At 40.9% G+C, this 72,089-nt stretch overlaps 3 protein-coding genes and 1 non-coding gene across 7 annotated transcripts in view; 2 read left to right on the forward strand and 2 right to left on the reverse strand.

Annotated features, from left to right (window-relative positions):
• lky (leaky) overlaps positions 1-61 on the reverse strand; it is a 1,081-nt gene extending 1,020 nt beyond the window's left edge. The window contains exon 1 of the mRNA XM_020952586.2: positions 1-61. This exon is cut by the window's left edge and continues 1,020 nt beyond it. The gene's annotated coding sequence lies outside the window, so the exon portion shown is untranslated.
• A 5,567-nt stretch (positions 62-5,628) lies between these two features.
• Positions 5,629-40,092, reverse strand: Dop2R (dopamine D2-like receptor). Of its 4 annotated transcripts, none has more exons than XM_086829564.1 (11): positions 39,977-40,092; positions 26,312-27,586; positions 26,057-26,247; positions 9,572-9,681; positions 9,214-9,466; positions 8,488-8,786; positions 7,444-7,496; positions 7,185-7,392; positions 6,785-6,919; positions 6,553-6,653; positions 5,629-6,454 (listed from the first exon to the last, which is right to left on the reverse strand). In XM_086829564.1, the coding sequence occupies exons 2-11, from the start codon at positions 27,435-27,437 to the stop codon at positions 6,243-6,245; spliced, it is 2,688 nt and encodes an 895-aa protein (XP_086685690.1). In that variant the 5' UTR covers positions 27,438-27,586; positions 39,977-40,092; the 3' UTR covers positions 5,629-6,242. The 4 variants fall into 4 exon arrangements, with proteins under 4 accessions (XP_086685690.1, XP_086685689.1, XP_086685687.1 ...); XM_086829563.1 differs by having other exon boundaries at positions 7,444-7,499; XM_086829561.1 differs by having other exon boundaries at positions 7,185-7,496.
• On the forward strand, positions 24,721-24,792 carry TRNAP-CGG (transfer RNA proline (anticodon CGG)). Its single transcript has one exon. It is a non-coding gene; the product is annotated as a tRNA-Pro (tRNA).
• Positions 40,093-42,664: 2,572 nt separating the features above from the next.
• Positions 42,665-47,135, forward strand: LOC110184170 (uncharacterized). The gene has a single exon (XM_020952579.2). The coding sequence runs from the start codon at positions 45,957-45,959 to the stop codon at positions 46,812-46,814; it is 858 nt and encodes a 285-aa protein (XP_020808238.2). The 5' UTR covers positions 42,665-45,956; the 3' UTR covers positions 46,815-47,135.
• Positions 47,136-72,089: the final 24,954 nt, after the last annotated feature.

Consider the following 72,089-nt stretch of genomic DNA (forward strand, 5'->3'; position numbering starts at 1 on the left):
ATTTGGAAATTTATGGTTGAGTTCAAAACAAATACATGACTTTAAACACCAGAGCTTGCTTTATGGGGATAGATTTCTAACAATTGAAGAATATATATAGGAGAAAAGGGTCAATTGGAGCCTTTAACATAGCACAAAATCCTTAAAATCGATCTTGTCTGCACTATAATCGGCTGACAGTCAAATTTTATTGACCAAAGAAGAGGTTAGAGTCAATGACTGCACTCTTGCCCATATACTCATAATTTTCGAAGGGATTCCAAGGCACTCGAACGAGGGCTGAAGCTTTTCCTGACCTTTTCCGGAAATCTCCCCTTTTTTCCCCCTTAGCTGGCAGGCTGAAAAGTCGTTGGGCGTGAGGTTGAAACAATGCCCAGACCCAGGCTGAGACAGTAATCCAGTGGAGAAAGCTATGCTTGATTGCACTAAACCCCCATTGCCTTGGGGACTACACTTCACATACACATTTCCTTAACTACATTCACATTCACATCCTTAGCTACATGCACATATTAATATTCGGCCTTGTATTTAAACTATTTCTGGTCGTGTGCATATTTTTCGATTTTGACTTTGCACCGTTGAGTAGTTTCCGGTTTGCCAGAATTCCATTCCGGGTGAAAGGCTGACCCTATGCCTTAGCCATAAGGATGGGATAGGGATTGGGCTTGGTTAGGGGACTGGAACTGGGTTGTTTTTATCGTTCCTCTGGCAACAGACGAAGCTGTTTAAACCAGGATGCTTCCTTTAATGTTGAAGAGTCCTATTTCCCAGCTCTATGGATTTGGATTGCCCAGCAAAATCACACAATTCTATGGACAACTAGCGCGGACAACGACATCGACATCGACACTGGGCATATGCCTTTAACATAACACCCTTAAAACGGTATGGATTGGATAGGGGGGGATGGAATATCTGTGTAGTTGTACTTTAGCTTTTGCAATCCAAACGTTAATGGTCTGTCAATTATCGCCACCCAGTGAGTGTAACGATAAGATATCGCTCCCAGGCGCAAAACATTTCATACGCACTGTGAGCATGTCGTATGCAAGGATGTGTTATGTGTATACGGGACTCTATTTGCACGAGTATTTGTGTGCCAGTATCCTTGTACGAGTATCCGTGTTCCCTCAACACTTTAGTACATCATTTAGTTCGAATTAGTTATGGACATAGAGCACACACACACACACACACACACACACACACACACACACACACAACACTCACACACAACTCTCGCCGAATCGAATGGAACGAAGAACTTTGCCCAGCCTTCGAGGCTAACTGGAATTCCGGGCAGATTTCGAAGGCAAAGGCGGTAGGTGTGGCCAGGATGTCGGGGGTCAGGCTCTGGTTGCCCTTTTTACATTTGTATTTATGGTCAGGCCAATACACACGCACGCACACATACACACACATCTCCAGAATAGCGAAAAACAAAATTGGCATTTATACACTGCGGTTAATATTGGATATTAACATACCATTTCGATAGAAAGAAATTGGGAAACAAACTAAAAAAAAAATATAATAAACAAGAAATAAAACTAACTTCGGCACGCCGAAGTTTGCATACCCTTCCAGATTTAAATTCAATCAATAAGAAATTATACAAAATAAATTATATATGTTAATGTGAAAAAGCAATAAAGTAATACCTGCCTTTATTTCATTCACCATTTTGTATTTTCCTTTTTTTTTAATGATCTTTTTTTTGGCAGCTATATGATATAGTAGTCCAATTTTCCTAAAATGTACAAAAAACTTCTAGATTAATATATAAAAGATATATATATCAAATTTGATGAAAATCTGTTGAAAGCTGGAAAAGGTATAATATTGTTTTCTTAAAATTTTCCGATCGTTCCTATGGCAGCTATATAAATATATATAGATATAGTCCACCGATTTGCCATGCTTTTACTTATATACTAGTAAAGTTATATAGAAGAATAACCCCATAGTTTAATAGCTTGCTCTTAAATTAGTTCCAAATCAAATCTCACACGTCTGTGCATATGATTCCCAACTGGTTCTAACATCCCTGGAACGAAGTGACTGCTGCCTGCCAGGTTTCAGAAATGTGTTGTGTTACAAAAGTTGCAAGTCATTGTTTATTGGTGTTCAAAGTTAGTAAGTGATCATACATACATACATACTGGCTATAGATACTTACTCCTCATAGTAACTTACTGGTCATAGATACTTACTGTTCAGAGTTGCTTAATGTTTAGAGTTACTTACTGGTCATAAATACTTACTGTTCAGAGTTACTTACTGGTCATAGATACTTCCTGTTCAGATTTACTTAATAGTCATAGATACTTACTGTTCAGAGTTAATTACTGGTTATAGATACTTACTGTTCACAGTTACTTTCTGGTCATAGATACTTATTGCTCATAGATACTTTCTGTTCAGAGTTACTTATTGGTCATACGTATTTACTGTTTAGAGTTACTTACTGGTCATAGATATTTACTGTTCAGAGTTACTTACTGGTCATGGTTAATTACTGTTCAGATTTACTTACTGGTCATGGTTAATTACTGGTCATAGATACTTACTGTTCAGAGTATCTTGCTGCTCATAGTTAATCACTGGTCATAGATACTTACTGTTCAGAGTTAATTAAAGATCATAGTTACTTACTGGTCATAGATACTTACTGTTCAGAGTTAATTAAAGATCATAGTTACTTACTGGTCATAGATAGTTACTGTTCAGAGTTAATTAAAGATCAGAGTCACCTACTGCTCATAGATACTTACTGATCATGGTTATTTACTGATAATAATTACTTACTGCTCATAGATACTTACTGATCATAGTTATTTACTGATAATAATTACTTACTGATGATAGATACTTGTCATAGGGTTAGTATTAAGTAAAACTTATCAGCAAGTTTTTTCTAGCCGTGTACGAGGGCACTTCATATTAAGAAGCGGACAGCAGACAGACGGACGTACTCACTTCAGTTCGTTCCCATTCTCACTTTCATTTCCCGGACTATGTCTGTGTCTGTGTCTCGGTCTCCATTGCCGTCTCTGGAGCTGCCTCCATCTCCCTCACCTTCTCTGGAACTGCCTCCTCCTTCGACTCCAACGAAGCTGTCTGACTGAGTGCCCATTAGACGATGACGAGTGGTTGGGGTAACGGTGGCTGGGTGGAGGTTACTTGGGTGGTTGCCACATCCTGTGGGCCTCGCGTTTATCTATTTAGACGCTTTTAGTTACGGTTTTGGTTTCCCCAAGAGGTGGCGACGGCCGTGAGCGCGTTCGAATTGATTTCACTATCTCCGCCCTGCTCCAGCCTTTTGGCTTTGTTCCCAAAGTATTTTTATTTCTTTTCATGCTTATTGGAATTTTATTATCAGCTCATATAAATGCAATAAAATGTTGATATACGGTTTGTATGTGGATCAGCGTACTTGCCCAAAAACCCGAGACGACAGTTTCCAGTTTCCCATTTCCCGAAATGAAAAGTTCTCTGATGTTTTTTTACTTTGAAATATTTTCAGTTTCGCTTTATTTATTTGAAGTATTCTTATTCTTCCTGTTTGGTAATCGTACTTTTTATTGTTGTTATTCATTATTATTAGTTTCATTAGCTATGGTAATTATTCTTGAAATAGTTTGCTTTTTTTCTCAGAGCATTAGCCTACGGTTTCATTAGTTTGTTAATTCTCATAATTTCTCTAGAAAAAAAAAATAAACATACTTGCTCTCATTGCTTTAAAATAGTTTCATTTTTCTTCCATCAGTTTCCATTTCGCTAATGTTAGAATACATATGAGTATATGCTTAATTGGTACAGAGATCTTGCTACTTGTATATGTCCTTGCCGATGATTATGCGGCGGGTTCTTAAGAGTACGCTATATTTCATTCACAAATTAACGATAACGATAACAGATAACAATTCAATGCCTTTGGAAACTTAGGCTGCACTTTTGTTAAATCAACATTAAAGGTTTGTTGAGTGTTTGTGGTGTATTGTGGAATGTTTGTGGTGTATTGTGGAGTTTTTATGGTGTGTTTTATAAATTCCACATTTACCGATTAGCTATAATTAATAAGCGTTTTCTTTGGAAGAACCTAACTTAGGAGGCTTGCGCACTGATCTGAAAGTAGAGCCTTTTCCTTTTAGTCTTAAGACTAAGCTTAGTCCCTAGCCACTACAACTATATTCTTAACCTAAAGACAAAAAAAAAATATATATATTTATATATAGAGAAACACCAACAAACAAACACAAACACACACTTTGAGTCACGCAAATCATGCACACCAGAAATACTATTGGAGTTCTTAGGAAAGTATAAAAACAGTTGAGCTTGCCCTCGAGTCTCCATCGGACATTGCCTAAGCCTAAAGTTACACATAATCCGAGCTTATGGCTACACAATATTCATTCATATCATATATGGAATTTGTATAAAGTACTACTACACACATGGTAGGAGTAAGTTTATCTATCAATTATTTGTCACATAGAAACAGTTAAGAGGACGGCTATTGAAAGCACGGACCAAAGGACGTAGCCGAAGTCCACAACAGGCGAGGTATCACCGAAAACAGCTGGACGATGCCCCAACGGATCTGGTCCATTGCTCCTAATCCTGGTTGAGAGCAAGGGGCGTGCTCTCAGCAGCATGACCTGCCACTCGTCTCGAACTCCTCAAGCTCAAGCTTCACTCTCAGCCAGCTGATGCTGGTTAGGACAGATCCCATCGAGGGCATCGGGCAATCGGTGTCCAAAGTCTGTTTGTGGCCGGTCGGTGGCTTGGTCCGTGTTTCAAAAAACTCTGTTTTTGATATTACCCTATGGACTATACACACTTTGGGTATATATATATATATATATATGTATATGCTATGTTCGGTCTTCAGCTGGAGCTCATCTCCTTGGGACATTGCTTCTAGCAATGCTCTACGTACCCTGATTCATCTACCGTCTCTCCCATATCCCTGCTATGCATCGTGGCTTTATCTATATATCCCTTGGTACTATCTGATATAGGTAACGAATACATATTCTCTTTGCTTCTTGGTGTACTAGGTACGCCGCTTCCTTAAATACTAATTATCTAATCTCTATGTGTGTCTAGCCTAGGTACGACCTTTTCTTTTTGGTTTTAAATGCGCTTACATCGTGTCCATCCTATATGCCTGTATTAATTAGCTAAATATTAAATTGAACTGAAAGTCAACCAAAAAATGTGTGCTCTTTAAGCGGACTAACATCGAGGTCAGTCTCCATTAAATACGTTTTGATTTGTGGGGCTCATTTTGGTTTGTGATGTCTGCTCATGTGTGTGTGTGTGTGTACCGTTAAGTAATGCATATAATTCCCAACGGGTTTATGTTTCTGTTTTTGATCTGAACCGATAATCGATAAATGCTTTTTGGTTTTAAAAAATATTCCAGGGCATTGCTTTCTTCGATCAATCGTATGTGCAGTGTGTAAGTGTTTGTGTGTTTGGTAAGGGATTCTGACCTCAAGGATCCGCTTGATACCTTATCCTTATAATCGATAACTAACTAGCTCTAGGCACCGACATCAAATATCGATATGGCCTTAAAGATATGACTTTTTTCTAAGCTTATTTACTAATTCCTTTTTGGATTTTTTGAGGGGGGAGGCAGGATGGGTCATGGGTGGGCATTAGCTTGCTGCTCGTGATATGTGACAGGTTCGGGGGGAGCAGCTTACAAAAACTTTACTACTATTTTGCTTTTATTATTAAAGCGAATCCGTATCTTATGGTGCTAGCTGTTCCTATAACCACAACTTACGTCTACTTACGAGTTGTGTTTTTTTTAGCTTTAGCAAGTTCTGTTTTGTTCAGTTGATTATATCGCTAAGGGGGGACTTTTGGGTTTAGCTAAATGTAATTGTTAAAAATTGTACCTATCCTACAGCTTCTCCAACTTTGGGAGTAGGTGTATATACAGATCTATTTACAAAAGTTAATGAACGGGTTACTCCTCTGTTTAAGAAAATGAAATCAGAAAAAACTGAAAACTAAACTAAAACCCAATGCCTAATTGAATGGCGGGTTGAGATCCTTGGTGCTTGGATTGCTTGCTTTTGGCACACTTTTCTACTTTCCATTTCTTCCTTCAAAATGGGGAAGCTCTTCATCTCCATCTTCGTCTGCATCTCCTTTTCCAATTCCATTTGCCACATCCTGCTTGCTATGCCTATGATTGATCTGCTCAATGCATTCAATCACCCCATATGCATTATCTTTTTAAATGCCTTGCGGAATTCAGGATTAAAGATCGTATAAATCACCGGATTCACAAAGCTATTAATGTAGCCCAGCCAGGTGGTTAGCATGTAGGCCGTTAGGCCCGGTCGGCAGTCTTTCTTGAACTTGGCGCACATGGCGTCCATGATGTTGCAACTGAAGAAGGGCAGCCAGCAGAACAGGAAGACACCTAATTTTTTTTTCGTTAAGAATTAAATACAAGATAGGACGTAATGTTATGTTAAGACTAAACCCGACACCGAAAGAAAGAAAGACTCTTGAACTTACCCAAAACAATGGCCAATGTTTTGGTGGCCTTGCGCTCCTTTTTCGCTGACGATTTTTCGCGTTTCTTTTTCGAGGCCTTGTGCACCTTGTATATCGTGAATCTACCAGAGGAAAAAAAAAAAAAAAACACACGCAAGGCAAGGCAAGGATAATAAGCCATGGTAAATTGCATTTGGCCGAAACACCAAGTTACTAATAACTGTAATTAGTGGCGACGTTGGCCATTACTCACCTTGACGCCTGCGAGTTCTTTTTATCCTTGCGCGAGGACGTCTTCGATGTGGTCGATAGCGTTGAATCGTTGCGTGCCAAAGTCATGGCCTCCTGTACGCCATACCGGACAAAGGACAATGGCTTCATGGCAACGCTGTAAACGGAAGTTGGTCAAATGAAAACGCAAAGGAAAAAACTATGGGTATTATATGGCACTATATATAGGTATATGTATATATATATTCAGATTTCAGATTGCTTTCATTCATTTCTAATGTGAAAGTTGGTGAGATCTAGGATTGAATTTTGCTGGTATTTAATCAGTTGATTGTGCAACTAATACATGCTTCAAGTGCATGATGGTCTTTCTCAGGCTTTAACTACTGGGAAATTTACTGAAATACTGAAGCCCAAAATACCTGGAATTATCGACACCGACTGACCTGAGGGCCGGCTCGCCACGCTTTGGCGAATCATCGGCGGTATTCCGGCGGCTGCTCACGCTCGAACGTTGCAAGGTTGCACCACTGGGCAGGGGACTGTCTGGCGGTGAGCCGCTGCTTGGTGGCGCCGCTGAGATGATGGCCGATGAGGCGGGGGCGTTGGAGCCAGCGGCCATGCCCACGCCTGCAAGGACATCGTCAACGTTTGAGGCTGCATAACCAGAATCATGATTACCATTCGGATCGGCAATAACCAATTGCGGCTGTGTGGTGATCTGGGCCACAACGCTGCTGTGGTGCAGATGAGTATATTCCATGTGTATTCCGGTGGCAATAATCAATCAATATACAGGACATCAGGACATCATGGTATCGTGGCATCGGTTGAGGCAGCATTGATGAGGGACACAAAGAAAAAGAAAAGAGAAAAGAGAAAAGAAAAGACAGGAAATTGGGGGGCGCAATGTCAATTAAAGGCAAAGGCAAGATTGAGTTTTAATTAAGTGACGCATTAATTGAATTATTCAGATTTATTTTTCCCCCGCAATGCTTTTTTCCTTTGGCACGAAAACAGTTTCGCGGTTTATGCCTTCGAACCTTCTCCTTTGCTCTCTCATTTTGAGCTGGCCTGTCATTAATGGTTTCATTTCGTATCCTCATTGGATTAAGCAGGCCATCAGGATGCTAATTGACTGTGCTTAACGCGGTTTTTTTTTTGCCAGGACATGAATATGGGTGAATTTGAAGCAGAATCTGATTGAGTGTGGAGTGCAGTGCAAGTGCCAAGTACTCCTTTTTACTGCCGACAATTGAGTGGCGCCGTTGCGAAACGAGGCCAGCAATTAGATTGACAATTTTGTTGGAGCTTTGGCAGTAGCCTTGGCTGCACTCAGCAGAAACAGACTCTGAACTGGCTTATCTATTACGTGCCTGTGGCACGTGCCTCAGGTGTGCAGGCAAGGCTGCAATTCGATTCCCCAATTCGCTGAGAACCAAAACTTGTTTTTTCTTTTTCTCGCAGGGCCATCGCAGATTGCCACAAAGTGTTCTGCCTTTTTTTTTTTTTGTTTGTTGCTACAACCTTCCTGGAAAATCAGATTGGCTTGGGCCAAGGGCACTTAAGCTTAATGGAAAATATTAAATAGTAGCTGCAGTTTATTATTAATTTAAATGAAGAATGCAACAAGGTCTCTCATAAAGAACATAAATTCGTTGCTCTGAGCATTCAATTTGTAGCTAATATATCAAGCTTTCAAAGAGTACGTCTACGTTTACTCACTTGCCCGTCTCCTCGACAACGGTGGCCAGCATAAACTCGGTGGACTTGTCGTTCACAATGACATGACAGTCATCGATGTCCGGCGATATGGCATTCTCATCCTCCTCCTCATTGGAACCACTTGCCGTATTCGTGGCCGGCTCGTCCGGCATGATCCTACTGGCATGTCGACTACTGTCCAATGCCGTCTCCGCCAGTCGACGAGTCTGGGCAATATTCTCGATAACACTGCCGCCGGTTAGCTCCGAAAGATGGGGTTTCCTAGCCGCCCGTTGCTTTCTCGCCCGGCTACGCAGTGCCTAGAGAGGGTGGGGAGAGAGAAGTGGCATTGGGATTAGAGCCAGGACAATGCTGCGCTTGCATCCTCCGGTTGTTCCGGATGTTCCAGTCAGCAGTCGGCAGCTAATGTGAGCAAACAAAAAAGAAAAAAAAAAACAAAAAAAATAGGAACGACTCCTGGGCAAGGGATTGCAAATTGTGCAGGAGTCAGCAGGGATCAGCAGTATATATGTATATATTGATTCCACTCTGCTCATCAAAATCCGATTTTGATTGGCTGCGGTTTGAGTAACGGCTCTTATCCTTGCTTTTTTTTTATTTTTCAATACCAATTACGAGTCTATTGAACAGTTTAAGGAGCTAGCCAGCATTTGCTTTAGAAATCGATGTATTTCGATTACAATATCTATCCTTATTTCGATATATGGTACTTTAAGGCAGACTTACCTTAAAAATGTTCCAGTAGAGGAACACCATTATAATGCAGGGTATGTAGAAGCTGCTTAGCGAGGAGTACAGGATAAAGTCGGCATTATAGAAGGCGCACACATCCGGCTCACGATTGGGCGTGTTGTTAAGACCCAAAACTATCGGTGAACCAATAGCTGCCGATATGGCCCAAACCAGCAATATTGTAAGGCAAACGCGGCGGCTGTTTTTGTGCTTGGCGTACTTTATTGGCTGCGTCACAGCGATGTATCTAAGAAACATAAAAAGAAGGGTATTAAATAAGGATAAGAATCAGTATTAGAAACAGAATTAGCATCAGAATCAAAATCAGCATCTGTTTAAAATCAAAACTCACCTGTCTATGGAGATGGCAACTAAGTTAAATATCGATGAAGTTGAACATATCACATCCATGGCTATATAGAAATCACAAACGACATCAGGCAGGGCCCAGGCTCCATTTACCTGTAAAATAAACCAAAAAAGAGAAAAGTTAAAGTCACTTCATTTACCTGATAAAGGGAGGGGGGAGGTGTGCCCCCTTTTTGGTCATATATCAATAACAATATTTTCCCATTTTCCCCCTCAAACTTGCTGCTGCTGCAAATTAGTTTTCAGACTCTATCTCTTTATGGACATCTTCGAGACAGACTCCATAAAAACCTTAACAAAAAAACCCCAGGAATTTGTAGCACAAATAAAAAAGAGAAAAGGACGAGGCTGAAACTGACATGGCCACAGTACAGTACATACATGTGTATGTGCACTCATTTTCTCCATCCTCCCAAAGATCGGTTTGCGTTCAAAGTAGGCAAACATATGAGCCAGGAGTGTAACAGACGCAGTGTGCTCCTGGTTGCTCCTTGTTAAAAGGGAAAGTCAACAGCGGCATAGAAATGTTCGAAAGAATATATAGCCAAGCCAAAGTCAAAGCACAGACTCAGAAGCGTAGCTAAAGCTAAGCGAGCATAACAAAAGTTGAGCTACGGCTGAGGAAAGTGGCAAAAAAGTTTTTAGATATATATATATATATATAAAGATATATAGACATACGCACGACTTGCTTATCCTCTTCCCTGTTTTTTCCTTTTTTTCTTTACAGCTCTCAAGCTCAGTTCAGTTTTCTTGGGTCTTCCTGTCGTATACGCAACGTGGGCCATTGTCAGTCACATTGCGTATACGCCCTGTATGGCCTGCAGCTGAACTATAATTTATAATGTATTTTTGGGTATTGAGAGCATAAGTGTATATACGAATAAATAAATAAAAAAAAAAAGACTGAATCTTTTACTCCTGTCATCTCCGTTCCATGGTTTTCCTTTCTTTTTTCCATTGTTGTTTTTTGCTGTGTGTTATGTGTGTGTTCTTTCCCCGTTGGCGCCAAAAGTTTCCGCCATCGATTAGGGTTCGTCTAAAGTAGAGCCACATTGCCATAGAAGATCTGTGCATTTATTATGTATACTTAATGGGTTTCTTCTTGCAAACAAATGTAGCATTTGTCGAATTATTTATGGCTTAATCTTGGAAAGTTTGCTTTGAATTGTTTTTCCTCCCAATATTCCATTCGATTCGTTCGATTCTCTGCATTTCTTTGCTTTCTTTGACTTTCCATGGGCAAGCTGCAAGCTTCATTGAATTTTTTAATATTTTTCCAAACCTATTTCCCCCCCGGGGGCCCGGAGTCTATTCTGCTTACTTTTTTTTTTTTTTTTTTGAGGGTATTGTGTAAGCGATTTCCAATTCAGCGAAAGTGTCTCTCCCCTCTGAGGCAGCAGAAGCAGCAGCAGCTCGCAAATGTTCAATTTATGTATATATTGTGAGCATAAAGGCATTTAAAGTCAGCTGGCTGCCTTGGGCTCCCCCCTCACCGCACCACCTTAGGTCCCTTTCCTTTTCCTCTTTTTTTTGTGTTCTATTTTTTGGCTTCTGGTTTATTTTAGAGAAGAAATAGATGGGAGAATATCTATGCTATACTTTGACCCAGGCCGTTGTTTGTGTGCGGTTTCTGCAGCAGGGCATAAAATAAATAAATTTATCTATTTGCACAGTCAAAGGCGAGCGCACACACACACACACACACACACTGAGAAAAAGAGAATGAAAATCCCCCAAGAGGGACAAAGCATCCACAACTCGCTGTCCTGCAGGATTCCTTCATGACAATGAAAGGGAGCAAGGCAGGCAGCTGGATAAAACTGGAGGGTATACACGCAGACAAAGGCAAAACAAACCAACAAACCAACAAATAAACAAACAAACAAACAAACACACGTAGCATTTTGATAATTGAGCTTCTGGTTTTTATAGTTTGCACGCTGATAGGGGAAGTCGAGCCAAAGGATATTTAGGATAGGTGGAACCCATCCATACATAGTATACTTTTCGGCTTAGCCAACGAAGGCAGTAACTATTTGTACAAATCAGGGGAAGCACACTGCCATACTCGATGTGCCTCCCACAAAGTCCACAGGGAAATGTTTCAACGCCTTGAGTTTGTGGGGTGTGTTTTTCTATAAATAGACTCACATCCGACTAAAATATCTGAAAGTGAGTTAATCAGGCTGAGTTTCAATTTAACTTGTGAACTAGGAAGTTAAATAGAGCTTCTTTAAGGGCTTTAAAAGTAAGCAAAGTTTTATATTATATATCTTAAAGCTTGGTATATCTATTAATACCAAATATATAGTCTTGGATATTCCAAATCTAGAAAAGAATTTCATATAAAGATATATCTTGTTAAGAAGCGAACTCATTCGCCACATCAAGTCTCTTTCTCTCCTTAAATAAATCACACAATTTTCCACTGTCTACCCCCAAATTTTTAATTAAAAAACTGAGCTCTGGTCAAGGACACTCAACAAGTTCGAGTCGAAGGATGCGTTAATTAGCCGCCATTACGACAGGATCTCCTCAGTTCTCCAAACGCTGCACATTCGTCTGTGCATATTTGTTTATTTGTATTTGCTTATAAACATTTGGCAATGGCAGGTGACGATGCGGTCGGTGTGCGTGTGTGTGTGTGTGTGTGTGTATCCTTGTGTATCTTTGTCGCCGGCGAGAGTGTCTATGCCTGCTGCCATTTCCTTTACGCCCGTCAATTGCGCATTTTATTTACCAATCTCGATTTTATTTTATTTTACTTTACTTTTCGCTCCCTCTCCCTCTCGCTTTTGCTTTTATTTTTCCCTGAGTGCTTTCCGAGTGCGAGGCGGCGGAAGTAATGAAGCGGAAGCGGAAACGAATTACTTTGTAGCAGTTGCTGGAGCCTTGACCTTGTCCCCTCGCCTCCATTCCCCTCGCCATGTGCGTGTGTTTTCCAATTTTATGCATCTCTGCCAGGACCCAGAAATAAGAATCTGAGAACTGAGAGCCCAGAAAGGACCCCCGAAAGGACCCCGGGGTCCGACGCACGTGTCGCACGTTGCCTCGTGTATATATATATATATATCTAGTTCCTGCGCCCTGATCCTGATCCTGCTGCTCCCCATTTTTTTGGCTATTAAAAGTTTGACGGCCCCCGGGCATCACTCAAATTGTTAGTGACTTGAAAGTGGCCCCAAAAATGTTCATCCCAGCAGCAGCATCAGCAGCAGCATCATCATCAGGCGGCAGGACCTAGCTGAAACTGGATAAAACTTCCTGGCGTGTGTAGGTGAAGCCCTAAATATGTATATGTATGTGGGTGACAGGTGTAGGGGGTTGAGGTACCATTATATTGTCATTCAGATGAAGATAGTGTGTCGCTTATCGACGGGGAAGGTGCGTCCTTGGCTGCAGCTGCCGTTACGTTGACATAACCCTGAGCAAGGATATACTTCCTGCTAGATGACGAACCTTTAAACACGATTATACAGATTATTTGCCTTAAGGTTGGCTTCAAATAGGAATCGTATTACATTCCTATATCTTAGCTTTCCTTGTTTCCGGTTTAAGGAACTATTAGCTCGATTTATCCTTTCTATCCTTTTTCCCTTGGCAAGTCAATTAGAAGCACTCGAGAGGGGGCAGTTTTTCTCCCTCTCTGAACCTAGGAAAAAGGGGGCCTAGTTCAAAATACGCGTGCCAGCCATTAAAAGCTTTTTAAAATTAATTATAAAACCGAGAGTAGACACAGGAAAATTTCCATCCCCCCCCCCCAAAAATAAACCTCTGACAAACCCTTTTTTAGGGGCCTCCTGTCTGTCTGTCTGTCCGTTCGTCCTTCAAGGGTACGTTTAGGGGTTCTTGCCAGTATTTCTGTGTGTTTTTCTTTTTTTGGCGAATTTAACTTCAAACAGATTTTTGATACTCCAGTGGGCAACCGCAAAGGGTATGTGGGAGTGGGCGTGGCAGGTCGGGCATGCGTAACAAATTGTGAACATTATGCGGTGCAGAAAATAGTTGTTGCCAATGACCCAACAGCCGCCATTGCCACAGTCAGAGGCAAGTTAAGTGGCAAGTTGAGAGGTAAAGTTTTTTTTTCCTGATTTGGGTTCGGGTTCGAGTTCGAGTTCGGTTGGACAGCTTCATTATCGTCTCATTAGAGGCTTCGTGAGGCTTGTGTGTCAAGGTATTCGCAAACACACAATTCTGAACTTTTCCATTCGATTCCGAGTTCAAAGGTCAAACTAAAGGTAGATATTTTTAGGTTTTTTCCCCATCAAACTCTTTATTATTATAGATGCCAAAGTCATGACTAAAAGAGGGTTTAATCTGTCACAAATATGCCGAATTAAGTGACAGTCTATGGTGACTTTTGAGGGAGTTTAGCAAGGAAAACAAGGTATGTTTTTCCCTATGGAAGTGAAAAACTTTCTTGTACCTATATTATTTTATATTCAATTTTAATTAACTAAAAGTCTTCTCTATACTTCGCCTTGGCTTAACTTTAAATTTCCTTCTCGATTAATATGTTTCATTTTATGCCAGAGTCTTAGATATGGCCAATGTGTATATCCTTGGCCGCTAATCGAGTTATCCTTGCAGCCTTTTTTCCTAACAGGCTCTTCCCTCCTCCTCTCCCTCCAGTCTTGTGAGATGTAGTTGTTGTTGTTGTTCGGAATGATAAACGAGTCAGCCGCCAACGAGTTTAGTTGGAAAGCGATAAAGCCGAGAAAAGCGGGCCAAAGGCAGCAGCTCAAATTGGCAAAGCTGCTGGGAGACAGGAAGAGGAGTCTGGGAGCTGGGAGAAGGATCAGGGGAAGCCTAAACCGGAGCCAAAGCTATCTCTATGCGCGGCTGCATCTATCCTCTGTCTCTGGAAGTATGCCATAACATTTGGCTTTTTATGAATTTTCATAATTTGGCGACTGCTTAGCATAAAAATGTCACAGCGGTTTCGCTGCTAAGGATTGCTGCCCCCAAACTTCCATTTTTTTTTTTTTTTTTGCCATCTTTTGCTGATCCTGCTGCTCCTTATTCGTGGTCTTTGGTTTTATGCCATTCGCCATAATACACACACGTGTATGTGTGTACGCCCCTTTTTGCCTATTTTATGGCTGCCATAAAAGTTTACTTAGTGGCCGGGCATGCAAGCCAGCGGGAAAGTCTTCCTCCCCTCAAAAAACAAAAAAAAAAAAAAAAAAAAAGGACCTGGGACCCAGGCGCGTAAAAGTCATCAAATAATTTGTTTATGTCGCCAAATGCTGCTGCAGCCGCGGCTGGCAGCCATTTCCCTTTAATATTTCATGTACATAAAGTGCGACAAGGAGCTGTGGCTGGTGCTGGTGCAGGAGTTGCAGCAGAAGCTGCAGCAGGGGCATCGAGTACAATAAATTGCCGGGAACAGGTCCTGAAAACTCGACACTTTGCCAAGATGCAATTGAAAAAAACATACCCTACAACAGGTTTACACTGTGAGAAGGGGGATGAAAAGGGGAAAAGATTAAGTTGGCTTAAGGAAAGTTTGTCTAGAAATTGGAAAATTCAAATTGCTTACAAGCTCTCGTGTTTTTTGGTCTTTTTATATACTTTCCCAGTGATTATTTCAAATTATTTATGTTATTTAATTATAATTTTCATTGAATGTATTCTATGCTATTAAAAATATGTCATATTTTCGGTATAATAAATATTTTCTGACTTGCTAAACATCCTTAGGACCTTCTCTAATATTCAGTTTCGTATTTTTAAGGTCTTATTATATAGACTTATTGCTGTTATAATTTCCCTCAGTGTGTTGCAGCAGCCGTAGACCATTTTGCAGCGTTGGTAATAAAGTTACCGTTGCCACGGCAACACGGCAATACAGCAAGGAGCAAGCGGGAGCAAGCAGGAGCAAAAAAGGAGGCAGTGTCAAAGCCAAGGAGCAGGAGTAGCAAGGAGCCAGGAGCCAGGAGCCAGGCGACTATTAAACGAGTTTCGCATACATTTTCTTACGCCACGCCGACAGACAAAGTTAATTGAACTGGCTGCCGTAATAGACGCACACATACACAGATATATATATATATATATATATATATATATATACACTGGGGAAAATGGGTGGGTACAGAGGGTGGAAAAGTGGGGTGGAATGTGGGGTGGCTCTTAGCCAAGTGACTGCCACTTGATGCTGTTGCTTCTGGTCTTGGCCCTATCAGAAGCACAGGGCAATTAATTGACTTATTTATTAAGTTTATTGTCTGCCCTGGGGTATGTGTGTGTGTGTGTGTGTGTGTGTGTGTGTGTGGTGTTTGAGAGAGAGAGAGAGAAAGTGTGTGTGTGTGTGCCTCTCTTTTGCTCTTCCAGCATCATCTCCTTTGCTTCGTTGTCATTGTCGTAACAATTTTAACGTTTTTGTGCGCCATTTTTAATAGCCTCGGACTCGACCCCCCCAAAGGCCAAGATGATGCTTATTTATATATACAAATATATATACTTTTATATATATATATATATATTATGTACACATGTGTGTGCGCACTTGAGATTTTTCCCAGCATCTTATTTTCAGCACCAGTGCTGCCTCCTTCCCCTCCTACCATACTTTCTGTGTTGTTGCAACAAATTAGTTGTCATTAGCGTCGAGGGAAATTTTATTTTGTGACCACTTTTTGCCAGCCCCTTGGCGGCATATATATTTATTTATTTTTTTGTGGGATCTCCTGGATATTGGTTATTTATAAAGCCATCTGCATGGAAATGGTAATATAATATTTTTCGCTTTACCAGCTTCCCGGCAACGACGGCGACAGCATCCGGCAAATGTGTTCCGTTCCGCCTTCTTGCTGATTGAATCTTTCGCTTTTAGTCACGGGGGCGGGTTTTTGAGGGGGGAACCGAGAGGTTTGTTTTGGCCAAATCAAAATCTGTGTTAATTATTCAAGTTGCGCTTGGCGAGATGGGAAAGGAAAATGCGGAAAATGCGACCAGAAACCGAAAGCTGCGGTTCGTGGTGGGCTCCCTGGGCCGGAAGTGTGCGCTTTAACTCGCATGCGTGCCGGAAGATGGCCGGGAAAAGGAGGAGGGAGCAGGAGTATGCGACCGGCGACAGGAAGGAGGATAGCAGACGGGTGAAGCTGAGAGAGAAGATTGCAAGCCATATTTTTGATAGCAACCATTTAGCGTAGGGCAAAAAAAAAAAAAAACCCCAGCATCCAGCAGCTCATACGTTCATCCTCTCATCCGCTCGAGCAGCTGAAAACTTTCTGCCGTCGGCCAATTTCATGCTGTTGGATTATTTATTTGAATTGATGTGCGGCCTGCGGTTTCGTGTGGTTCGCTGCCTGACAGGGATTTATATATAAACACCACACACACACACACACCCCAGACTTGCACACACACTAACAGTAACCGCAGCAAGAGTGCTGCGAACAAAGCGTTGCCTACTTTTTTGGGCGCATTCAAGTTTAGCTTAGTCAACAAAATTGTTGCTGCCTTCCCCCCAAAGGAGGTTGCTCAGGGGGTCAGGTCAGCTGCAGTCAGCACTCAGGCACTCAACAGTCTGTAGTCCTGTTGTCCTGTAGTCTGCAGGCATCGCATAAATACCCAGACTTGGCCAGCATTAGGGATGGGATGGCAAATGCGATACTTTCGAGTAACTATCAATCATAATTATTAAGACTTGTGAAGAAAATATAACTAAAACATAGGGAATTTTTTATTAAGAGATCTTAGAGCCTTTGCTAACTTCATATTACCATGTAAATACACCATTTTCATAAGCATTTCTCCGATATATCGTCAGCAACTTGTGTGTACATCACCAAGGAATCCCCAGACTGCCTCACTTTTTGGGGTATTTGCAGCTGGCTTTTGGTGCAGCCTGTTTGCTTAGCCACTTGCAGGCACTTTTGGCAGCATCGCCGCCAACCAGACCGCTCTCTATTTGCCGTTCAAGTGGCTGGCCGGGTATGCAGGCTCCAGCTTTGGCTTTTGAGTCCATACCAAATAGGGGTGCCAGCGGACAGTAATGAGCTGTCCCGCCTCCAAAAAAGGGCGGCACTTAAGTTGGGTCAAGCATTTGCCTGCAACCTTTTAAATGGCCATTAAAATTAAAAAACTTTACGCCCAGTCCAGGACTTCCCCCTCTGTTATCCCTAGTTGGAAAGTTCGAGGGGGGGGTGAAAACTCTCCTTTTTTTTTATTGCCTGCCACATGGAAACAGTTTTTGTGTAGTTTTGCCTGAGTTTCCTGGGCGGTGGGCAGGTGAGCTAGACCACGCCCCTTGCCAACTTGTTTGTAGTTTTATTTTTCCCTACCGCTTCTACCGGAGTGATAAATGTTACCACCATCTGCCGCAAATTCCGGCAAAATTCCGAGAATCATTGCGGGCGAGTTTAAAGTTGCAGCCTCGCAGAAGTAGCGCATTTTTTCACCCACGTTTTCCATTTCCCTGACGTTTGTTTGTGGGGAAAACCAAAGGCAGGGTATAAGGTCCTTTGACCAACTGATCGAATCATAACGATATTGAGATCCCCAACTTCGCAAGGGTGAATAATGTTTGATATTTTATACCTCTGTTTAGATTTATGTAAATGAAAAGAGAGTCATAAGTTTGTATTTGTAATGAAATATCTGATGGGTGTGTAGTGTTTATCTTGTAAATTAATAGAATGCCAATAGAGATTATTAATTGCGAATATTCCTGATTCCCCAAAAGGTATTTCTTAGAGGAAGACCACGGCTAAGGATCTTAAAGCTAAAGAAAAGTAGTTGTTTGGGAACGAAGGATGTTAACTCGGACCTCTAGTTTAAGTTTCCCAGCTTATAGATCCTAATTCAAGTCAGAATATTTTAAAATAGAGCTAGTTTCTTATTAAAAATCAATCAAGGAGGACTTTTTATTTTTTTAGATCGTTCTTTAAGTCAGAACAACAGCAATACACATAATTCAAAGTAAAAGAAGAGCCTTTCAAGACAGGTTTCTATGAGCTCTACGGGTTCTACGGGTTCCAAGGGCTATACGGACTCTACGGACTTTACGGACTCAACTGACTCTGCGGGTTCTAAGGACTCGACTGGTTCTTTGGGTTCTACTGGCCCTACGAGCTCTACCTCCTCATAAACTCTACCTTTACTTTATGTTTACGACCCTGAAAAGTTCAAAGAGAGCTGCTGCTTTAAGACACACTCCTTTGCATATTTATTTTTGTTCTTAAGTCTCCTTTTAAACACATTTCAAACAGTTGTTTAGCACAATTTTGATATCAAAATGCTTATATATTCACAATGAACTGCCATTACCATTACATACACTGACGTAAATCCATGGCATCCCCTCTCTGATATACCAAAAGCAGACTGTTACCGGGGCTCCATGGACCCACAGTTCCATGACTGGGGAGCCAGAGAGGTTGACGACACTTGGCCTGTCACTGGCACAACTCTATTTTTAGGCTTCGCACGAAATATGATTATTTCCAATGGGCCGCCGAAGCGGAATGAAATGAAGTGGTGAGGGGGGGGGGAGAAGCTTTTCCTTTTCCCTAAGAGCCTGCTGCCGCTGCGTCAAATGCTGATTAAGTGCCGTTATCGCCGCCGCATATCCGGCCACCCACCCCCCCTCACTCTCTCTCTCTCTCTCCGGAAGCGAGAGCGGGTCCAAGACCATTGACAGTAGACCCATTCCTTTTTTTCGGTGGGCTTGAATCAAGTGGCTCGAGTGGTCCAGTGTGTGTGTGTGTGTGTGTGTGTACATTAATCAGATTATTTATTTTATTTATTTTTTTGTGCCATGAATTTATGGCAATTTCTGTTGGCTCTTTACGGAGTCCTCAAGTATGTGAAGGGAGAAGAAGGAGGAGCAGGAGCAGGAGCAGGAGGAGCAGCAGGAGCAGGAGCAGGAACAGGAGCAGGAGGAGGATGCTGAGGAGCAGTCGTAGTAGCAGTAGCATCACCAGAAATGGAAATAAGAGTAACTGCAGCCTTGAACGATTGACAATTGCCATTTAAGGCTGTTTTCCAAGCACTTCATATCGCTCATACGCCATGCAGACCAGCCAAATGAATGAGAGAAAAGCAACCGCCAGGGTAGATACTTTCAAAGAGGATATTTTAAGAAAATTAATGCTTCCTTCAGGACAATCACATAAATCACATGTGAAGAACGATGCCAGTAAATTTAAAGAGGTTTGACATCGCTGCTTGAAGGGTTTTTTGAGGTGACCTCAAAATGTAAAATGCATTACCTTGACCTGTACTAGCCACACTTATCCCGATCAGACCGGCTTCTAGCATCACAGGCTTCCAACTTTACAGGCTCCCAGTCTTTTAGGCTCCTAGGCTCAACCAATCTCCACAAACTCCATTGCAGAAGTCATCTCAAAAGCGTTGGTCAAGCTGCATACAAAAGCAATTAACAGTGGCACAAAAGAAAAGAACGCACAACAGAGAGAAAGCTGGCAGAAGTTGGGGAAACGGAAACGGAAATGGTGGTGGAGAAATAGAGAGGGAGAGAGAGATAGAGAGAGAGAGAGAAAGGGAGAGAAGAGAGATTCTTCCATTCCCAGACGGAGAACAAACACAATTCTGATAAGATTAGGGCTCTGGACATGAAGCAAGCACGCAGGCGAAGGCTACTCTGGCTTACAAGGATTATGCACAGAGAGAAAAAATACTATAAAGTATATAGAGAGAGAGACAAAGTTTCTAGCCATAAAAATACCAGTATAAATTAAGTATAAACATTAAATATTAAAGAACTTGTGATACATTGAAAAGTGTATCCAAAAGAATGAAAAAATTGTGTTTTAATAATACATTTTATATATAGAGAGAATGTTTTTAGCCATTAAAATACTCTAATGTCACTAGGAAAATTAAGGAATTTTAGTAAATTACAAGGTAACAAGAAAGGAAACTAACTTCGGCACGCCGCAGTTTATATACCCTTGCAGATAGAACTTCTATCAATAAAAAACCATACAATACAAATGATATATATTTGTGTTAAAAAACAGTGAAGTAATACCTGCTTTCATTGTATTCACCTATACATATTATATTTGCAGTTTTACATTCAAAGACTTGCATTTTTCCTCTACATCAAACGATCGTTTGTATGGCACCTATATGATATAGTCGTCCGATTTTCATGAAATTTACCACAAAATTTAAGACTAATATAAAATGCCTATACCTAAAATTTGATGAAAATCAGTTGAAAACTGAAAAGGTTATAAATTTAATTGTATTAATTTCTCGATCGTTCCTATGGGAGCTATATGATATAGTAGTCCGATTTTCATAAAATTTTATGCAAAATTGTAGAGTATAGTATAATGGCTATATCTCAAATTTGATCCAATTCTATTAAAAACTGAAAAAGTTAAACATTTTTTTGTAAAAATTTTCCGATCATTCCTATGGCAGCTATATGATATAGTCGTCCGATCCGGCCCGTTCCGACATATATACGAGTGAGAGTATATAGAAAGCTAACTACAAGGTTTCATTCAGATAGCTTCAAAACTGAGAGACTAGTTTGCGTAGAAACGGACAGACGGACAGAAGGACAGACGGACAGACGGACAGACGGACAGACGGACATGGCTAGATCGACTCGGCTTTTGATCCTGATCAAGAATATATATACTTTATATAGTCGGAGGTGCCTCCTTCACTGCGTTGAAATTATAATACCCTGCAAGGGTATAAAAATCATATTAACACTACTTTTTTTTAAAGGGAATTACTATTATCTTAAAATGTTTATTTGAAATGTATTCAATATTCTTTCCCTTGTTTTGTTATCTTTATCTTTATATTATTATTATATTATATTATTTCTGTTTATTATATTATATTATTTCTGTTTCTATTACATTTCTTTCAAAATGTTGCCAATACTTTTGTTCACAGTGCACAACTCCTTTCGGCAAGTCTCGGCTAACGTCCTGCAACCCAGAGACTCCTCTCCCTCGTTCGCCCGTCCATTCAGTCCAGTGTGCACGCTTTTACACTTTCAATGACCACTTGAATGTCAACAAAAGCTTTCAACTGACATATACAACCACTTAAAATAGAAAAGCACTGGCCTACACACACGCACAGGCTCACACACAACGCACACACCCAGCGACACCCATTGACACCCATTGACACCCACACCCACACCCATTGGGCAAGGCTGAGAGGGTGGAACCTAGCTAACATGTTTGTGTATTTATTTTAGCCGCGAGTTAAAACGAGCCATGTTCCCAAACAACATCAGCATCAGCAGCAGCAGCAGCATCAGTGAAGGGCAGCGGCCTCCATGACATGATGTGCCACACGGCGTATGAGTAACGTGTAGTCGCGGAAGTGAGTGTGTGTGCAGTGCCACGCCCATTGCTGACAGCATTCTTCCTCCCCCCCTGCTCCCCCTGGTCCCCCTGGTCCCCCTGGTCACCCTTGTTTGTCTGTTAGCTTGTGTCATAAGCAATAATTCTCCATTGTTGGCATCTCGTTCGTTACGCCCTCGGGGCTCTCTCTCTCTTGTTGCTTCGCTCCTCGAGGGGGGGGGGGGGAGAGAGGGATTCATACCTCACAACCTTTGCTGCGCACATTTTTATGAGTTAAGTGCTATCCGGCACAAATGCCAGAGCACACACACAAAGAGCGAGGTGGGCACCGCCTACCAATCTTCCTCACCTTCACCGCTGAATCCCACACTCTCTCTCTCTCTTCCCAGCATCCTCGAAACCTCGCATTTTCTGGAACCTCGGGACTGGACCATGCCCACTTATTGTGCTGTTGTTGACGCAAATCCTCTTAACTAAATCAATTTTCATTTGTGTGTTTGTTCGCAAGTGTGTGGGAGTGTGTGCGGTATGTCCCTTGAAAATTCCCATGAACTTGAGTCGCATAATGTGTATGAACGTGTGTGGGGAGGGAGATACTCATTGTCCAATGGCTTCTTACTTGACCGCGATCAGGAATTAGTGGTTACTAGAGGCAGTCATAATAGTTAAGGCTAAACTATCAAGAGCAGGAAAAGAGGTATCTTTCAGTTGAGACTATAAAGAAAGCCTTGATAATATATAAGATCTGTATAGATCCAAGTTTTGGCAGGGTAAGAAATACAGTTTAAAATATATATTTGTAAAGGAATTCAAAAGATAGATCTTGGATACATAGATCTAATATATAAGATCTGTATAGATCAAAGTTATGGCAGGGTAAGAAATACAGTTTAAAATCTATATTTGTAAAGGAATTAAATAGATAGATCTTGAATAGATAGATCTTATATATAAGATCTGTGTAGATCAAAGTTTTGGCAGGGTAAGAAATACAGTTTAAAATATATATTTGTGAAGGAATTAAAAAGATAGATCTTGGATAGATAGATCTAATATATAAGATGTGTATAGATCAAAGTTTTGGCAGGGTAAGAAATACAGTTCAAAACATATATTTGTAAAGGAATTCAAAAGATAGATCTTGGATAGATAGATCTAATATATAAGATCTGTATAGATCCAAGTTTTGGCAGGGTAAGAAATACAGTTTAAAATATATATTTGTAAAGGAATTCAAAAGATAGATCTTGGATACATAGATCTAATATATAAGATCTGTATAGATCAAAGTTATGGCAGGGTAAGAAATACAGTTTAAAATCTATATTTGTAAAGGAATTAAATAGATAGATCTTGAATAGATAGATCTTATATATAAGATCTGTGTAGATCAAAGTTTTGGCAGGGTAAGAAATACAGTTTAAAATATATATTTGTGAAGGAATTAAAAAGATAGATCTTGGATAGATAGATCTAATATATAAGATGTGTATAGATCAAAGTTTTGGCAGGGTAAGAAATACAGTTCAAAACATATATTTGTAAAGGAATTCAAAAGATAGATCTTGGATAGATAGATCTAATATATAAGATCTGTATAGATCCAAGTTTTGGCAGGGTAAGAAATACAGTTTAAAATATATATTTGTAAAGGAATTCAAAAGATAGATCTTGGATAGATAGATCTAATATATAAGATCTGTATAGATCCAAGTTTTGGCAGGGTAAGAAATGCAGTTTAAAATATATATTTGTAAAGGAATTAAATAGATAGATCTTGGATAGATAGATCTAATATATAAGATCTGTATAGATCAAAGTTTTGGCAGGGTAAGAAATACAGTTTAAAATATATATTTGTAAAGGAATTAAATAGATAAATCTTGGATAGATAGATCTAATATATAAGATCTGTATAGATCAAAGTTTTGCAGGGTAAGAAATACAGTTTAAAATATATATTTGTAAAGGAATTAAAAAGATAGATCTTGGATAGATAGATCTAATATATAAGATCTGTATAGATCCAAGTTTTGGCAGGGTAAGAAATACAGTTTAAAATATATATTTGTAAAGGAATTCAAAAGATAGATCTTGGATAGATAGATCTAATATATAAGATCTATATAGATCAGAGTTTTGGCAGGGTAAGAAATACAGTTTAAAATATATATTTGTAAAGGAATTCGAAAGATAGATCTTGGAAGGTGTTTTGTTGATTTATTTCTTAAAATTTTCTCGACCAAAATGGTTTCTGTTGCTTATAAAAGACTTATCTTTCTTTTTTAGCAATAAAACCCTTGTAAAAAACTTGTTTTTATATGCACAAAAAGCTTTTCATCGCGAATTAGAGTGAGATAGCTAATGAGATCTCCGCCAGACTGAAAGAGAGCAACGCAAATCAATGACGCGGTCGCACCTGGCTCAAAATCAAAGTTGCTTTATTATTACGTAATAGACACCTTTCAGCTGACAGCAGGTGCACTTTGCCTGTGAGTAATTAACACCTGACACTCACACTGATGCATTTAATGACAGGTTAATTTGCCTCATGTATGTGTGTGTGAGAGAGTCAACAAGAAAGGCCACACAGCAGGAGGCCAGCCAGTCAGTCAGCAATTAATTTGGTGGTAATACGCAAAACGACACTTAAACCGCTTCGATTTGTGTTTTGGCCTAGACCAAACAAGCAACAAAAAAGTAGGAAAATGAGTTGATTAAATATATAATATATATATATATCCATTGAATCCTAGTCTATGTCCATCTCACTCTATTTCCTTTTAACGCCTACTGGACAACCCATTCTTAAGGCGGCTCGTTGGTCTAGGGGTATGATTCTCGCTTCGGGTGCGAGAGGTCCCGGGTTCAACTCCCGGACGAGCCCAAGTCTCTATATATTTTTTATATTTATTTATTATTTCATTTCCATGCATGTTCAGTTTAATATAAATATTTCTTGGCAAGGGCAAATAAATATGTGTTAAACAAACATTCAATTATGCCGACAGGGCCGAGTTTTCTTGTGACAACTTGCACATTTATTATTATTGTTAAATGACAGACTTTTCCTAGGGTTTTATTAAAGCCCGACAGTTGCAATTGCAAATGTAATTTTTTGTTTATTCGTTGCATAAAATAAACATGCAATTAATTGTGGCAGCTCTGACAAGAGAGTGGGGCCAAAACAAGTGGCATTCACATGATGGTTTTTTTAAGAACGATTCAGCATTTTGCATAGGAAAACCCAGAGAGAGAGAGAGAGAGAGAGAAAGGACCACAATCCGCCTGCTGATGAGACACCAAAGTGGACAAAGCTGGGATGAGGCTCTTCCATCAATCTGCCAGTCAGTCAGTGAGAGTAGAGTCCAGCCAGTCAGAAGTCAACTCCCAGGGGGAGGCAGCCAGTCTGTCAGTCAGTCACTCCGTCGTCAGTCAGTCAGCCAGCCAGCGAGTCAGTCAATCGAACAATCAATCATAGGGAATGACAGGCTACGTCGGCTTAAGTCAAAGGCACCAAGTCCAAGTCCAAGTCCAAGGGGAGTGTGTTTTCTGTCTCCTTGTAACTTCCACACTTTCCAAAAATAACCAAGTGGCCCTGTGTTTAATTTTTAATGTTTAGACATCGAATGAGTAGGGTAAAACACACTCAATTCCATTATCAGGTTTTAAATCATTTACTTGCCAATCAATTATCTTTGCTTTTGTCATGATTAAAGCATTTTTTTTTTTTTTTTTTGTGGTAGATTTCTTTACGAAATTTGTGCGTAACTCGTACTTTCTTTCAGTGCTCAGTTCTCAAGTCGATGTCGGTTTCACAGGAGCATCGCCACCACACACACATTGATTTATATGCTGGCAGCGCCAAAAATTGAATGTTATTGCTTCAATGGCCGCAATTTAGTAAAAAGCCACGCCCCCCTTCTGGCCTTGACCCCATCCGCCGCCCTCAGAATTGCCATCCGTAGCCACATTTTGGGCGAGACTTTGGGCCACCCAACCTCTACCCTGTTTTGTTATTTATGAGCGTGTTTATTTATTGTATGACCCAACACTTGATAAAATTAAACGCAAATGGCTGGCAATTTTGCATTTGGCCATTTTGATTTCGGATATATACATATATATATATATAGTTTGAGGGCACTTACCAGAAAATATACAGCAAATGGCATCACGACCACGGCGACCAGAAGATCGGCAATGGCCAACGAGACTATAAAATAATTCGTGACCGTTTGCAGTGAACGCTCACGGCATACGGACAGGATGACCAGGATGTTGCCAAAGAGGGTGAGGATGGGAAAAAGAATCAGGATGAGCGCCCAGTAATTGTGGTCCACTGAAAAGAGTTACAAAAGATGAATATTCAATGGGATTTGTAAGGGAGTAGGCTGAATACTTACCCACTCGCATATCTGCGCAGGAATCGGTCAGATTGAGCGTCTCATTGGTGCAATTAATCCGATAGCCATCGAAGTACAGACCGGTTAGATTCTGCTCGATCAATAGGCCACCGACACCAACACTGCCGGAGGAGGAGGAGGCCGAGGAGGAGGCGGTGGCCACCATGCCCGAGGCGGCAGTGGTTGTTCCCGAAACCGTGCTACCATTGTAGTTAGGAAAATAATCGTTAAAGTTCTCTAGCAGCAGCATAAAGGTGCTCCCTCCAGTACCGCCACCACCAGCACCAGCACCCGCACCTGTTCCTGCTCCTGCTCCTGCTGCTGCACCCGCTCCTCCTCCCAGTCCCAAGCCTCCTCCCGTTCCGCCGCCATCGTAGCTGGTTCGATTGTGCAGCGTTTCCCGCGCCGCCGTTGCCGTTCGCTGGAGCAATTCCGCATCCCCGAAGCCACCAAGCAGGCCATAGTCCGTCTCCGCGTCCGCCACATTGTCCAGCGCCGCCTCCTCGCCGCTGTCTATTAAAGCGATGCCAGCATCGCCACCACCACCACCGCCGCCGCCAGCAGCCGCGCCTCCCATTCCGCTCTCCAGCTGCTGCTCCACAAAGCTACGCAGCGCATATCGTCCTCTGGGTTCCGCCTCCGTTTCCGTGTCCAACTCCAGCTCCGTTGTTGCCGCTTCCGTTTCCGCCTCCGCGGGCACAAAGCTAACATTACCTCGACTGCTGTTGGGTAACGTGCTATTGAGCACCTCGCTCAGGTCAAGACCCAGCCAGCCTAGGGTATCATTGGCCGCGGCCGTACCGTTCTCTGATCCTACATCCGTATCCGTATCATCAGTGCCCACTCCCACGCCCGCCGAGCTCAGCAGCCACTCGCTAATGTCATCGATCAGCGCATAGCCAGCATCTTCCGCCTCCGCCTCAACATCCTCGTACAGCGGCAGGTAGCCGGGTGACGTCGTGGGGCTCCCAACGCCCGTCGCCGGCTCCCCGCCCACCTGCCCTGCCTCCGTGCTTGCGTTCAGCAGCAGGTGGTGCATCCTCCACGGGGCTCCGGCGGATGTGGCTGCCGTCGATGTGGAGGTGGATGTGGATGTGGATGTGGTTGCTGCCGACATTGTGACCATGCTGCCGGTGCCGTTGCCGGTGTACCGGTGCCAGTGCCTTGGCCCCGCCCTTGCCAATTGTGGATAAGGGCTCAGCCTTTAATGGGGCGGTGGCGTGGCACCGGACGCAAGCTGCAGCGCCTTCAACGCCAGCGGCATGTTTCCTTTGGCTGTAATTAAGAAGATAATGGGGGGGGGGGGGGAAGAGGGGATTAGAAATGGTCAAAAAAGGGTTAAAAGGTTCAAGATGTGTAGGCAAAAGGAGAGCTCCTTTGAAGGTGCGCCGCAAAGTATGCTCTACAGAAATGTTGCCTTAAATTTTGTCATAAATGTTGCCTGCTTTTATGCATAACTTTACCTATACTTTCTTATTCTCTCTATTTTGTGTTTGCAAATTAATTATAGAATTAAATCAGAAATCAATCATAACTAAGCTTAAAGTAAATTTTAATTCTATACATTTATTGTTTTTTTATATGACATTTTCTTTAGACAAATCAAAGTTTAAAATATCATAACTCAGCCAAAAATGCTTTAAATTGACATCGGAAAGCTGTTCAATGTTAGTTTTTATTAGATTAAAATCTGCATACTCAATTTAAAATTTAAAACAATTTAAATTTTTATCAAATATTTTGTTAAATTTTAACGATGAAACCCCTTATAAAATTTTCGAAAAAGGAAAAAAAAAATTTTTTTCCAAACAGCTAGATCGATTCTGCTGTTGATGCTGATCTAGAATATATATGATTTATAGGGTCGGAAATGACTCCTTCATATAAATACAAGCTTCTAACTAAAATTTGAATACTTAACCAAAGGGTATATGTAGTTTCGTAAACATGTAAATTAAGAGGATGATAAACTTTTAAATAATTGGTTATTAAATCATATCAAATAGTAAATATCAAACGCTTTCTTCTTTGCTTCATTATAGTTAATGAAAACTGAATCAATTAAAGCATTTACATTTTACATTAAATAATTAATATACAGAATGAATTAAATTCAATATTTTTCAACATTAAACTTCATTTTAATTGCTAGAATTCAAGAGAAATTGATCGAAATTACTGATAATTGAACCTCATCGAGGTCACAGCTTGGTGCAGGTCAGCCTCAGAGGCGATAGTGAAAGCGATTGCGTTTTAAATCCGTTTACACACTCACAGACACCCCGACACACCCACACCCCGAGGGGGAGGGACGAGGTTGAGACACTTTGTGCCAATGCAATTATCTATCGATTCCCACCCCCATGGGCTGGACTGGCTGGCTGGCATTGCCGCATGTTTAATTAACTCTTTAATCAATTTATTGCCAATTATTCTACAAAAAGCGACAGCGAAAATTGTGTAATTTAATTAAATTAGCAAAAGGTTTTTGTGTTCCACTTTCGCCACGCCCCCTCCCCCCAATCTCTGACCCTCACGGAGTCCTTTCTCCCTTACCTCCTTTTGCTCCTCGCTCTTCTCCCCTTCTCCTTTCTCTGCTCAATCCTTTTGCCTTGCTGGGGCTCTTACACATTTTGCAATTTCCGCTTTTGTATTTGCCAATTGAAGCTGATTAAAGCCGCCCGAGTCGCTGGCCCATAATTAAAAGATGGCTCGTTGTAGCCTAATGAGAGGAAAGTAGCTGAGGGTCGAAAGTAATCGGATCGACGGAAGGGAGCTCCGGCTCCAGCTCCAGCTCCGGAGTCCGATCTCCGCGAGAGATCCTGCAGTAGTCTGGCTTTTTGCCACTAATCAACATTTTTTTGGCACACTACCAGCATCCCCAGGACCTGGGGACGAGGTCATCGAAATGGCGCAGTGCCGCAGTGAGTACGTGAGCCTAGTCCAGGGGCAATTTTCCATTAATTACGAGCCGAAACTGAGTCCTTACTTGCAGTCAAAGTCTGTCCAAGTCCGAGTAATTAATTTCACTTTCGCCTGAGCAATGCCTTTGGATATGCGCCAGCCACACGCGACCATAAAGCACAGAGTCTGGAGTTGGATGTTGACTCTATGGGATGGTCTGTTCTATTACATCCTAATCATTGCGAACACACATTGGGCTCACCGCAAAGAGAGTGTGGGTAAGGAAAACGAATGGTATGTGGTTCCAAGCTCCAGGAGGTTAACCGGGTTAATTTCTCCTTTTCAAAACTGAATAATTGGGTTTAATTTCATCGGACTTCCCCCAAGATCTTAGAGCTTTCTCTAGATTGGGCCTGAATGTCGCATCGATTGCTCTATGGTTTGCCCAACACAATTACTCATTGCCCGGCAGGCAGTCAGGTTAGGGGAGTGGGGTCTAATCACTTGAACCCACTCAACCTTGAGGGGGTGGGGCGCCGCTTATAATATGACGTGGCCAATGCAATCCAATCCTAGCATTCCCAGCCAATGTCGTGCCTCATTAACAACATCCGGCCAGTGGCAGGGCACTTCCTCTGGCACCTGCCTCATTCCAGCCCCGCATCGCACCCCGCACCCCGCACCACACGACACTCAATAAATCAGCAAGTGTAATTATTTTCAACGCCATCGTTGAGAGTCGCGTGCGGCCCAAGGGGTGGGAGTAGTAGGGGTAGGGTCTAGGGCCAGGGATCAAGGATCAGGGGTTGGCAAACAGGGAGGCGAAAAAGTTTGTCAGCGGCATTTTTACACTGGGCGGAGCAGGAGTTTGTCAAGGGAGGTGCCAAGGTTAAGCCAATACACACACATATGCCGGGGAATACGAGTGAGAATGAGGATGTCCCTGCTCCCAGCTACAATTATACATAGTTTCTGCACTGCGGCACTCATTTAAAGTTTCGAGTCTTTGAGAGAGTTGTGACATAAAGGATAAAAAGAGAAAAGGACTGCTTATTCCATCTCCCATAACTCCCATAGTTATCGATCTTTTCGTGACCAAATATTAATATTTATTAAAAGCGAAATATGCAGCCTGTACACACACTCTGTTACAAAATAAATAAATAAATATGGCAGGACGTGTCACGCAGGTCCTCGCGATATCTCTCTCCTAGCATCTACTCTCTCACATATCTTTTGACCCCTGGCCGTAATTCAGATTGAGTGGCAATCGTTGGGGGAGTGCGCTAAGCAAATTGGTTTCAGATTTAGCTCCACCAGGACACGAACACGAACACGGGACACATGCTGGCCACCACCTCCCCCTACCCATCCCCCCGAGGGCAAAAGGAATCACGACACCAAAAACGGATCCTGCCAGTGTCCATATGTGTGTGTGTCTCTATGTGTCTATGTGTGCATCGCCTGCGGGATGAAACAGATGCTGCGCGCCTTGCCCAAGATAAACAATTTGATGTGCGATGGTCCCACGTTTCACATCCTGCTCCATGTATCCTACTCTCGCCGCCTGCGGCAATTGCTTGTTAACTAGTTATGCGGCAGCTTCAGCTCCTCTGCTGTCCGAAACTTTAAACATTTCACACACACACACAGAGTGCCAATGAACACGGCAAATTCTCGCGAAACTCTAGTTTTTTCTTTTTACATTTGTGTGACATTGCCATGACATTTGATTAATTCCATTAGGATGGGTAGACGTCCGGGGTTCAAGGCTCAAGGCGTACGGCTTAAGGCTCAAGGTTTAAAGATTCGCACGACAACGCGGCGTATGAGCAATGGCCATAACACGTATACGCACTGTGTGCTGCTCATAGTAAGTACTTTGCTGGCGGCTAAAGGTTCTGTGTAAATATTCATGAGTGTGGAACATTTAAGAGGGGCAGCACACAGATTTTAAGATGCTCTAGGGTAGAGATTACCCGATGGAAAGGTGTTTCAGGTACTTTAAATATTTAATTTTTGTGGAAAATCATAACAATACTAAGAAAACTTCTAGGTAAACCCAAATAATAAACAAAACTTATGCTTATTTCATCAGAATATAAATATTTTCATAGCCAAAATTCCGTAAGTTTAAAGGATCCTATTAAACTCCCCCTATTAGCATGTGGTTCGCACACAAACTCCCCTTTTTTTTTGTAGCCCCTGAATGATTTTGAATTTGGCTAAGCAAATTGGGGAAATTCCCGGCTTAAAGTTTATTGTTTGAATGACTGAACCAGATGGAAGGCGTGGGAGTGGCTGCCAGCGGACAAAGGAAATCGCGACTAGATATATATATATATGTATATATATATATATATATTTTTGTATATGGAACAAAAACCGCTTATCGCTTCAAGTCTACTCAAGCGTCAACAGAGCGATTCATTCGAGAATTTCTTATGCTTCACTGAACCAGAAGTGTCGTCGTTGCCGTCGTCGCTCGGCGTCGCCCGGCATTTGGCCACATCGTCGTTCGCATCCTGACTATATTTATACACGCCCTGAGGTGTGTGTGTATGTGTGTATGGTGTGTGCCAGTCATCCAACCCGTGGCACAACCCCACATCCTCTTATCATCATTTACACAGTCTTTCCTGGCCTGGCCAATGGTTGCCCCTTTTTTTTTATTCTTTTTTTGTGCCAACGCATTCGATTTTTCCCTCTACCCCTGCCATCCGTTATTATTGTGCGGCCTCCCCCCCCGTATTCTTGTCTAATGGAAAATTATTGAAAAGAAAAGCCAAATTGCACGCTCAATTTTCTTATGGGAGGCAGGAGGCTGTCATGTCCTGTTATTCCTTTCTCCACCAATGATTTTCCCTTTTGATGCAGAAAAAGTAAAGTGCGTCTAAATTGACCAGAAGGAGTGAGTCAAAAAAAAAAAAAAAAAAAAAAAAAAACAGGCAACTGGCAACTGGGAAATGGCCGTGGAAAAACCCAATGCCGCCCAGCAATCTCAGCAGAAAAAGGATAACACAGTCCGGATGGGGACACTACTTGGCAGGCGAAAGAGAAGAGATTAGGCAGTCGGCATGGGATTATGAGGAGCTATAGGAGCAGGAGGTTCCGAATTCTGGTCCTGGATTTCAGAAACAATTTGGTCAATGAAAAATATGATTTTTCTTCTGTTCTAAACCTTAATTCTTAGTTATTATATCACAGTTATTATTTGTAATTAAAAATGCTCAGTTTTCTTACATTTTATTACCTTTAAATAGGCCCAAAATGGTATCTTATTATAACCTCTGGCAAGAAATTTAATACAAAAGGTATACTCCAAACTCTTAATCTCTGTCGAAGGGTCGGGAAAATGGGGAAAATGGCAACTGGTAACTGACTTTAAACTCGCCTGCGGCCGCTTTAAGCTTATGATTTATTCAAGCAAAACAATTTTGCATTACAAAAGGGGCGCCAAGCTCACGGGCCGCTGACCACGGACCAGAAAGCGCAACAAAGTGCTGGACACGGGTTCCCTCGTCCCTCGTCCCTCGTCCCTCGTCCCTCTCTCCACCCACCATTCATTCCACCATTTTTCACCAGAAGGGAAAGAGAATTATGCAGTAGATGGGGGCGGGACACACACACACACACAAAAGAAAATGGCAGCGGTGCCCTGGCCAAGGGAAGAAAGAAAGAAAACTGGAAAATGAGCAGCGAACGGAGCGAAATTGGCAAACAAAAGGCACCAGCTCCTCCCCTGGACAAGAGGGGGTGTATATGTGTGCCCGGGGTCTGCACTTTACATATATTACAGATGCCTATGGCTCTTACACACGGCGAACTGTTTTTCGGAACTCCGAACCTTGGGACCTTCGAACCGTACAATTTCCCGAAATTCCGATTTCCCGACCTCACTGTTTCCCTTTCGCAATTTTAATTTGAAGTAAAAGTTAATTACCATTTGATGTCAGAGAGAGAGTGAGTGCGTGAGAAATGCCATTTACTGCGGCAGGTTTCAATAGGAAACTTGATGGTAAAGGATTTTCCTATAGTACTTGAACCCTAAACCTCAAGTTTTGGCATAGTATTTAGCAAGAAAGTTGGTCGTTTTCAAGTTTAATTGTCTTAAGTACGATTCCGGGAAGTTGAATTTAATTCCAAGGTAAGCGAGTGGAAACAATGAAAATCTAAACAAAAAGAGGTGCCTTCTTCACTTCTCTGAAATCAATTTTCATATCTCTATTTCTGGCCACATTTCGCTCAGTGTGACAGCAGTGTCCTGCAGGACATTGCGGCGGCCTCTTGAACAAAGGAAAATATCTTTCATTAACTAATTAGCTTACTTTTTCCCATTTAGCGAACGTGCAAAAAGGAGCAAGAAGCAAGACGGGGAGAGGGAACGGTCCAATCTCTGTTGGTTTTTGCTTTTGTTTCCAGCCATGAAAGGATAACGTGTAGCACGGTGCCTGGCATTAAAACACAACTACTATTCCTTCTTCTTGCTCCTGCTTGGGGCCCCCACGTTTAGTCTCCTCCATCGCCATCGCCATCGCCATCACCATTTCCATTTCCATCGCCATCGCCATCGCCTACGCCTTTGGTTTCTGCCCAACGCTCGTTGAGTCTTTGTTATTTTACGCTTTAGAATTCTTTTGGGCATGCCAAGCCAAATTTGTTCAGCATCCTCCATCATCTGGCACCCTTATTTTTACCCCCCAAAAGCTCCTTTCACCCTGCTCCCTGCTGCCTGCCACAATTTCCATCCCCAGGATGAGCATCCAGCATCCAGCATCGGAGCATCTGCGGACGTAGCTGCTCCGTCATCGTTGTTGCCTCGTTGCCATACACTTTGATTAAAGTGAAAATAAATGAGGGTCCTAGGCAACTGCTGTTTTTGGCCTAGACCCGTCGTCTTTTCCAGCCTGGCCAAGGCCTCGGTGTGTGGACTCTGGGCTCCATCTCCAGTTCGTCTCCTTCGCTGTTTCTGTTTCAGTTTCTGTTCCGTTTTTGTTTTTCCCTTTTTTTTTTGTATTTTATTTTAGGTTTTCCTCTTCGGGTTTTCTATTTTCTTTTTTTTTTTATATTCGCCTCCACTGTGGGCAACTTCATTAGATGGCTACAAATACGAAGGCCTCGCTCTCTCCCTGCTTTGGCTACAATTAAATAGACCGTTATGACGCCGCTTCATGACCAGGACGAGGATGGAGATGCCAAGCTGAAATTCATTTGAATACGGGCCGCAATCGGCCGCTGGCCCAGTTATCAGGCGCAAATTAGTCAAAGCAACTGCTGCTGGAGGCTCAGGAGGAGGAGTGAAGGAGAAGAGGAGGAGGAGGCATCCTCCAGAGCGGCCTAATTCGATGGCATAGCTGGAAGGCAATGCTTTTGCTAGAGTAGTTTGGCCTCGAGGTCATTAACACTGCGGGAAAAACAGGTGCGTACAGGGAGGGACCTTTTAAAGGATACAGATACTATCTGGCTGATGCTTACTCGGTTTACGGTTTACTTTCTAGACATTTAAAAATGATTACATGTAAAGTAGTAGGGAAAACTTTAATTAATTGAATAGATACATCCTTCAAGAGCTATATATATTTTTTCCCAGTGCCTGGTGAGGCCCTCTAAAAGGCCCTGCTTCCCCAAATCCTTATTTCTGCCTTCAATCCCCTTGCTGGCCCATGGCCAAAATACAATGTCGAATAAATTGCCGATCCGCCTTGCTCATTAACTATACACATAAGATGCGTGCACTGTGAGATAAAGATACACGGCGCACACATATCCTTGTGCTGCGTTTAATTCAATAATGCAAGCGGCAACTCGTTTGTCATTTGATGTGTGTGTGTGTGTGTGTGTGTGTGCCACGCCTTCGCAACGAACCAGTTAAGGATCAGAACCAGGACCAGGACCCTGTCTCTCTCTCTCTCTCTCTCTCTGGGGGGAGGTGTTCAAGCAAGTAGAGGCTTTCAATTTCTTATTTCCTCGTCTGTTGTCAGATTTTCATGCGGTGTCATGTGCCTGTCTCTACATTCCCCGGACCACTTGTCCCGTCTCTCACATGGCATGGTCTCCGTTTCTGCGAAATCGATAATTTCATTTCCTGGCCAAGTCCTGGGCCACGCCTCTTGGCCAGCAAACGCGTTCTTTAAGCCAGTCTTTAATGCCATGCCAGCCACTTACTGGATACATCTTCGGCTTATCACGGCTACCGGTTTTTTTTTTTTTGTTTTAAACAATAACTTCATTTGCAGGCAACTTTTTAATATGGCCATGTAAATATATGCACACAGCGTTCCTATCGTTCATCGTGCAGCCCAGAGCCAGAGTCCTGGATGAGGGCCAGGACCAGGACCAGGACCAGCAGCTCGCAGCAGCTCGCAGCAACTCAATTTAATGCAATTATAGTCGACATAAAATTGATAAAGTGCGCTGCTGCATGTGCCGGGAATAACCGGGTGAAAGCGAGGCAGGAGACTGGACCAGGGTAGAGTGTGGAGTGAGGTGTAGCCTCCATTTTCAGTTACATCCCCCAATGAAACCCCCTTGTCCTCATCAGCAGCCCCCGTTCTCGGTATATATTCACTGTGAGTGTGTGTGCAAACACTCGACGAAAAAAAGGGGGTAAAATATAATATATCATAGGAGTGCCATATAAGATATATTATTTGATATTAATTAATATTATATTATGTTTATGTTTATGTTTATGTTTTGATTTATATATTTTAGAAATATAATTTTGTGACTGAGAGTATAATATTTCCCACTGCAGTTGTTATTCCTCTTGTGATTTCTACAGTTGTTATGAATTCTGATAAACATAGCTCATTTCTATATTATTTTTTTATAAATAATATGCAGCATATACATATTTGATTATTATATCACCCAAAGAAAATCGAACCCCTTTTTCGGCCAGTGTTTGCCACTGGAAATTAATTACCAGTTTGGTGCATAGAAATGCAAGGCTATGAGCTGGCCAAGAGAACATAGAAAGACCGCAAGATATTTTTGGTCAGGCATTTCCCTCTGATTTTGATACTGATTCCGATGCTCCATGCTCATTCCCCTGCCCATTCCCCTGCCTATTCCCCTACCCATTCCCCTGCCTATTCCCCTACCCATTCCCTTGACCATACCCATGCCCCCACTCATTCCTATTCCCCTGCCCAGGCAAGCAAACCCACCGGCAGGCATGGGCAAAAACCAGCGCACTCGACTGTTATCGGCAACTGTGCGAGATTTCATAAATTTCACTGGCCATGCCAAATTAAAAAAGAAAATCGGCCACGCCAAGCCAAAGCCAACAAAAGTTGAATCGTTAAAAAGCAAAAAATAAGAAAAAAAATTCCGGCAAACTTTTCCCAAAAAGGCATTAAAAATTAAAAAAAAAAAAAAAAAAAAATAAAGCTGAGAAGAATAAAAAAGAACACAGTGTGGCGAAGGCAGCAAGAAGAATTGAGGAGCACAAGTGTGCTAACAGCAGCAGGCTGGTCAAAGGGAAATGTTGTACATATATACATATAGTATATAGTATATATACGAATATTCTCTCGGTTAGTTTAACATTTTCTCTTTTTTACCTTTGCGGTTCGGGTCAACTTTTATTTTATTTATACACACACACACTCACACACAGAGCATATATTTTTGACTTGTTTTTTTCCCAAAGCGAAAATGTTAATAATTGGCTTGACCGTTCAAGGCGGAAGGACCTTACCATAAATTGCTTCGGATATTATCGTTCCACCGCCATCGTTGCGTCCTTGCTGCCTTGCGTCCGCTTCTCGAACTCGGGAATTGATTACAGTTCATTTCATTTTGGCTTTTGTTTATTTCCTTGCTCTCTTTTCATTTTGGCGCACTCAGAACCAATGCCACCGATACCACCAGTACCCCCTCTGGCGGCCAGCGGTAGCATTGATATGGCCAGCGATTTTTTCCCATTTCAATATTTATTTGTGTGAGTTATTATTATTATTATTGCCGCGGCGAGGGCCGCGAATGTACTCAAATATTAATTTCGCGCTTTATTTTTTTGCTTTCATTTTTTGGTATTATTTTTATTTCTTTTACCTCCCCATCGAATCTGTACTGACTTTTATTTTGCATTTCGAGGGAAATCCAACGGAAGCTTCTACTCCGGCTTTCAATTGTTGTGGCACTATTGTAAGCCGGTTGTTTCACTAATGCTCGGCGTTTTTCTCAAAATTCACAAGAAGCAGAAGAATGGGGAATAAAAATAAAATTGAAGCCTTTAAAGATGGGTAATACTTTAAGAGTATAGATTTCTGTTTAAGTTGTTCTTCAAGGAGGCTCTAAATAAAGTTTTTAAAAACTTATTATATAAATAATATATTTTCTCGATCAGTATTTGTATGCCACAGCTAGCTTCCATTTTTGTAATATTATAATATTCTAATGGCGGTAAAGAGCCTTCTCTCCCTCACTCCCTTTCTCTGTGCCTCTATATCTAGATATCACTTTCTCTCTAACTTTCTCTGCTCACCTATAAATATCTATAAATTCTTGATCAGCATCAGCAGCTCTCCCCCTCTCTCCCTCTCTCCCTCTCTCTTACTCTCTCTGCCTCTTTTTATCCAGTAGCTCACACTCCCACTGTGCATCTCCAGAGCTAACTCTTTCTCTGTATGTTTCTCTGCCCATCTCTTACTCTCTCGCTCTCACTTTCTCTGTTCTCTTGACTCGGGAACTATAAATAGAGGCACCTCGTTCGCCGCGACCTCAGTCTGTCCTAGGGGTACCTAGTGTTAACATCGGTAGTGATAGTGAAGTGATTACCATTCGACCTTAAAAGAATGGAATACATCTGGATAATCAGGAAGTGATCTTCGATATTATGACTACCCTAATTGAAGTCAACAAGATTCGAAGTCTACACTGGAAGGAAGTAAACAATGACGTGTCCTACACTGGAGTAAGTCTTAATCATGACAATTATATTATTATATGGAATTAAGTAAACAATGACGTGTCCTACACTGGATTAAGTCTTAATCATGACAATTATATTATATGGAAGGAAGTAAACAATGACGTGTCCTACACTGGAGTAAGTCTTAATCATGACAATTATATCATGTATATAGATTCTATATCTAGAATGAGCTATGCTATCAATGCATTTATTGTCCCCAATTAATTTCCTATATTACCATTGAAGCTCATTACTTAATTTTAATTTAAAAGTGATCTCGCAGCTTATATTGTACATATAGTATATTTATGTTATTTCCACTTGGCTCACACACATTTCCTAAATGAGTTGAAAACAGAGAACTGATTGAGCTGAATGAATGCCGTCGGTTTTGGTCAGTTGATGGATGGTTTCACAGTCGGGTTGCTACACACACTCTTGCAGCAAAGACTCATCCATCAGGCGGCTTGTTTATCTTCAATTATGTGTGAATAACTCACTTGATCTGCTTCGGCTAGCTGGAATTCAAATTTTGCGACCAGAGTGAGCACAACATTATCCTTTTGCCAGCAGAAACAACAACAACAAATAACAAACAGAGGCAGAGGCAGAGGCAGAGACAGAGGAGGCGAAAATGCAATTAGAGATTTTTGTGCAAATTTAATTCCATGGAGGGACGAGAAGCAGAATGGAAATAAACAGGATATACATACATATATCCTCCTCCACAACTTCCTCTTGGCAAGCTGTCGAATTTAATTTGTTTGGATCTGTGGTTTTATTCTTAATTCCCTACCGATTAAGTTTTTTGTTCTATTTCGTTGGATAAATGCGCATTAAGTTTGGGCAAGCAGCCGCGATAATTGCATAAGTTTGATTAGTTGTTAGTTGATTAGTTTGCTTCAAGTTGCGGTTTTAATAATGCAAAAGCCACGATACGATCTGCCATAAAGGCCGCGACCCAATTAACGCCACATGAATATTTGATGTCGAAGGATAACATATAGCGAGCATTGGACGTAATTGTGAATTAATAAGGCATCAGTTAATTGAGTGGGTTTTACAGATTGGGTTTCTGGGGGGAATGAGTTTTAACTAAATTTCCACTAACATAGAGAGTTTAATCATTTAGAAACTGGTTCCTGTGGTCATTTATAAATCCCTGTATTTCATTGTGAGTCTTTACTTTCAACTTTTAACTTCATATTTGAATATTCATAGTCCAAATTGGTTGCACTAAAAAGGCAAACTCCTTACACTTTGTTTTCTACCATTTCGCTGGACTCCTTCTATTGTTTTCCACAGGGGACACCCTTAAAAGTTGAGCCTGTTTTCGACCCTAGAACGTACTTCCAGTACAGTCAGCATTTGGAAAATTATGCGACTTCAGCGGCTCATTTAACACCGAAGACAATTTAATTCCGTCCTTTTACTCTTCCAGAAATGAGGGTGGCTGATTAGCAGTAGATTGTTGTTGTAATTAATAGATGGTTCCACGCCCTAACTTAGGGCCACGCCCATAGCCACCCAGGGCGGGGTTTTGGTTCTTCCCCCCAGAAATCTGTCATAAATGGCACTCGGACTGAAAGGGACGAAATGCAAATCACAATGAGCCTTTTTTTCTCTTGCTTATTTTGAGGCCACAAATATGCGCATAATTAATTGCCGGCTGCTTTTTTTCTGACCTTCCTGCTGAGTAGATTAAATGGCATTTTGTCAAAGTGTATTCTGTATTTTAATTAACCCACGCAACGAGTTGAGGCAGTCCTGAATACTTAAGTGTGTTTCTTTCCCCACAGATACTATATACTATATACAATAGAGTAAAGAATGCTCACCAGTGGTCCTGCTGTCCCTGTCCAGAGGTGTCCTCTTGGAGTCTCACTGCTAACCGAATCCAGAGTCTGCTGTCCACTGTTTTGCTCCAGGTGAGTGATGCCCAATGTGTTTTGGTCTGCAAAGGATAGCGCAACAACGAATGGAAAATTGTATTCAGTGATGGAAAGATTCGTCGACGACGTCATCATACAAATTGCAAGCAATTCTGACAGCCATTTTCCACGAGACGAGACGAGACAGAGAAACAGAGAACACGGGGCGGACTTAAAGCCGCTCATGTCACTTTCAGCTCAACTTGTTCTTAGGGTTTTATGCCCATGTCCTGCCAGAATGTCAGGTTAGAGAGTTACAGCCTTTCCGTGTTTAATACGTTTTCAAAAATATATGTATTTCAAGCCTACGGCGGGCATAAATTATGACAGGCAATGGGAAAACATTTAAATTGGAAACTCGGTGGCCTGTTAGGGAACAGTTTAATTTGCCCTGGAGCATGGTTAAATTTTGCATGCCCATTACTGTCCTTATATATGTCACAATAATGGGACTTTCTCTCTGCTTGAAAATTGTGTACTTTAATAGATCCCATTTCCAATAATATCTTCACTAGTTCCTCTTCATCTGCTTTCGTTAAGGGTTAATCCTCAAGGATCAGTGGCAACATTGGCTCATTGGATAACCCCTCTTTCATCAGTAGCTAACAAGTTGGATCAGGGCCAATCAGGTGGAGCCTTTTGTTTCAGGACTTAATTGCAACGTAAGCCCTCCTGCCGAGAGGCCAGGGTAACAGGATGCCAGGATGCGGGCACGTTCCAAAACTTTCCTCTCCTCCACAAAAAAAAACACATGCAAATGGTTGCATTTTTGAGTTGGTAATCCACGACAAAACAACACCAACAAGGCGTTACATGGAGCCGGAAAAACCTCACAGAAAAAAAATAAATAAAAATCCCCCCAAAAATAATAAACGGAAACAGAAGGCTTTCAGAAGGCTGCTTTTGCCAGCAGTTGTTTCGGTTTTTCGTGTGTAAATGCACTTTGTAGGGGTTCTCTGACTGCAAGGTAGAACTTGCTAGGAAAATTTCAGGTACTCTTCTCGCCACTTGAAGCAGGAAAGCGCCCATGAAAAGGTTAAATATTTGTACAGAAAATTAAACCTTAAGGCTTTTGTTTTTAGAGGGTATTTTGTTCACCAATGAAACACCATTCACTAAAGGTTCTAGAGAGAGAATTTTACTTTATAATATTATTTATATTATTCCTCAAAGATCTCTGAAGTTACGCAGTAATTTTGTACAAAACATGGTTGGTAAATATCCCTAAAAACGATTAATTAACTCTATTTTTGCCTGTGACCATGTTGAGAATCTGCAAAACCTAGACAAAGTTGGACCTCTTGGGTCCAATGGCGAAATATTTAATTAACCTTAATGGGGAATCCATATCCACTCGTGCATGCTCTTGCCGCTGCTTATAATGTTTACTCATTATGTCAGATTCTATCAAAGGCAGCTTCCCGACTTTACCATCGCATTATTTTTATGGCTTTCAGGTTTTTTGGGGGGGCGGTTGAGGGGAAAACTTCCTGGAAGACAAACTTTGGTTCTATATCATGTGGCTGTCATTGGAGCGATTCCCCAGAACAAGCCATTTCCTGTTTTGGTTATTCACTAGGCACTAGGGTATCTAGGAACCGAACAAGGATACGAGTACAGGACCCGTATTCCCTGCTGCTAGGATGCTGTTTCCAGCAATATGAGAGCGCCCGAAGTGCGAATTTCGCGTAAATAAATTTAATATCTGACGCAATCTGCCACGAAAAACAAAACCCCAAAAGCGAAAAAATAAAAAAAGGAAAGCGAAAACGAAAACGAAAACGAAACAAATAAGTGAGGAAAAACCTAGGAGAAAATGTTGTTGTTTTGCTCAATGCTTCGGCACTTTGTGAACGATAAAGGGAAAGCGAACGTAAACGAATTTGTAACTCGATGATGCGCCGGCATAGCACAGCTCACTTTGTGTGCCCCGTGTCCCAATTTCATTATGCAAAAATCCCGGAAAAGCGGCAAATACCCAGACACGTCGCCATCTAGTCCATGAATGCGTTTGAAAAAAATGATTAAACAAAACATGAGAGAATTGGAAATCGTGAAATCGTGGACTAGACCCCCAAAACCAGGATGCTTATATATCATGGATTTCCATTTCGTAAATAAACATTTGACCAGCGGATGTAACATAGCTGGGAGTTTTAGGGAATCACTGCAAAAAATTAAACAGTTGCAGAGTCTGTGTTGGTTTTTAAGCCAGGGTTTTTTTTTCAGTTTTTCTTTGCATTAAAATTCAACACTTTTAAAATGTTATATATTTTATATATTCCCCTAATTCCCTCAAGAATTTTAAATTTCATCCGTTTGAATCCACCCAGATCCCTATCATCCCCACAACATTCAGTTACGTTTTTGAATAATTTCATTGGCTTAGGTCTGGGATATTTGCCATCAAAATGTATATCCCCAAAAGTCGGTCTTTAATCATTTCGAAAACGAAACTTTTTCCAAGTTTTCCTGACTGGTCCATCGTCTGTTGTCACAGCATTTGGCTGCTGTATAACATTTTTATTGCCTATATATTTATCTGTCCAGACTGGACTCTCACTCTTCTTGTTTTTATTTTTTTAGATGTTTTTTGACTTCATCTCATTCGGCTGTAGAATTTTTATGACACTTTAGCGTTGCGCTGCTTTTGGCCTTGCTGCAAATATGCAAATGTAGCCGGCAAACATGGCCAGCCTCCCAAAAAAAAACAAAATTTATATGAAAAAATGTTCGTGTTTCAGCTTTTCACGCGGCTGCCAGGAAAGGAGGAGCTCAGGGAGGAGTTGAAAAACACGGCAAACAACGAAAAATGGGCGGGGCTGTGGAAAATATTTATGCATTTGGCCGTGAGGCCTGTTTAAAAACTCAAATTCAAGCCCAAACTGTCAGCTGATGAGGGATGTTATGGGTGGCAGTGTGTCGGCGTGTCGGTGGCGGCAAAGGAAATGGCTTTTCCGAGGCGGCACAGGTTCGACGCTTCGACTGTTTTTTTGTTTTTTTTTTTTTGGGCTTGCCCCCGAAACTTGAGCGTAGATAAAAAGCCATAAAGTTTGTCTCCAACTCCCAGGATAGCCGGTCCTAGGGTCCTGGCTTGGGAAACTCCCAATATATGGAAGGTTTGGGGGGGAGATATATATCTATATATAGAGGGAGTACGTGATGGAACTGCAGACTACTTCTCACAGAAATGTATCCTTAAATTGGTCTATTTTCAAATCAAAAGAGCTTTTTTGAATATATATTCAATGAATTGGAAGTTTCAAGTGTTACTGATAAGGTTTACGTATAAGTATCTTAATAGTTTATAGGTAGAAGATGGAGTTTAGGTTTTTTTAACATCAGGAAAAGCTGTTTAAATATAAATTTTGATTTGATTTAGAACCAAAACCAGTTCAAATCAAACCCTTGGCTTGGACCTATTAGGACCCGAAAGCTAAAGTTGAACTTTATTTTGTGCTAAAAGCAGGCACTATATATGCTCACTATATATATATTATATATCTGTATCCATATTTCTTCTATATACACTTAAAATCCTGGCCATCAATTTCACATTATGCAATTTCAATTTGCTTTTTTGGGGGGAGGGTAAAATTCGAATGAAAGACAAAGAAAAGCCAATGACAAAAGCCGAGAACTTTAATTAAATATCAATTTCCGTTGAGGCATCCGATCTGAGGGTGTGTGTGTGTGTGTGTGTGTGTGTACAAGTGTGCGTGTATAAGTGTTGTTTGCTTGTGTATTAGTTGGTCTTTGATCTGTCAAATGGCAAAAGTCTACACACACTCGCACTGTGAGCTAGGAACAAAAGTGGAAAAGCCACAGGAAAACTCATTAACTTGACCAGTGCGACAGAGAGGGGGAGAGATAATGTATGCAGCACACACACACACACACACGCACGCACACACACACTGAAAAGATATATGATGGCAGAGCAAAGTTTTCCCTGCTTTTCCCCAGATTTTCCCCACTCTCTCACTCTCTCTGACTTTCACCCCGAAAAATTTTCCTGTTTGCCAATGCCCTTTGTCGTTTGTCGTTCACCGCTCGCAGGCAAAATGGTAAAAGTTTGAGAGATCCCAGATCCGGGATCCTCTTGCTCCAGCTCCTGCTCCTGCTTCTGCTCCTGCTTCTGCTCCTGCTCCTGCTCCTTGTCGATCCCTGGCAGCCCCTTCTGGTCCTGACTGGCATTTGAAATGCTAATGTCAGATGAGCTAAAGCCAAACTGAGATTCGAGCTGTTTGCCAGGCCTCATAATTGAATGTTTGGCCGCACTGCAGGCAGGCAGGCAGGCAGCAAGGTCAGGGCTCCCCTTACCCTTACTCCCCTGGCAAACCGCCCAAGGGACCCTGGGCAAACTGTTGGCTAACTAATTTAAATATCATGAATTTAACATAAATATATACATATATACGGAAAAAGGACAAAAAAAAGAGCGAACGAAGAGACAAAGAAGGGGTCCTCGCATATCTCATATTTCATATCAAACCGAGTTCCAAACTTCAAACCCCTTGCTTCCTACCAACATTTGGCTTTTAGCTTGACTTGCTCGGGCCAAAATAAATGCGAAATGCTGGCCAAAATCTACATAAGCAAATAGTGCCAAAAACTCTGCGTGTGTGTGTGTGTTAGGGGTGAGAGGTCGTGGCTGCTCCATTTCCAACTTCCATTGTACGTGCTTCGATGTGGGAAAGGAGGAAATGGACCAACTTCTCCAAGAAGCTCACTCGGCTGGATGTCCTTCTAATCAAAGTCCTCAATATACATACATATATAAAAATAAAGTATAAAAAAGGCGATCAACAGAGCATCCCTTGCATATCGAATAAATAAACTTTTTGCTTTATGCTGCCTTGACTATTATTTTGGGGGATTCCCCTACTGCTCTACTGATTGCTTCAACGAGAGAAAGAACCAACATTAAAGGCAAATAAATAATTTTGTCTTAGCCTTGGTTTCGGCTCCTTTTTTTGTAATAAATTTAAAGTTGTCTCTGGCGTTGACTTGTCCACGTTCTGCCCGCTGTCAGTCTGTTTTTCTTTCTCTTTTTTTTTAATTTTATTTTCGTCGTGCTCTACTTTTAGTCCCCAGCTAAGCCGGAAGGGATCAAACGGTTTTCCCAGCCCAAGAAAAAAAAGGCAAAGAAATAACACATTTCAACATCCAAAAAAGGAAAGGGGGCGAGAGAGGGTTTTGCCTTTGGGTCAATGAGCATCAGAGGTTGACTGCATAATTTATGGACATAAATGGGCGTGACAAGGGATTAGGCTTGGGTCAAACTGGGCAGAGTATATATTGGGTGGTAACCTAATGACTTTGGCCCTTCCTACTGAAAAATGCATGCAAATTGTCTGCGCCAGTCAGCCTGAATTACAATTAATTGGAAATATGGCTTAGCAAAGAATTAGCCCGAAAGGCGTCTCAGCTTTTAGCCGATTTATGGAATTACTTTCCCATCTGCATTATTTTTGTATTCAAGGATTTTGAGAAAAGCTTCTTAAGTCATTGAGTTTGATAATTGCAAAAGGCAGAAAGAACTATCATTTAATTAATTATATATTTCTTATAAGTTTAGTACTAACTTCAGGCGAGAATGTTGTCAGAGAAATGGCATATTTTATTTTTATATAGATATATTTCCACCTGAACGTAGGCCTAGTCTTATCCTTCCAAACTCTCAACACTCAAAACTGACTGCCACCGTTTTCAGGTGAAAATCCATAACACTGTAAGTCATCAGTTGAACAACATCACATCTATTTCGGTCTCATAAATTCTGGCTAAAAGTAAATCAAAAAAAAAAAAATCATACAAAATTTGAAAAGGAACAAAAAATCATACAAAATTTCGTCGACAATTTAGAGTATCCAAAAAAGCCAGCATGACATCCGCCTGGGTACTGATCATCGCCAGTGTTCTTCACTTTGGTTTGCGCCGCAGCTGTTTCCTAAACATTGAGCAATTACCAATGCTGCCGGATACCCTTTTCGCCCGGCATATTGCCTATTGTGCCATCCTGCATTTTCTCTATGACCAGGAATTGCTGCCAACTCGCTATCGCCGCCGAATGGGCTTGGTTTTTGGTTTCCTTGTGGAACTAATCCTTGGCATTGTCTTTATGGAGGTGCTGGGTCAATGGCTCTGGTGGCGTGTTGAGCATATCATTTATAAATGTCTTTTGTTGGCCCTCCGCACCTATGGCGATGAGAATCCAGAGCTATATCAGTATTTGGAGAAGACTTTCATGCGCGGTCTGATGACCGCTCTGGCCGGGCTGCTCTGGCTGAATGCATATGCGGCCACCGAACCACCGCAGGAGTTGCAGGTGGCACAGGTGGCCACAGCCAAGGCCAGCTTGGTCAAGCAAAAGCATCGCAATTTGTCCAAAAGGAAGGAACAGCAAACGCACCGTATTAAGGGTCAGGAGAAGGTGTCGCAGGAGGAACAAAAGCAGCGACAGAAACTGAAGCTAAAGATGAAGTTGAAGCTGAAGCAGAAGGCCGAGCAAAATCGTAAGCAATTGCTGGAACAGGAAAGGGATAAGGATAAGGATCAAGAGCAGAAGCAGGAACAAAAGCCGAAGCAAAAGAAGCAAGCAGTGGATCCGGAACTCCCTATGGCTGAAGAGGAGCTAGCCAAGCTATCTGCTCCTGCAGAGGTAGAAGTAGAGGAGCACGAGCAGCAGCAGGAGCCAGAGCAGGAGCACCTGACCGTCCTGGCCACAACCAGCGATTGCTAGTTTAGTCCTTTTTTCCCGCACCCAAACCCTCCCCTCACCGTAAAAAGGCGTCTTCAATGCGGCCTCAATTAGAAGAGTCAGACAGAGAGAGCTGGAGCAAGACCTGAAGGGGCAGTAAATGTATTTATTCCAGCCAGATGGACTCCAAAAGACTCTTTAAAGGACCTTGCCAAAGGGATGCTGCCGAGACGCGGGGAGACAGGAACATGGCAATGAGATTGGGTATAAGGGAAGCAGGGAGAGGCGTTAAGAGAACTGCGACTGGGAATGAATGGGGCGGGGCTGAATGATGGACTGCAGTAAAATGTCTATGAAAATTGACTTGGCATTTTCACATTGAGGGGCAGTCGGGCGGAAGGAGATGCCAGCGCCTGGATGCGCCTCAATTGACAAATTGTTAGCGGCTGTGGTTTTGGCCACCAGAAAGTCATCAGGACTTTTGTCTAATTTCATTTCGTTTCAGTTGGAAGGCCAATTTTTTTCTACTTCTTTGGTTGTTATTATTATTATTATTCATACAATTTTCTTGTAGCGCGTTTCAAGCGTAGACATTATTACGTATACGCAGTGTGTTTCACAGAATTATGAATTTTCCAGGCTCTGGCGAGGGGGGGGGATGTGTCTTGGGTGTGTGTGTGTGTGTGTGTGGGCCTAAGCAAACAATAGCCGGAGCAGAGCTTTTGTTTATTTTTCCCTTCACAGATACACACAGCAGCACACCCTTACAGATTGTTGTGCGTGCCTCGTTCCGTTCCCTTGATGTTTCTGCGCCCCATTTGTTTTGTTTTGTTTTGTTGTATATATTTTTGGGCACACAGCTCTGAAAATATTTTAAAGACTACAACGGAGCCACTCTTGAATGAAAGAAATGTGTGTGGCGGCAGTGTCAGGTGGTGTTGTTTGCTTGCAGGGGGGGGGGTTGCAAAAAAAAAAAAAATAACTTCACCAGACACTGCGATTGATGATGATACCTCCCCCCCGACGAATACACAAAAGAGCTTGCTGCGAGTTATCGGTTCAAACTTCGAAAATGGGACAACTGACAGGGCAGAATTAGAGACAGCTAAAAACTGCTGACTGGCAGAATATGGAATGGACAGTGATGGGCACTAGCTGGGAGCATGGGAGCATGGGAGCATGGGAGCGTGATAAGCAAAGGAACTTCACCCAGACTGGAGATAAGTTACATTATACAATTAATAGCACTTTTTAGCCAAGTTAAACAATAGTTAAAAAGACCTTGTTGAAAATAGTAAACAACTTCATTAAATGTCTCAGTAAAATCGTTTTAAAGTTATTTTTATACCCTTGCAGGGTATTATAATTTCAGTTAGAAGTTTGCAACGCAGTGAAGGAGGCACCTCCGACTATATAAAGTATATATATATTCTTGATCAGGATCAACAGCCGAGTCGATCTAGCCATGTCCGTCTGTCCGTCTGTCCTTCTGTCCTTCTGTCCTTCTGTACGTCTGTCCGTTTCTACGCAAACTAGTCTCTCAGTTTTGAAGCTATCTGAACGAAACTTTGTAGTTAGCCTTCTATATACTCTCACTCGTATATATGTTGGAACGGGCCGGATCGGACGACTATATCATATAGCTGCCATAGAAATTATCGGAAAATTTTTACAAAAAAATATTATAACATTTTCAGTTTTTAACAGATTTTAATCAAATTATAGCCATTTTATATAAGTCTTAAATTTTGTGTCAAATTTTATGAAAATCGGACGACTATATCATATAGCTCCCATAGGAACGATCGAGAAATTAATACAATTTAATTTATAACCTTTTCAGTGTTCAACTGATTTTCATCAAATTTTAGGTATAGGCATTTAATTTAAGTCTTAAATTTTATGGCAAATTTCATGAAAATCGGACGACTATATCATATAGGTGCCATACAAACGATCGTTTGATGTGGAGGAAAAATGCAAATCAGTGAATGTAAAACTGCAAATATAATATGTATAGGTGAATGAAATGAAAGCAGGTATTACTTCATTGTTTTTTAACACAAAGATTTATAATTTGTATTGTATGGTTTTTTATTCATAGAAGTTCTATCTGCAAGGGTATATAAACTTCGGCGTGCCGAAGTTAGCTTCCTTTCTTGTTTTGGTTTATTTTTAGTCAAAATAGTTTTGTAGTTGTATGTTAATGACTTTTCTGCTGCTCATATTCTATTCATGTTTCATATACATTAAAAAGAGTACTATAGAAGGCAAACAATAAATTGAGCGGAAATGTCCCGAAGGCCTAGGCTTTTGTGAAAAGTTTTAAAACAAAAATAAAGGCCACAAGTTTATCAATAAAGTTGAACTACAATTTCAGAACTAGAAAATAGAAAGCTGTATGCCATAACTTTAAAATTTGAATTTAATTAAATGTCCTTCTTCGGACTTAAAACGAATACATTTTAAAGCCAGTTCAAATGGATTGTTTTAGCTCGTTTTTCCTCCTACTTTGGAGCCCACAAAATGCAGCCATTAAAAACCTAGTTTATGCAAATCCAAGTTAGAACAAGACCAAGATCGAATCGGAATTGTTGGGCAAAAAATCGAAATAAAATTCCTCATTCCGCTGATCATTTGTTACATGCTCGCACAGCAGCAAAAGTTTTAGCAATTTTCGGTGGCAGGACAACAGAATGTCCTTCGGTTAGCCAGCTGGGTACACCCGGACACCGCACCATTCAGATGCTGTAACCGAGGACAATGACAGAGCGGAGGCTAATTAGCATCGTGAACATGGGCCACCACCTTAAGGCTCTGTCTGCAACATGATGCACGCGTCCCACGCTGCGCAGGATACAAAATGAGTTGGCCTAATGATGATACAGCGCCGCGCCCGGAGTCCTTGGAGCCCCCTTCTCCTCGCAACATGCAAAACGCCAACAATAAAAATGTCACTTTTGCGTGTTTGGTTGGGAAAATCGCAAAAATTATTACAAAGGAAGCGCGAGGCGGCTGCGTTCTTATCATAAATCACGAAACCGCTCACTGGCCACGCCCCGCTGGAGGGGCTAATTAATTAATTAGCAGCGTCCCATCGTCATCATCATCACCACCATAGTCGTCCCTCCCCTCGTCTCGAGCTCTCTTTTGCGTGACAATTCTGTGAGTTTTGCATGAATTATTTGACCAAAAGCGAATTGTCAGCAAAAACATGGCCAACAATTAGCGAATGGAACTTGCACTTAGTTCGTTATCGGCACGCACGCACCATCCGCTTGAGATTTATGCGATGAATGCACGATAGTCGCACTCATACCCACACTCAGAGCTATACTCATAGCCATACTCATACCCACACTCATATCCCCAAGTTTGGGAACCCATACTCCCCATTTCGTGCCTTTCGGCGACAAAGAATTAGCCTTAAGGAACACCTCACTACCTTAATTTTTGCTAAAATTCCTTTGGCAACAGTTAGCCATCGTTCAGTTATAGTAATGTTCATGTTAATACCCATTTACAACCGATATCGGAGCTGCCAACATCTAGACAAATAATTAGCAGTAAATTAGGACCATAAAATGTAGCCCTTTTTTAATGCGAAAGGCTTGCGTCTCTCCCTACTCTCCAAATTTTGAGTACTCATTGTGCCTGTTCGAAGTATTCATTCCTTTGGAATTGTTTATTGATATTTTATTTGCTCGTATTGTATTTACAGGTTTAATAACAAGTTGTGAATTTAATTAGTGGGCAATGCACTTGAAGAAACTATGACTTGGAACTCCAAGAATTACTATAAATTTAAATTACTTGCTCTCTACTCTTTATTTAAAGTAACTTAAACTAAATTAGCTACAAAATAATCCAAGATTTAACTATCAAAGATGGCTTCATCATTTTAGAAAACATTTATTTCCCCAATAACAACTTGTTTCTGATGATGGTTCTATATAAAAGCAAAAGCATTCTCCGTTCAACTTTGATTGCACTTTGTTTATGTTTATTTTTTCAGTTTACCACTTGCAAGGATTTCTTGCCGATTTAATGTTCAATTTATAGCTCTAAATCTTGTCTGAAATTCCTCAACCAAAGAGGGAGAGAGTCAGGATCCAAACAAAACAGAAAAAATGCCACAAAAAATTGCATTTAAATAAATTTGACTGCCCGCTTGTCAGGATATATATACAAGTATTTTTCCTGCAAGGACCAAACTTGTTGGCAAGTTTTTAACATTTTTTTTTTTGTGTGAAGCAAACTCGCTTTTGTTTCGTTTTGTGTACGAAGGATGTATGTGTGCTGCTGCTGCTGCTGCTGTTGTTGTTGATATTACTGTTGATGTTGGGCATTGTTTGGCAGCTTTATGAAAATTTTAAGTACATAAAATTTTTATGATTTTTCAACAAGTGTTTGTGTGCGTGCGCATATGCATGTGTATGTGTGTGTGTCTGCGAGGACACAGGAGTCATGGTGGCTTGCAGGACATGAAAGTGCGGGTCTGGAGTTCTAAATTTGATTGCCGCAAAAACACAGACACTGGCTCTGGGCTCTGGACTCTTTATTGCCGCTGTTAATCTGCAAAAATTTGTAACATTTTCCAATTTGGTAATCGTCTGAATGTTTCAAAAATTGAGCGAGAACAATGGGCTGTGTGTGTGTGTGTGTGTGTGTGTGTGTGGAGGGGTGGTAAGGAGAAAGGGGAATGGCATTGTTTATGCAAACACAGCCCAGGCACAGCATTGTAAATCAGGCTCACAGGCTCCTGCCGAGTACGAGTCCTGCCTGATTCGCGATCCTAATTGGCGTTGAGCCCATTCGGTGTTTACCGCTTCCAATTATAAATTAATGGAGCGGTTTTAGTTGCAGTTGCCAACCCGAGGGCAGCAGTTCCTGCTCCTGGCTCCTGCTCCTGCTTCTGCTTCTGCCATTGATTCCCGGAAAAGCCTTTTGTTTTCAGTTTTGAAAGCACATAAATCGGAATCGAAGCTAAATTCCTATGAAGCTAGAGATGGTCAGGAAGTATTGGAGTAATGCCAAAGCAATATTGATTTTGTAGAGTTGTAAAGTACTGTTAGTAAACTGTGGAAATTCTATTTATTAATGCTTATCAATAGATTCTATAATTATATAATTTTCATAAAGATATTTAACACTTTTTCTTTTAGAAAAATACAAAAAGGTAAGCTTACTTCGGTAAGCTAAAACATTATATACTCTTGCAGCTTGCAATTGGTTCAAGGATCGAGTTTAAAATTTATTATAACTTAACATAGCTAAGGAAGCATTAATTTCAATATTTTTTAAGCAATTAATTAAGATTTTAATGACGAATCAGAATATATATGACTTTTGGCAATCACTAGCTGGCCTGGCATTTAATGCACTCAAAAATACCTAAAATAATGTTATTCTTAAAATCTATGTTTATAGGTAATTTTTAGGAAAAATCAAAGTATAAAAACTTCATAACTCAATTAAAAAAGCAGCAAATTCAAATCGGAAAGCATTTCTGTGCTAGTTTTTAAAAGTTTAATAAATCTGCAAATAAAATTTACAAAAAAAAAGTTACAAAATTTTTGTCCTTTTTTTGCACAATTTTAACGATGTAACCCATTAAAAAAAGTTTTAAAAAAATTTGATGGCTAGATCGATTCGGCTGTTGATGCTGATTCAGAATATATATGATTTATAGGGTCGGAAATGATTTCTTCACTTATTAAAGTTATAAAAACTTTTAAGGGTGTAAAATATAATGACTTTGGAGAACAAAAATCTGAATTAATATTTATATATTTTTTATAAAGCATGGAGACATCTCCCACCCCATAAAGTATATACATTTTAAATCAGCATTAAAAACCGATTCGATATCCATCTGACTGTTTTTCCGTATGAAATATAGATTTCAGAGGCAATAGAGATATATAATCGAAATATATGAGACATTTTATGTTATAATAATATCAAGACTACAAATGGACGTATAAAGTTCGTTTTTGATAGCTTAATAAATCCTTTTGATCCTTGATAACTTTTTCTTCGGGTTTTCAAAAGTAAAATTACTCTTTTCAAATTGCTTTAAACAACATTTTCGATGTTCAACAATAAATAGAAAAACTTGTGCCATAAGTTGATTTTATCATTAACTCTTGTTTGAAGACATTTTCAACATAATACAGAGTAATAGTCATTTTTATATTGCATTTTTTCTTTCATTTTATTATCGTAGAAAATGAAAAATATAATTGGGGATGCGAAGCAAAGGCGAGTGCTTTTTCCCAGAACCTGGTCATTGTCGTCCTCCATCATGGAGGTGCAAGTGGAGATGGAATTGGGTGGCCACGAATGTTTCTGACTTTTATGCCTGTCGCCTGTCAACGCCCTTGTAGGCCATATTTGCCACTCCTCGCAGTCCATTCCCCAGTGGACACTGACCAGGGGACCAGGGGACCAGGGACCAAGGACCAAGGACTAGGACCAAACTGAAGCGAAGGTCTTGACCCTTGAAAGGGTGCCGGGTATGGGATGACTTGTCAGCCGGGGTGACATTGATTTTCATTCCACACACACATTTTTTGGCTCCACCTCTCTCCTTTCCGTCTGGCTGGAATTCTTTCGATTTTCGGCAGGGTGCCAGTTATTGGGAGCAGCTGCTGCCTAATTCCAAAATTTCACAAAAAAAAGAAGATAATGTGTATGGATGTGACGCCTCTGGCTTTGGCAGAACGAAATAACTATAAGCACTTGCTGGAAGACTAGAAAGGGGACCTTCAAGCAGCTTTTTTTAAAAAAATTATAAAAAAGATATATACATTGTGCCAAACTTAATCGAAAACCTGTCTCTCCAATTATTAATAATTATTGTTTTTAATCCCTTTAATGCAAATATCTTTTGTACAGATAGATTCCAATAGGTTTAGCTGTTGTTTTTTACTTTTATTGATCTATGACTTTTCAAAACGTAATCCTCTTCTCTTTTGTTATTAATTAATTGCATTAACAAACATCATATTTTTTTACTCCAATTAAATTTCAATTAATCCTTTTGCTAATCCTTTTACTGTACCAGTGCAACTGCAGCTACAGATGATGATCTGTGGCTGACTGGAAATATGTACTTTTTTACATTTAATACAAAATTCAGTTGAGAACTCAAAGTAATTAGTTATTTGAATGAAAAGGGTCCAGTCAAAGGCAGAGATTTTCTTGAATTGATGATTTTTACTATGTTAATTCTTGGTTTTTTATGTTGTTGTATTCTCATTACTAGTGACTCCTTTGAGTGCATATCCTTTGGTCGACTCACAAAAGAGCTCTGGCGGTGACTTTTTAGTTTTTCACAAGAAAGTCAGTGGCTGCTTCTTGGAAATAAATTCTACTGAATAGAAGGATTTTTTCCAAGAAAATTGGTACTTTTACTGAATGCAGGGAGGTTAGTAAATAATTTGCAAAGGGAAACTCAATGATTTGATTCTATGATTATATAATTTCAATTATTTTTCTGAAAATTTAGTGATTTAGTGATTCAGGTGAGGACTGCATTTCCCTGGTATTAATCCCCTTTGATTAGAATGATTCCCCTATTTGCTGGTGTTTTTCAAAAGGGCCAAGGGCAACAGGTGACCCCCCATTGGAGTTCCAATGGCATTGGCTATCGATGTGCCACGGGCAGATGACATAGAAGCAAAGTTTTTCAATTTGAATTCATTTTAAAGTTCTCACAGCTGCTTGGTTTGCTCTCCCCCCTCCCGCCATTGCTGTGTTTTTCCACCGCTTTTCCTTCCAGCAATGTGTGTGTGTGTGTGTGAGTGTATTTCCGCAAAAGCTGAGCTTTCATATTTATTTGACTCCGTTGAAATGGAAATAAATGCAAACATTTACTCAAGAAAAACAAAGTGAATAAGTGTGTGGGTTGTGTGTGTAGAGTGTGTAGGGTGTGTAGGGTGTGTAGGGTGTGTATGGTTTGTGCCAACTCCCCCTCCGCACAATGATAATTATGCAAATGTAATGGCATAATGTCGGCATGATTCCTTTTAGCCAACGAATGTGCGTTTTGTCGTCCTGCTCGTCGCCTTGATTTTGTGTAAACAAAATGATGGACGCCTTGAGGTTTATGATACCTGCCGCTTCAAGGAACTGAAGCCGCAGCAGGATCCAGGACAAAAGGAATGAGCAGCACAAATCTCTGGGCCTGCGGCCAAATGCGCATAACTCGTTTTGGGTGGCTTGAGAGGCGCCTTGAAGTACTGAGAAAAAAATATTTGAAATGTCCTTGCTTAATCAGTGTTTTTTTCAAGTATTTTTCAATATTAGAATTTGTTGTTTTTCCTAGCAAATACTTAGAGTTGTTTTAATTCTTGTGAAGGGATTTATTATTTCTACAACAAGGGTTTTTCTGGGAATTTTCTGTATTAAATCTTGTATTTATTTGTATTTCAAAATTAGGAATCTTTTGAAATTGATATAAAAAGAAAAATGTAATCACAATTTCTTTAATCTTTTTAATAACAGAAGATGAAAGTTTAGAGATATTTTTACTCTTTGTAATCCTGCAATTCTGATTCCAATATTACCATAAAACAGGGAAAAATATGGATCTCCTATATGACTTTTCCTTTTTTCTCTGTGCAACCCCCGTTCGGATGCGGCTCGTTAGCAGCCTTCAAAAAAAAAAATATGAAAATATACGAAAGATGAAGGGAAAATTGTTTAACGTTCTTCGTATTTTATTTTCCTTTCCCTGCTACAGCCGCTTTTCCGCTTTTCTTCCAAAGGATGCTCCGGCTGTGGCTGCTGCTGCGGCCGACTCAGTTAGATGTCTTGCGAAAAACTAACAAACTGGGGAAATGCCTGAAAATGAGACACAGACAAAAACAAAAATCCCAGGATCGTGGGGACACCTATGTAAAGCGGTTGGAAAAGCTCTCGAAATGGGGAAACCTTTTAAGCGTAGAAAACTGGGTTATCCACTAAAGTGCAGCCAGCTGAGTCAGATATATATATAGTGAGAGAGAGAGTGCGAGTAAAGTGCAGAAAGCTGTTTGTATATCCTGTATATCCTGCCCCGTGTCACGTCGTTTTTAGATGTACTTTAAAAGATTTAGCTGCACGATTTCCCCCTCAAGGGATGTCCATATAGTGGACACACCCACAGATGCGAGGATACGGGATACGAGGATACTGGATACTGGATACTGGCTACAGGATACTGCATCCCAGTGAAGAAGGACTCTTTCCAGGGGAGTCAACCGAGTGACAAACCCCTGGGTTAAGGGGGGGCGGGCGGAAACCACAGATAAACTGCAGCGCGACTGCTGCTCGGTGGGCGGTGAGTTGGGTGAGAAGTGTGAAGCAAATGTGAAACAATTCCGCTAATTGCAAAAAATGCAATGCCAGGATGCTGGATGCCAAAGGGGTCAGGGGTCAGATTGGTGGTAGGGTGGTAGGGTGACCGCATGCGGGAGTTTTGCTCCGCTGGACATTAAAAGGCGTTGCAATGCAACACTTTTCGACGACCGCCAACAGGCAGCCAGCAAAAGTTTAACTCAATTCCACCAACAGCAGCAACAGCGGCAAGTCTCGAGTTGAGTTTTCTTTTGCCGCTGATTTCAGCACGGATTTTTCCTTCGCTTTAATTAATTTAATTTGGTTTTGTTTTTCCTTTTGGCCAGCCGAGAGGGGCCGGGGTGTTTTAAGTGGGTTTAGTGGTCGAGTGCCCCAAGGCCTTCGAGTGTTGCATTTTTCGCACGCTTTTAATTAAATGCCGCACGTATGCTACGCTTTTATTACTTGGGTGTGTGTGTGTGTGTGTTGCGGCGACAGAGATAGATACGGAGGGGGGGTCAAAGATAGATAGAGAGAGAGAGAGAGAGAGAGAGATGGAGACAATGTGCTTTGTTTATGGGCGTGGCATGGCGAAAAGGGGGGTTCGCCACCAAACTGTTTTGTTGACAGTTTGATTGAGTTTTGCGTTGTGTCAGCGCTTTCTTGCATGTTGTCCAGCATGGAAAACAAACCGTTTGGCTTAATCCTTTTGGCCTTGCAGAGGTGTCCTTTCTAGAAGAAAATGGGGTATCATGGTGTTTATACTTCTAAAAGTAAAATGGGTAATTGTTTAAGTATAAAATTAACCTCCTAATAAGCAAGAATCTGTATCTTTCTATCATCTAGCTCTCCTTTTACTAATAAAACTCCTCAAAATGATCATAAAGTCCTTCCTTTTTTGTTGTCCCAAGAAATACATACAAGTTAAGCAAGCTTCTTTAACGTTTGAACCAAAATTAGTACAAGCATCTTAGTTATTATGTGAAAAATGCACAATACGGAGTGTTTACGAAGCGTAAAAAAAGCCCAATTGATGGCCAATACGATGCCTTATCCCTGTGCAAAAAAAATTTGGTGGAAAAAAAAACAACGCCCATTTGCCAGCAGCGAGATCATAAACCGCAGGACGAGCTCCTAAACCCAACTGGCTGCCAGTGAGGAGTAGGATAACGCAGCAGCACAAAAGGACCAGAGTCAGGACCAGAAACAGGACCTGGAATCGAAAACCGAGAACCCGAGCTAGGCAAATGAAGTTAGTGCTGAGCCAGGCCACTGTGCATTTGCCTGTGCGCCGGACTAACAAGGATAATTGCAAAAGGAAGTAACAATAAACCCAATGATATCGATGCCCAGTTGCACACACACACACGCGCGCGGACAGGAGCGGGGAAAACAAAAGGAAGGAGCGCAAAAAAGGAAACCCAGGCCATGTCCTGTGGAACGATTGCGCCAGCGAGCAATCAGCGTAAAGCGCGCGCCGCTTTGTAACTGAAACGATAAAAAGGGAAAGGACGATGCGAGGTGGAAAAAAGAAGAAAATATATAAAAAAAAAATAAAAACGAAGTAGAAATAAGGTGGCAGCAGGAAAAGCGTACAAAACCGAACAGAGAAATGGGTAACGGAAGAACAAGGAAGACCCAGGACTCTGGACAGAAGTTGGTACAGGAAGAGCAGCTGAGCCTGGCAAACAGACAGGCAGGGAGAGAGAGAAAAAAATATAATAAAATGTCGTTTATTGAGGGCACTCGAACAGCGAATGCGATTGTTGTCCACCGTCTCCGACCTCCCACTCCTGGAATTCCCATTCACCGCATTCCCATACTCCCATACACCACCACCATTTTCCACTCCACTCCCATTTTCCATTTCCCAATCCTCAGTCCAACATCCCTGTGGCACTTTGCTGGCATCCCAGAGATCAAAGCCCCAAAAGATGGACGAACTTCACTTTGGACGAAGCCGGAGAAATGGCATTCCTTTTTCCTTTCGGCATTGAGAACTGCAACTTTGATTGAATTTTATGTGAGAATGCCAGTGAAAGATCATAAATAAAAACGCTTTTATGAAGGCCATTTTGCGCCTTCATTGTTCATTTGCCGCAATAATAACAGTCAACCGAAATGGTCCATTACATTGATAATTAATAAACGCTAATGTGTAACTCAAAATGTGAATTAATTTTTGGTCAATTGATTTCAATGGGGGGGAGGGAATATATATAAAGTCAATTTCAATGAGAAGTTGAATGAAAGTATTAAAAGGAAAATGCTCTTAAGTAAACTTTAAAGTGGTGTTTTTTAAGTGGTAGCAGTATTCTTGAATTTGTATTCACTAAAGGGGTTTAATAATTGAAATATTAAACAGGGAACAATATGTTTAAGTAACCTTTAAAGTGGGATTGTTAAGTAATAGCACTTATCTTAAATTTGTATTGATTAAAATGGTTATAACAATTTATATATTATATATTATTAATTCATTTAACTAATCTTTAAAGTGCGTTTGTTAAGTTATAGTACTAATCATAAATTTGTATTGATTAAAATGGGAATAATAATTTAAATATTTACAAAAAGTAGGTATAACTACAACTACTTTCATAGTTTAGGTTCCCAGAATTCAAAAACATTTAATTTTTAATTTATTGGAAAATATATAATAAATAGAATTAAGCTCCCCTGTATTTAATTAATTTCATAATACTTCCCAGTAAATCAATGCAATGATCAGAGCGCGTCCTTGTTTAGACTCAACTATTTATGGCCACAGTGCGTATACGTATTTTTAATTGCAAATCGCTCATACGCAGCGTGGTACAAATAAACAGGATGCTAGAGTAGGGAAAAGGTCGAAGCAGAATCGTAGACCATTGCCCTGCTGCCTTGTTGCCTTGCCCTAAATGCCTTGTTTTCCCACATTCCCAACCTAAACACTGGGACATGGACATGCCATGTCCCATATACCATGCTACGTATTTCATTGCTCCTTTTCCCATGCTAGGTATTTCATTTGCTCCATTTTCCCTTGCTCCCTTGCCCTTATCGCCTTATCCTGTGCTCCATATCCCGTATCCCGTATCCCGTATCGCTGTGTCCTTGGGCAAAACGCTTTCATGCACATTTATCGTGATTAGCTATTAATTGATAATAATTAACTTAAGCACAAGCCACAGATGTTTGGGCCCCCGCGATGAAACAGCATCAGGAGCAGCAGTTGGACACCATTTCAAGCTACAAACAACAACAAACTTAATGTTATATATATGTGAGTGTAATTATATATCCTGGGACTGAAATTGACATTTCTGTCGTTGATTTGTCGATTTGAATTCGCAGTCATCAAAGAAATTAATGCTATAGCTTTCCATTACAATATTGTTTTACATTCCGCAGGAATTCTATTTGATTGCCCGCAAAAGTATGCAAAGAATCAGGGAAAAGTGAGGGGAAAAAGTAGAGAAATGTAGGGAAAAGTGCTTGTGGCCAGGACCATTGTAATTTTGTAATTTGAATTCGAATTTGTGGGAATTTTTTATGTACTTACACAGGACTCTCTCTCTCTTTCTCTGTCTGGTATTTCACTTTCTGAAGCTGGCTCGGGTTTTGATCCTGTTCCTGATTCTCGACTTAACTCCTTTTCCTGCTCATTCACCAATTGTTTTGTACACTTATAAACACTAACTATATATTTTTTTTGGTTTTACTTTTGTTTTTTATGGTTAGCTTTTCTCCTTATTTTTGTTATTATTTTTTTTTTAAATATTTTTCTTTTGTTTTTTTTTTGGATAACGTGAAAAAAAATGTTAAAAAAAACCCAACAAAAAGGTAACGGAAACTAAGAACTTTGTTTATCGCCGACGGATATCTGCTTTAGAATTATATTTATATAGACGGGAAAACTTAATGATGAATTACTGGCTAATTTCTTGCAACCTCAGTTGTGCAGCTTGTTGATTGAGTTGGTTAACATGAGCATTTGTTTTTATGGCAACTAAGGACTTGTATGTGTGTGTGTGTGTGCGGGGGAGGGGGACGGAACGAAGCGCGAACACAACAACAAAAAGGATAACACAGATTTGCAACACAAAGTTTTTATATTTTTGATTTGTTTTGTTTTGTTTTGGCATGAAATGCGTCCAATCTCTGATCCTGATGTTTGTTTTGATTCAGTTTTTGAGCTTTCGATTTCAATTTCGGATTCAAGTGTCCTCCTCACTATCCATATCCTTTCCACTTTCACTTGTGGCGGCCAGAGTCTGGGGATGATGCGATGCTGACTGAAGTGCTGATTGGTGTGGAACTGAGTTGAGTGGATGGCTTTAGCTGCTGCGAGATCCGTGCGGCACGTGCGAACACGTTCAGATTTCATAACCAACTGTCGAGTCCTGGCCAGCGTTGGCGCTAACAGTCGACCGAAAGGAACAAAGAAGGAAAAACGAAGCGTAGCCGAAGCTAGAGCCGAGCGCCGGCAAAAGCCGACAGGAAACGAAACCCGAGTTATGCCGTGCCGGGACCAGTGTAGGTTTCTTTGGGCGTGCAAAAGGGCTTTCGAAGTTTACTCTTCGGAGACAGGACAGGACAGGACTAGGGGGGAGGCAGGTCCTGCCTTCTCATCCTGTTGGACCATCCCTTTGGGTGCTGGCCCCCAGCATCCGCCGACTCTCTCTTAAGCGCTCTCTTAAGAGCAGAAGCAGAAGCAGCAGCAGGAGCAGCAGCAGCAGGAAGAGGGACCTGGAGCAGGACGAAGGTGGAGCATTAAAGCAGGCGCCCTTGTTGCTCAAGTGTTGCACATTATGAAGCCGAAGCCAGGCATAAAACTTTCACCATTAGCCGCGTTAATGTGACTCGCGCGCCAAATTCGTCAGCTGGCCATTGGTGCAAGGACATGGACAGGATACAAGGACATGGGATGGGCTTGGAAGGGGGGGGGCTTAGCGAAAGTTTTATCGACACTTTCGGCCACATTGGGATGTAAGTGGCGGCTGCTGTGAAACTTTATCGCAAAAGCCTACGAAAATAAACATCAGGCAGCAAGGACTTGCAATGATCTCGAGGATCTGCCAGGTGATGGTGATATTTATGGGATCGTAAGTGCTGCCAACGAGGTGGAGCCACCACCAACAACCGTGTCACTCCACAAAAGGAATCGCAACACATGCTTCCAGTGTGCTGCCACTCTTCTCCGCATCCTTGTCATTCTGCCACACACATATGACATATTGTATCCACAAGCGTACGTGCCCGGGATTTTAACACAAAAAGAAAGTTTTCTGCCCAACTGGAGCCTTTCGTCCTGCCTCTTGAGCCTTAGTTCTAGTTTATATCTCGCATTGCACACACGAGTTCTTTGAATGATACACTTGTTAGTTGGCGGAAATGCAGCACATTAGTACAAAGCATCGATCCTCAGTGCCGCAAATTAGTTGCAAGTTGTAAAAAAAATCAATAAAGTAGGCAGGGAATATGTTTCCTTAAGGACTCTTTCTTTATAACTCCCGTTTTTTTCCTGTCACCGCTTGAAAAGGCCTCGTGTTTGGGGAGTTATGCCTCGGGGAATGCAAAACTTTGACTGACCCAGGACGTCGACCTTGAGCGCACATTTGACCCACAATCTGTTGACCCCGGAACCCGAATCAGACCCAAAAAAAATAAATAAATATATATATATATATACATATGTGTAAGGACATTTGTCACAGGGATTCGCTTTCGTTTCGAGTGCGCAGTCAAAGTTAATAACAAGCCATGTGGGGTTGAATGCAAGTGGGTGCAACATTAGTTCACCGCATTTTATGTCCCCTCCCCTTCTCATACACACACACACACACTTGTGTGTGTTATCTCTGCAGGATGGGTATGCCTTGGAGCACCCACTTGCCATGTCAAAAGGTTCTAACATCGCTAGCGTTCTCCTTCTGCTTTTTTTGTTCCTTTGCGTGTGTGTGTGTGTGTGTGTGTCAGACGGGGTGCCCAAAAAAAACTTTTTCAGCAACTACAATAATTTAGTATAGTTCACCCGAAAAAGTTCCACCTGTCCGCATCCGCATTCCGCCACATCCACATCCACACATCCACCTGTACCCAGTACCTATCCCACATCCGCATCTGTGTCGGACGGCCATCCATGTGTGCGTCTAAAGTTTATTGGTAAAATTTTATTGCAGATTTTTGTGCTACCTGCCCTGGCCTAAAGCATCGCCCCCCCGCTCCATTCCCTGTTCTAGCCACCAACTTGCCGTCGTCTTGTGAAAATATTTGGGGAAAACTTTTGCAATTTATCTGTTTCATAGCCATGCGACCGAGGCACACACACACACACACACACACACACACGGGCTGGGGAAAAGTCCGTTCAGGTATCTTCTCCTGTCGCTGCCAGGCTTATTCTCTCTCTCTATCTTGGTGTGTGTGTGCCCTGAACAAAAAGCAGACCATAAAAACCTACACACAAAAATATATAAAGACGACGCCGAAAACCAAAAAAAAAAGAAGAGAAAAAATAGAAAAAAAAGCAATTGCAAATGAATCGAGTTAAAGTAATTTAACAGTAGATTGTCCCCCAAAAAAAAAAAAGAAAACGCACTCGATCCTCTCCCCAAAAACCAGAGTCCAACAGATGGCCAAGTGCTGATAAGTGCCTCGAGTGGCGATGGAGATGGAGATGGAGATGGAGATGGTGGGGCAATGGAGCCCAGCTTGCAATATATCATTTTCGAGTGGGTCAGCACTTGGGAGTCCCCAGCTACTAATTGGTTTCCAACTAGCGGAGTGTGAAAACCAAGAGTGTGACAAGTGGGAGAAGGTCAGTTAGGGGATATACATATATAAGAAAGAAGTCCTTCCTTTTGGTTGGGAAGTAGTTAACATAATTGAATGTCCTCGAAAGGGGACTTCATCGGGAGGGATTCATAGTACTCAGAGCTGGAATCTAACCTGATTTTTTAAATTCTATCTTTACTAATATATGGTATTATAGTCTATATAAAATATAAACAATATTATAGTCACTAAATCCTTGAGAAGTTAAAAAGATAATGATAACCCTTTCGCCAAAAAAACATTATTCAATTGTAAGAATGCAAAGAGAAGCACAATTTAGCATTACCTTTACTTAGAAAACTTAACCCTTAACATAACCAACTTATAAGTTATACTTTAAGAAATCAAAACGTTGACTTTAGTCCACAGTTGATTTAGAAACCACTTGACCTTGCTGCAGCCTCTTGCATAGAAGTATAATACCTACACTCTTCACACTTTAAACCAAATTTAATAATACTTTTACTTAAGAAACTTTACTCTTACTTGAAGAAATCAAAACCTTGACTTTTTGGTCATTTCCAGTCCACAGTTGATTTAGAAACCACTTGACTTCGGCTGTAGCCTCTTGCAATTGATTCAGAGGCGAACCACACGAAGTAGGGAAATTATTATTCAAACGTGATGAAAGGCCAGAGAAGAGCCGCCAAAGTCGGAATAGTCAACCGCAGAGCGTTGGATGAGCACGCTCCACAAAAAAAGAACACAAAAAAACGTAAAAAAAGACTGTCATCGGGATCTGGGAAGTGGAAAGTGGGATCTGGGAGCTGAGAACTGGGAACTGGGAACTGGGAGCTCCAAAAGGCGGACGAAATGCGAAATACCAAAATAAATCCCAAGCAGGCAGAGTGCCAGTGTGTGTGTCTGTTGGTGTGTGTGTTGGTGTATGTTGGTGTGAGTGTTGGTGTGTGTGAGTGTGTGGGTGTGGTGGGTAATAATCTTATCTTTAACTCGGCAGAAACAGAAGCCGTTGTCGTTGTTCCTGTTCGCAGCCTTTTGTTGTTGTTGTCAACGCAACCAGCGACTGTGAAAGGCAACGACACTGAGAAAAATAGGGGGAAAATAGGTCTTAAAGATATTGTTTGAAAATATACCCTTGCAGGGTATTAAATTTGCAATCAGAAGCTTAAAAAACAGAGAAGGAATCATTTCCGACCCTATAAGTCATATATATTCTTGATCAGCATCAACAGCCGAATTGTTCTAGCTATCTCAGGCAGAAAAACATTTTTTTTTTAAATTTTATAAGGGGTTATATCGTTAAAATTTTAAAAAATCGAAGAAATTTTTCAATTTTTCTAAATATAAAATAAAGTATGCAGTTTTGTTAATCGGCAAACAAATAAAACAGAAACGATTTCTAAATTAAAATTAATGCACTTTTGACATAATTATGCCACTTTTAAACATTGATTGTCCCAAAAATAATATTGAAAAAAATCAACAAAAAATTTCCATTTTTAGAAATCTTGCATAGGAAAATATCATTTTAGTCTGTGACGGAGTCATTTCCGACCCTATATGTCATATATATTCTTGATCAGCACAAATAGCTGAATCGATCTAGGTATCTTAATCGCGAAAAATTTTTTTAAAATTTTTTTCAAATTTTACAAGGGCTTACATCGTAAAAATTAAAAAAAAAAGTCCTAAAAATGAATTTTTTTTACATCTCAATTTGATGCAGATTTATTAAGCTAATAAAAACTAACATAGGACAGCTTTCCGAATTGAAATTAATGCCTTTTTGGCTGAGTTATGAGTTAAACATAATTAAAAATTCTTATAAAAATATCGATTATTAAGGATTCAAAGATTGTGTACATTATAATCTTAGTTATGATCGATTTTCTATTCGTTAATAATAATAATCTGAACCACCTACCTTCCCTACATTTTCCTATTGATTTAATTAATTTTATTGGTACATTGTTTCCCTAACGACACAGATTTAAATCACATAATTAAAGCGTTAGTCAGAATAGCTTTTAGAAAGAATACCAGAAATTTGTCAAAATATACATATATTTCCATAAAATTGTTTCATTTTAATATCCCCTTATAACTCATTTTCAGTCATTTATGTCACTGGTTTAGAAACCATTGAAAACATCTTAAAAATTCACAAACTTAAAGCTTTTCCTGTATAAAATTTGCCATTAGAGTGCAGTTTACATTCCCATTTGTTCTCTAACAAAAATTTCCCAATATTTTCTGGGCACTTCCTTTGAATAGTTAATATAGAGTACTCATTTATTATTACCTGTGGTAACAACACTCAATCATTTTCGTTTAGTGTATTACGCGGGCTGCCATGGCTGCCATTGTACGGTAAATACTGGTGATGCTCCTGCTCCTGCCACCTCTGAACCTCTCCTCGGTGCCATTTCCATATGGCGTCATATTGCCGGCTGTCATGGGGCAGCGGCTGCCGTTGCCGTTGCCGTTGCTTTTCATACAATTGAAATTTGTAATTATTCAAATCGGATTTAAATACACACACACACACACACACACGCACATGGCGGCGGCGGCAAACGGATACACGGGCTGACAGGCGGACGGAGGACGATTCATGAGCAGGAGCAGGAGCAGGAGCAGGAGCAGGAGCAGGAGCTGGGAGCTGGGAGCAGGAGGAGCAGGAGGAACTGGGACCTGGAAGCACGGTGAAATTTAAAATCAGCCAACAGAATAAAGAAAGCACAGAAATTAAACAAAGCAAAGTGAAACGAGGACGAAAATAAAAATAATAAAGAGTGTGGAGGACGACGAGTGGTGTCCTGGCAGGTGGCTTCTCCTGCCTTTGGCTGGAGGTGGGAGCATGAGGAGAGGTGCATAATGAGCCAAAAGACGACAATGGTGCTCCTACCCCGCAGGAGCTTCATTTTATTTCGTCTACGTCACAGAGCTTTCTTCGTTCCGCAGTCGCAGGATTCTCTTTCTCTCTCTCTCTCTCTCTCTGTGTGTGTGTGTGTGTGTGTGTGTGTGTGACAAACGCCAAATTGGATGAAAATTAATTCATTTTGAAGCGTTAAGATTCTTTACGCGCTAATGAGTTGAAGTGTAAGCACACATATACGAAGGCAGGCATTGGGGGGTAGGGGGAATTGCCCTGGCAAGGACAACATCTGCTCTAATGTCCTAGCCGCATTTGCCTTGCGGTTGCCAGACTCTCGCTCCACTCCGTTCCCCTCCAGAAGTGGAGGCTCCAACATAAGCTTCGTTTTTGGCTGCGGAAAACCACACAAAATGAATGAATCGCAAACCAGACTCGACGACTCCAAGTCTGGGCCTGGGCCTGGGCCTGGTGACGGAGCAAACACTTCATCAAGGCATTGGGGCTAACCTCACTTCTGGACACTGGGAATGGGGCTGAAGCTGGGACATACTAATGAAAATCAACAGGAGGAGAAGCAGGAGCAGGAGCAGCAGCAGCAGCAGGATTAGAAGCAAGAGCTCAGTGTTTAGACAACTAATTAAAATCATTAAGTGGTATTTCATTTGGGAATTAGACCAAAAACCGGCACACATGGCGTATGCGTAACTATTGCTTCAACAACAAGCTGAGGCAGCCAGACTTCCTCTTTCAAGTGCAATAATCACAACAATTATGACAATAATGATAATACTCGCAACAAAAACAAATTAAAAACCAAATAATTGTCTAATTAGAATTCCCCAAAACTAATGAGTTTCCAAGTGGGTTATCTTCATCTCCATGCTGGCAGCTTTCTCTCTCTTTTATTCCTTGTGTTGTTTGTTGCCTGACAGTTTTCATACCCTTGCAGGGTATTATAATTTCAGTCAGAAGTTTGCAACGCAGTGAAGGAGGCACCTCCGACTATATAAAGTATATATATTCTTGATAGGATCAACAGCCGAGTCGATCTAGCCATGTCCGTCTGTCCGTCTTTCCGTCTGTCCTTCTGTCCGTCTGTCCGTTTCTACGCAAACTAGTCTCTCAGTTTTGAAGCTATCTGAATGAAACTTTGTAGTTAGCCTTCTATATACTCTCACTCGTATATATGTCGGAACTGGCCGGATCGGACGACTATATCATATAGCTGCCATAGGAATGATCGGGAAATTTTTACAAAAAAATTTTTAACTTTTTCAGTTTTCAATAGAATTGAATCAAATTTGAGATGTAGCCATTTTACTATACTCTACAATTTTGCATAAAATTTTATGAAAATCGGACTACTATATCATATAGCTCCCATAGGAACGATCGAGAAATTAATACAATTAAATTTATAACTTTTTCAGTTTTCAGCTGATTTTCATCAAATTTGAGGTATAGCCATTTTATATAAGTCTTAAATTTTGTGGCAAATTTCATGAAAATCGGACGACTATAGGTTCTATACTACTATATAGGTTCCATACAAACGATCGTTTGATGTAGAGGAAAAATGCAAATCTGTGACTGTAAAATTGCAAATATAATATGTATAGGTGAATGAAATGAAAGCAGGTATTACTTCATTGTTTTTTAACACAAATATATATAATTAATATTGTATGGATTCCTATTCACAGAAGTTCTATCTGCAAGGGTATATAAACTTCGGCGTGCCGAAGTTAGCTTTCTTTCTTGTTTTTTTTTTTTTTTTTTGAGGCGTTAACTGTGGGGGCGTGGCTAAAGAGTGCTGTGTATTTAGCTAGCTTATCGCTTAATTGCCCCCACTAAGAGTGGCAGCGACAACAAGGACAACGAGCAACTCGAGTTATGCAAAAGTAAATACAAGATGCTAACAACTGTGGAATGTGGACTAAGCCAAGGAAGGACGAAGGGGAATTTATCCTTAGCTGGGGCTGCTGCACTTGACTGCACTTGGCATCCGTCCACCGAATTCACTGGCTCAATGAGCCGATGAGCCCCAGACCACCCCATGCCGAGACGATAATTATTATGCCCCACGTATAATCATTATTTTGCCAATCCAAAGTGCGCCTCGGAGCCATTTTGCGGGTTAAGGTCTGGGCAACTGGAAAGTGATTAAAAACAATTAGAACCCAGCAGCAGCAAAAGGGCTGTGTAAGTGTAAGTGATGCTGTGAGCCTGCCTGCCTGCCTGCCTGCCCAGGCACCGACCGGATGACAGGAAGTGCGCACAATGAGTTAACGCAACGGAAGCGAACTAGGAAACTTCCAGAGACAAAGAGCAAAGTTGCAGATATCCGCAAAACTGGCCCCGAAATTTTCAATTTATGTATCAAAAACCACCCCCTTTCTCAACTCCCCCGGCCATTACCGGTGGAGAGAGCTGGTTTTTCGTGCATAACTAATGACAAAGTCAGTGATTAAAATGGCCCCGGGGCTGGCTCACAACGAATCGAAAATGGGGAGTGGTTATCAGAGCAAAGTGCATAAATTTTGCTGTGTTTTGAATATTCGAGTATTTCGCCACTTAACTGATCAGCATTCAGTAAAAATAATAATTATAATAATAATAATGATTATAATAATGCGCCTTTAGGGTTTATTGTCTTAAAGTTTTGCCAGGAAATCATGAAATATTCATTTTGAAGTGAAATCTAAAAAGCTTTGTTAGACAGCTTACAAATACAAAAACTTGAGCATACCTTACCCTCTAAACAAGCATTCAAAATTGTAAATTTATTAATATATTAATTATTATAATTATCCCATTAATTATTAATCATATTCTCAGTAAAAAATTACTTTACCCATAGGTTTCCTAGGCTTTCGACAAAGATCTAGAGTAGCATACAGCTTAAATCAATGCATTATTCACAAACACACAGTCACATGAAGGACCCTATATAGCAAATGCCAGGATATATCGCTGGACAGGTGGACAGCTGGTGTCCCTGTGTGTGTGTGTCTATATGTCACCTGCATTTGGTCCAATATGTGGGTGACTGTGGGTGCGGCTTGTTGGATTTGCTCATGCGAGAAATCAACATATCAAAATTAATTTCCCATGCATAAATAAGTAATATGAATGTCAATTTAATGCATACAAGAGAGAGAGAGAGAGAGAGGGCAGTGTATCCTGTGACAAGGACAGGGGCAGATGGATATCTGTGTGTTTGCGTGTGTGGCTGCGCGTGTGTATTTATTTTCCTTTTTTTTTTTGGGCAGAAGGTGTAATTTTAATGCCAATAGCCTAGCCATTAATAATTTTCATCTTCGATCACAAGCAATGCTCCCACTCTTTCCCCCTTGTTTGTTGTTTGTGTTTGTTGATGTTGTTAGGACACAAAAATACACACCACACACACACACACATACACACATATGTATACGTTTGAGGGGGGAGAAAAAAAAATAAGAAAAAAGAGAAAAAGCCAATATGCCGAGCAAATTTCTGTGAATTATGGCAAATTACATTCTTATCGATTTTGGTCCATTTTTTGGTCGCCACATTTTCTTCATTTTCCTCTTCTATTTTATATACCCTTTTCCTAAAGGGTATTATTAACAAATATATAGAGTTTATACAAGACTATAGTTCATAGGATTATATATAGTTTAGGTTAAATATAATAGCTACTGAATAAGTTCCAAAGATTAGGATTAAAACGCTAAGAAATCCGCCCAGGCCAAGACAATCTAAGGAGAGAGTAAGATGCGTAACGCACACATTGTTAAGTAGCCAAATTTAAGCATTATTTGGAATAAATCTAAAAATATATATAATACACTAAAAATTATGCAGACGAGGAAATTTAGCATGAACACATACAGGCTTTTAGCGTTCTCCTTCTCTATCTGCTTCCTTAACAAGATTTCAAAAGATCTTGAGCTTCCTGGCTTTATACATCTTATATTCTATAAATTTTCTTTGCTTTTATTCTAGAACTTGTAACTTTAATTCATTAATTAACTTAAAACCTGCTCCTTCGCAAGGGTATTCCCAATTTCGTTAACCAGAAATTTAGCATAAAATTTATTTTTGGTTGCTGCCTCTTGTTTGCCTTGCTTTTCGTTTTGGGGTTTTGCTCTTTGCCGTCTACCATTGCACCCATAGCTCTTTCAATTTTGTGTTTGGGGTTTTTTTTTTTCTTTCTATCCCCTGGAAAGTGTGCAGATGGAGAGATGGAAATGGAGCAGGCACCGGAACACACGAAAGGTGGGATTAACTAGCCTAAAGGAGATGCCATTAGGGCTGACGGAGCACTTGTGTGTCTGTGTGTGTTTGTGTCACAATCAGAGATACTTAAGAGCTGACAATTCACCTGGCTAAGGTGGGTCGGAAGTGGCCAGTCTATACTATACTAAATACATATATATTTGCAGCGATCTTGTTTAGGCTGTGGGATCTCTCTTTTGGTTCGAAGGAGGACGCCCCCAAGGCATGTGAGCTCAAGATGATCCGGTATGGTAGGCCATAAGATGTTATGGTCTGGAGATTTGGGGTGTGAAATTATTTGCTTCGATTTCGCAGTGGAGTGGAGTGCCCCGTGTGCGTATGTGTGCTGTCATTTGCCTTGCCACCAATGGCCCCTCCACCGTTTCTTTATCATCGCTCGCAGGGTAATAAGATAACCTTATTGCATATGTTTATATTACCGTTACAACGATGCGTCGTCCTTGAGTGTGTGGCATCAGCATCAGCACCAGCACCAGCACCAGCACCTGACAGGCAGCCACACCCCACTGTCGGTCGATGGGCGGTGGGTGGTGCCTAATAATGTGATTGCCTTGTTATGGCTAAGCCTTATAATGTAATATGTTTGTGTGTATTGACTGGGCCCCCTTATCTCTCACAGCAAGTGTGTGTAAGGAGTGTGTGTGTGTGTGTGTGAGTGTGTGTCTGTGTGTGTGTGTGTGTGCGTGTTGGATTCACAAATTTATTTTTATGATCATGTGAAATTTATTAATATTTATTGTTGTACGTATTTTTGTATTCCCTTTTTGTCGCTTCTTTGGTTTTGTTTTTTATACCCAGCCATTGACAGGGGTATATACCATTCCAAGGACACTTATAGAGGACTTTTTCAGATACTCCATAGATAGACTCAGGCTTATAAAAGTCCTTTGAAGTTTATTTTGGTTAACTAGGTTAAATCAAGGAAGCAAAGCAGCATTCAAGACCTTATCCTAGCCTTGTAAACAAAGTCCTAAGGCATCTAATAAGAACTCCAAACTCGAAGTCATGTTTGAAATCTCAGCCTAAGGTATTAAAACATTCGAGTTTGTGTGCCAATTGTTTCTGTTTCTACATATATTATTTGTATTTCGGCACATTGGAACTGCCTTCCCAACCTATCTTGCTTCCATTTCCGAATGGCTTATTGTTTTTATATGTACTCAACAATGCAGCCAATATGTGCGTTTGCCATCGGTATATATATCTCCCCGTATCTGTATCTCTATCTGTATCTGTATCTGAACCTGAGTCCGCAATCTGTATCTGCGTTTAAATCTGTATTCGAAACTGTCAATTGCAAGCAGTGTTCTCTCTGTTGAGAGTTGGGCACGCTTCGGCTGTTGTGTGGCAAGGACATGCGGCAAGGACAAGCGGGGACGCGGTATATACCAGCATGAAGCCGGGCATTAGCCAACACTGCCAATTGCAATCAGGCCGAAATGGCATCGAGTTGCTCAGAGGATACAACCGCCTTCAATCCAACAATTGCCTGGCTTTGACTTTGACTTTAGTCATAACTTGAAATGGTTCCGAGGGATTCGGGATATAATGGTAATGCAGGATCGAAAAATATGCATTATTACTTGGGTTAAATGACTTTTGGTAATATATACTAAAAGCTTTTATCCATGATCCTGAGAGTCCTGGATTTCAAATAAAAATCAATTATTATTATGCTATCTATGGAAAATATTCCAAGTGGCCTTTTCTTAAATGTTTTACAACACAAAATTAATGCCTATACTTACTTTAATTTAACATTATTTTCTTCTATGGACTAAAGGAGCTCTCTCTCCCTCTTATCCTTGGAGGAATCACACTTGTCTCTGGAAATGGTATTTGAATCCCTGAATGGTTTTCACGTTGAAATGGATTTTGTGCAAGATATATGGGTTGAAACTTTTTTCTTTTTTGGGTTTCCCCAAAAGGATTGCTTGCTACCAAACTCCACCCCAGCCTACACTTGTATCCACATAAGTTTGTAAAATACATATATAACCATAACTTCAGTTTTCAGTGGCTTGGCTCCTTCAAATTCTCCTCCATGGCTG

This window comes from Drosophila serrata, unplaced genomic scaffold (genome assembly GCF_035046125.1).
Source record: "Drosophila serrata isolate PLE 108 unplaced genomic scaffold, ASM3504612v1 contig_23, whole genome shotgun sequence".
NCBI lineage: Eukaryota > Metazoa > Arthropoda > Insecta > Diptera > Drosophilidae > Drosophila > Drosophila serrata.

Excerpts from the sequence above, each read along its gene's own strand:
- Dop2R (XM_086829554.1), bottom strand. The coding sequence starts at position 27,437 with ATGGTCACAATGTCGGCAGCAACCACATCCACATCCACATCCACCTCC. Across the intron at positions 9,682-26,056 it reads CATTTGCTGTATATTTTCTG|GTAAATGGAGCCTGGGCCCT; the intron begins GTAAGTGCCCTC and ends TTTATTTTACAG. Across the intron at positions 6,920-7,184 it reads GTCGGTGTCGATAATTCCAG|CGTTGCCATGAAGCCATTGT; the intron begins GTATTTTGGGCT and ends TTCCGTTTACAG.
- LOC110184170 (XM_020952579.2), top strand. The coding sequence starts at position 45,957 with ATGACATCCGCCTGGGTACTGATCATCGCCAGTGTTCTTCACTTTGGT.